We start from the raw sequence: 72089 nt of genomic DNA, 5'->3' as shown, positions 1-72089 counted from the left end.
AGATATCTTTCTCTTATAAACCCATGATCTTTTCCATGTGTTTTCAATATGGGACTATGTTTGCAACCTTGCAACCCCAACAATCCCCCCCTCAAACAAAGGACCATGAGCTTCCCACGTCCGATCCTTGACCCACCAGGTCTTCCTGCCCCTCGGTCTACCCGACCTACTAGGACTTCCTGCCCCTCGGTCCACCCGACCTACTAGGACTTCCTTGCCTAGCCGCAACTAGGACTTCCTGCCTGGTGTCTGGTCCTCTTGATCCGAACATAGGAGCCCCCACTTTCTTTGTTCGAGGTCAATATTGTACTCACATGGTTCAATCAGACCATAGCTCTTGTGCACAGTCGGCGGTTAAACCTTCTGGCAGTCCGGGCTCTGATACCAATTGTAGGATCGAAAAGAATATAAATATCTCCACAATGACATGATATTGTCCACTTTGGGCCTAAGCCCTCATGATTTTGCTCTTGGGCTCTACCCAAAAGGCCTCATGCCAATGGAGATATCTTTCTCTTATAAACCCATGATCTTTTCCATGTGTTTTCAATATGGGACTATGTTTGCAACCTTGCAACCCCAACAGATAACACCACTAAACATGTTTCAACTAATGAATTAAATACACTTATATTGTTCTTAATTCTAAGAAGACAGTCTTCCTTAATGTCCAAGTCCTATTTCCAATCATTACAATTGGGACTACTAAGTCTTTTCTATAGTATAACAACTAGGGAATTGACAAACATTTTAAATCCTAAGAATCACAAAAAATATTTGGTCAAGATCAATTCCTTAAAATCCCCATGAATTTTGTATGCCACAATAGTATGGACGTATACAAAATCAAAGAAGAGATTTTATCCATTAATTTTATTATCTCGTCAACTTTATTTTATGACGAATAAAATTAATAGTTGATCTTTCTTTGATCAAATATTTGGTCAAAACTTTTGAATTTAAAATAACATTGATTCCTCAAACAATATTATTTAGATTCATCAACACCTCAAACACAGTGAATTTTGCATGCCACGATAGTGTGGACGTATATAAAATTAAACATTTGTAAGAGGAGGGGTTTACCAATTAATTATCTTGTCAATAAATCTTTATGACAAATAAAATTACCTCAAACACCGTGAATTTTTTATGCCACGATAGTGTGGACGTATACAAAATCAAACATTTGTAAGAGGGGTTTTTAATTTTATTATCTTGTCAACCTATTTATTTGACAAATTAATAGTTGGTTTTCTTCGGTCACACAAATAATAGCAGTGACTCCGATGGGGAGGATACTATTAGACGTGCCTAAGTGTATACCATTACTTGACACTAAGTCCATTAATAAGATTGTGCCTCTTCCGATGGGGAAGATCACACGCTCTTAATTAACTTCCTATAGTCATCCAAAATGGAAGTTTAATCTAGTGATCTGCAAACAAGCTCATCCGATATGGAGGAAGGCACTCAGAGCCAACGCGTAAGCTTGTTGCATCACTTATAAACCAGTAATGGAGACCGTGGAATTTATTTAAAAATAAATCCCTCTCCCACTTAGTTATTTAAAGTGAGGAATTTTGACTATGCTAGCCTACTTAACATGCATACTAACAAACACACACAGCACAACATAAAAAGCAATAAATAGAAAAATTAATTTTCAACTATTATGACTTTTATCTATTGTTGTCCTCCGTGTGTCGCCAACCCTAGCTGCTGCCATCTTTGGCCACCGTCACCGGGTCTAGTTGTCGCATCCATCTTGCTCCTTGTTCCGATGCGCCTCTGGTCCTCAAAAGGTTCCACGCCTTGCAAGATTCGATCCGCGACATAAATAGAATTTTATATTTTCGATCCTATATTCCTTGAAGGAATGTACATGTAACTAGATCAAAAATAAAATCCTAATAAAACTAAATACAGCTCCTGCTGTATTTTATAATACAATCATGCACACACAATAAATGCACTTGGCATGTCCAAGGGTCCAATCACACACATAATAACTATAAGCCATAATAGTTGGATCCTGCATCCACAAAGTTAGCACATCCTACTATTAACCTGCCTAAATTATGTATGACATGTGCATAATTAAACTAATACCAAATACACAGAGGCAAAACCCTAGCTCTGATACCAATTGTTCGTTGCTACTCGGAAAGTCTAATGGTTCCACTGTACAAAAATTTTGTACAAAGGTCTGAACCTTTTCCTAGCTACCATGTGTTCTTTTAAATTAAACTTGGATCGCCTGCGGAACTTAACACGTTTGATCCAAAGTTTAATTTATTTGTTCTTTTAGGTTTAGACTTGGATCTCCTGCGGAACTTAACACTTTCGATCCAAATCACCTAGGTTATTAATTCCATTAAATATTAATTTCTAAAATTGGCTTCCAGGACTGCATGGCGAGGCACATGACCTTCTTGGATATGGGAACAACCACCACCGCCTAGACAAAGCCTTTTAAGGAAAGCTAATATTTAATTTGCTTAAATAACTTTAGGTCAACTGAAAAGAACAATCAAATCACAATGAAAAGAAAAACAAAAGAACACAATATCGAAAACAAATTCGAAATACTAGAATCACATGCCTCTTGTATTTGGTATTTTTACATGGAGATAAAACTAACATGATGCGGAAAACTATATTAGTTATACCTTTCTTTGTAAACTTTTAATGACCTCTTGATCTTCTACCATATTCCTCTTCTAATCTCGGACGTTGTGTGGGCAACGATCTTCCGAGACGAGAACCACCAAGCACCTTCTTCTTCCTTGCAAGTTTCGGCCATCAAAACTTCTCCTAGGATGAAGAGGTTCGGCCACCACCACCATGCTCCAAGGGATGCTAGAAACAAAGCTTTCTCTCTCCTTCTTCTTCTTCTTCTCTAAACTTGATCCGGCCACCATATGAATCTCCACAAGAAGGATGAGGTTCGGCCATCAAAGAGAAGAGAGGAGGAGAGGATGGCCGGCCACACCAAGGAAGAAAAAGAGGGAGAAAAATATAATAGAGTTCTTGTCATGAAGGTACCTCTACCCCCTCTTTTATAATCCTTGGTCTTGGCAAATAAGGAAATTTTAATAAAAACTTCCTTAATTCCTCTGCCATGAAAAATAAATTTTAATTGATATAAAATCAATTTCTCTTTTATTAATCAACATGGCCGGCCACAATAATCTAAGCAAAGGAAATTTAATTTAATCAAGAATTAAAACCTTCCTAATTTGTTTCCGGAAATTTTTAAAAAAAATTCTCTAATAATTTTTATCCCTTCATGATTGATTTATAAAAAGGAAATTTAATAAATTAAAATCTTTCTTTTAAACATGTGGATAAAAAGAAAGTTATCTCTAAAAATTAAAATCTCTTTTAATCTACAAATAAGGAAAGATATCAAATCTTTTCTTAATCTCCTGTAGAAACTTATAAAAGAGAATATTTAATTTTTAAACTCTCTTTTAAATCATGAACATGATTAAAAAGGAAAGTTTTCTTAAAATTTAAAATCCACCTTTTAATCAACAAATAAGGAAATATTTCAAATTTTAAACTCTCTTTTAAGCATGTAGATGATTTACAAATAAGGAAAGTTTTTACCAAAAATTAAAATCATCCTTTAATCTACAAATAAGGAAAGAGATTAATCTCTTCTCTTAATCTTTTGTAGAAAGCTATAAAAGGAAATTTTTAATTTTTAAACTCTCTTTTAAAAACATGATATCCACATAAGAAATAATTTTAATAAAAATCCTTTTTAATATTCTAGTGGTAGGCCACCTAAGCTTGGGACCCAAGCTTTGGCCGGCCACCAACTTGGCTCATCCACTTGGTCTTGGCCGGCCCTAGCTTGGGTTTCAAGCTAGCTTGGCCGATCCCATTGGATGGGTAAGAAGGTGGGTATGTGGTGGGTATAAATCTCTATATACAAGAGACTACGATATGGACCGAGAGGAAGAATTGGTTTTGGTCTCCCGATGAAATTAAGCATCCCGTGTTCGCCCCGAACACACAACTTAATTTCATCAATAATAATTCATTCCACTAGAGAACTATTATTGAACTACCACACCAATCCCAAATTACATTTTGGGCTCCTTCTTATTATGAGTGTGTTAGTCTCCCTGTGTTTAAGATAATAAATGTCCACTAATTAAGTAAGTTACTGTCAACTCACTTAATTAATATCTAGCTCCAAGAGTAGTACCACTCAACTTCATCGTCATGTTGGACTAAGTGCACCTGCAGGGTTTAACATGACAATCCTTATGAGCTCCTCTTGGGGACATTATCAACCTAGATTACTAGGACACAGTTTCCTTCTATAATCAACAACACACACTATAAGTGATATCATTTCCCAACTTATCGGACTTATTGATTTATCGAACTAAATCTCACCCATTGATAAATTAAAGAAATAAATATCAAATATATGTGCTTGTTATTATATTAGGATTAAGAGCACACACTTCCATAATAACTGAGGTCTTTGTCCCTTTATAAAGTCAGTATAAAAGAGACGACCTCTAATGGTCCTACTCAATACACGCTAAGTGTACTAATGTAATTATATAGTTAAGATAAACTAATACCTAATTACACTACGACCTTCCAATGGTTTGTTCCTTTCCATCTTGGTCGTGAGCTTCTGTTTATAATTTATAAGGTACTGATAACAAGATCCTCTGTGTGTGACACCACACACCATGTTATCTACAATATAAATTAATTGAACAACTACAATTATCATAAATGTAGACATTTGACCAATGTGATTCTTATTTCTAGATAAATGTTTATACCAAAAGCTAGGCTTTTAGTATACATCCTAACACTATGATCTAGGGTTACCACCCCCTAGGGTTTTCCCTTTACCTAACCGCAGCTAGGACTTTCCTGAGATACTCAAGCAGACTTGTTAAATCACAAAACACCTTAACTTTGAATCCTTTGTCATTATCAAAACACGAGTTCGATCGTCGGATGCTTCCCGCACTAACATATCCATCTGGAAATTTGATTTCTTTTAACCAACTATATAAAGCTTGTTTACTATCTTTGTCCAATGTATAACAAGCTTTTGGAAACTTATTGGTTGTTTCATTCTGATGCAACTCTGGTATGTTGACTAGTTCTTTTAATTCCTCACGTGATTTTGCAGTCTCCTTAGTTCTTCCAGGTACATTCATCACAGTGTTGAAGATATTATCAAAGATATATTTTTTAATATGCATCACATCTATATTGTGTCGAATGAGTAGACACTTCTAATAAGCCAGCTTCCAGAATATGCTCCTTTTATTCCAACAACAGTTGCACATCCTAACAAGATATTTATTTATCTCATCAGTATCTAACAAGATACTGGGAGAAATTCATAGCTATCTATTTGTTTAATGATTTCTTCACCTGAGGCATAGACTACTGGGGGAGGTTTTCTGACTATAACATTCTTTAGAAAATTATTCTTATTTCGCCTAAAAGGGTGATCCAGTGGTAGAAATTTACAATGATTATCAAACCAAGATACCTTCCCACTGCAAGGTAATGAAAATGCATCGGACTCTGTTATGCAATGTGGGCATGCTAATTTACCAGCCATGCTCCATCCCGACAACATTGAGTATGCTGGAAAATCACTGATCGTCCATAATAAGGACGCATGCAATGTAAAATTAGTTTTACTTGCAATATCATAAGTCACCGACCCTACATTCCATAATTCATTCAGCTCGGCAATTAGAGGTTGCAAGAAAATATCTATCTTATCTTTTGGATTGGCTGGACCAAGAATAAGCATGGTAAGGAACATAAAATTCATCTTTCATGCGCATCCATGGTGGTAAGTTGTAAGGTATTAATATAACTGGGCAAGATGAATATTATTGTCCTGAATGACCAAATGGTAGAAATCCATCTGCAGAAAGTCTCAATCTCACATTACGTGATTCCATTGCAAAGGAGGGAAACACAGTATCAAGATGTTTCCATGCAGGAGAATCATAAGGATGACACATTATACCTCCTTCGTGCTTATGCTCATGCTCATGATGTCACAACATGTGGCCAGCTGTAGTTGCAGATGCATATAAGCATTAAAGTCTAACAGTTAACGGAAAATAATACATCACTTTCCAAACAATATTTTTCCTCTTCTTCCCTGGTATGCGAGTACGATGCTTAAAACAAGGATGAGTATAGATTTTACATTCATTCAAATTACTATCTTCATTCCAAAATATCATGTAGTTGTTTATACAACAATCAATCTTCTCTACAGGCAAACATAAACCTCTGATCAATTTCTTTGTTTCATAGAAGCTATCAGTCATTATGTTATCAGCAGGAAGCAAGCAGGAAGCAACTCTGACATCAATTGACAAATGTCATCGTAACATTTTTCTGAAAAATGATGTTCTACTTTCATATTCAATAACCTTGCACTAGCTGATAGTTGAGAATGGTCAGAAGGAATGTCTTCTCACACTTCTCTTTCACTAGTCTTTAATATTTCATATAGTTGTTGATATTCAGGGGTTGGTATTTCATCTATATTCAAATAATCAACTACATTCATCGCATCGTGAACCATTGATTGTATTGAAATATCAATATTACTTGATGCTTCAGGAGCGGTAACAGTAGTCCCAGAAGATGAACCACCAGAAAACCCAATTAGTTCATATAAATAAGACTCTCCGTGACAATACCAATTGTAGTAATTTGGCACAAAATCATTTTTACATATGTGCATTTTTACAGTATCCTCATCACGAAATGCTTTATTTTGACATTTTTTATGATTGCACGAATACCATAACTCAGCACCATTCATACATTCTAGATGACTTTTAACAAAGTTTGCAAACTGTTCAACTTCAGCAATAAAATCATCTCTGATAAAATCATTGTCTAATCGATTGTACATCCAAGCTTTGTTCATATACATTGGTACCTAATGAGAATATAATTTGAAATATTATTAAACTTGTATCACTTGAAATAAGCTTAAATAAGGCATTATGTGCAAAATTTCATCTCACGATCATTGTATCATATTACCAAAAATCTCCTCTACACTAAATCAAATAAATGAAACTAATATAAACATGTTGGTCCTTAGAGCATCATTAAATGAAATAACCATACATATATGAAAGTAAAACAAATCTAGCCGAGAGCAGACCACGCGCAACCCCCTGCGGGCAGCCACGAGCATGCGCTTAAAGCGGCTAGCCGCGAGCAGGACACTGCGAGGGCCGCGAGCAGGCCTCCGCGACCGCGACTGGTCGCAAGCAGGCCCCCGCGGCTGGCCGCGATTAAGCAACGAGCAGACGCCGCAACCTGCGGTGGCCGGCCTCACATCCGATAGCCTATGGCGGCCGGCATGCCGCAGACAAGCGCCTGCGGCAGCTCCGGCAGCTCCGGCTGGGCTGTCGCGACTGGCCTACCGCGAGAAGCCGCCAGCGGCGGCCCCCCGGCAGTGAGCAAGCTGCGGCGGCCGCCGTGCATGTGAAAATGAGCAGACGAGAGAGAAGAGGAGGAGCATACCTGAGTGGCTGGTTACGGATCGTGGTGAACGGGAGAGGGCACGAGGTTGCTGGATGCAAGGAGATCGCCGAAGCCGGAAAATCGCCAAAGACAAGAGAGGAGAGTTCGATCGCGCAAAGAGGAAGGGGTCCAGTGCCTGAATTCTAATCTGCGTTATCGACGGAATTACAGTTCGGTCGGTGTTTATCGACGGAATTACAATATCGTCGGTATATACCGACGAAATTAGGTTTCCGTTAGTATTTATCGACGGAAAGTTCATTCCGTCAGTATATTTACCACCCGCACCCCGTTAAATTAAAAACCCGATGGCTTGTACCCGTTAACTGGAGGTATTTACCGACGAAATTAAGGCTTCCGTCGATATTTACCGACGGAAAGTTCATTCCATCGGTATATTTACCACCCACACCCCGTTAAATTAAAAATCCGATGGCTTGTACCCGTTAATCGGAGGTATTTACCAACGGAATTATTAATTCCGTCGGTAATATTCTAAACCCTCTAATCCGGACTAACCCGGATCTTGACCAGTCACGCGATTTTTCGACGGAATTCAATTCCGTCAGGGATTACCGACTGATTTAACGTATCCGTCAGTAAGTACCAACCAAATTGTTAATTCCGTTGGAAGATGCCGACTGAATTAAACTCAGTTGGCAACTTCCGACAGAATTAAATTCAGTCGGACATCACCGACTATATTTAATTCCGTCGGTAATCCCGTCGGTAATTGTAGGCATATTTTAGTGAATTATTACATTTTATTTATCTCTTACCGATGTTTATTATATTTTAAATCTTATTTTAAATCTTATTTCTATTAGTTAATTATGTGAGTCTAAATATCTAGTCTTTTTTTCATCTAATTATTATATTCAGGACTCACAATTTCATAGGCTGATTGGAACAAGCCGGAGGCAACGAGGACTCTATGTTTTGCATCAACTCAAAGTACAAGATGTTGTAGCTTTGGATGTGGATTTATTATTTTTTCGTTTGAGTTGTTTATCTTTTATTTTTTTTGTAGTACTCTCGTTTAGATCATGTTTGAGCATTTCATTTGTAGTTTTTAGCTTCTACAGGAGTATTATGACCTTTAAAAAGTTCTACAGGAGTATTATATTCAGGACTCACAATTTCATTTCATTTGTTGTTTGATAATTGCACTCGTTACTCTTGGATCTATCTTATGAAACATGAGTTTGATTATCTTATAATTTTTAATAACTTTAGAGCTCTTGTGAAACTTTAACATTCTAGTGTCATAAAGTGCTTTTATTATAATTTAGGAGGTGAATACACTTCAATTTTTTTTCACATTTACTTACTTCTGATGGTACTATCATTAAACCTTGTGTATAGATACTCCTAAGTAGAAAGGTGTGACTGAACGGAAACATAGACATCTTGTTAAAACAACTCATTCATTTTTATTGTTTGCCAGTATTCCTAGTGCCTTTTGGGAGAAGATGTCATCCCCCAGAGGAGTCTCTGCCCAATAAACGAACAATATCTCTCATATAAAAGTAACAAATAAAACCTGAATACATAGTCACTCGGTTGTATAAGTATAATAACCTACAGGTCACACGACTAGAAATAAAACACCACGTAGTTTAATATGTAGTCCACATGGCTAAATCAACAACCATGCAAATTGTATACACAGCTTGCATAGCTGGAATAGAAAATAAAATAATAAACAGTCCACACGGCTGTAACAAAAACATAGCGTAAGACATAGGAAAATCATACAATCCAAAATGATACAATGCGTGCTGGTATGACTTAAACGCAACAAATATTGAAAATAGTAAAGTAGCCACAAGGCCAAATACTAAGTTCAAATAAAATTACTACAATGTCAAAACCATAAGGAAACCATACAAGAAAGTAAAAGCGAAGGAAAGTCTGTCCTCAGATGTGATGTGGGATCGACAGATAAAATACTTCAAGCGACTCCACAATTATCTACTTGCTACCTAAGGAAAAAGATAATATATAAATGGGATGGAGTGCTAGTGACTCAGCGTGTAGTAGACAAGATAGTGTATAGTCAATATAAAATATGAAGATTAAAGTATACAGTCTCAGTAGGGAAATAAAAATATGATCATATATGACACAATAAATGCACATAATCATAACTGACATAATGAATACATATACACAATCTGAAACCAACACATATTGTATAGTGATCAATAAACTTACTAGTGATCAGTAACAGATCTACTCGTAACACTTGAGCAATATAACCAACAGCATATATATGTATAATAAATAAACATGTATGAAGTATGACAATCATATGCAATAATCATATCTCAAGCAAATGCAACAATCACAAGTGTAGATATATCTATGAAAGATGCACCGCGCATCATATACATATGCGCATGCATGCAACATGGTCACTCCTAACCACCCCTCAAGATATCACGACCCTTGTGTAGCCAAGAGGCTGAATCCATGACAACTATACTATCCTTCAAATACCACTACTCTTGAGTGGCTATGGCAAACAGTTCGCTAAATAATTATCTAACTACATAGCAATGAGATCCCTAACTAGTCACAACGCCGGATATCACTACCCTTGAGTAGCAGGGTGGCACGACACGACAAACTCCACTCCAAGCTACCACTCTCCCTCAATTAACGTAATTGACAGCTAACAATGACTGATAACTCTTTCAACCGCAAGGGAGGCTTTGTGTAATATACTAAAAATATAGATAAGGATTTAAAATAATTAAATTATTTTAAGGAGAATAAATATATTTTAGTGGATAATTAGTCCATAAATATGTTTATATGAATTTATAAAATTTATTATATTGGATTTTAAAGGAATCTTTTTATATTTTATGGGGATTAATGAGTAAAAGATAAAGTTTGTTTGGAATACCTAATTAAAGTAGGAGTTAATTGATTACATAAATCCAAGTTAGTTAATCAAACCCTAGTATTTGACGCGTGAACAATAAACCTAAGTTCATCTGTTTTCACGTGACGTCGCGACACCGTGACACTGCTTACCTCTACCGCCGAGTGTTGATCATGGTCCCTGCTCCAGTGGCCTCCACAGCCACCGACACCATAGACAACTAGGTCGACTCTCTCCTCCCCTCCTCTTCGAAGATAGTTGATACGGATATAGGCTAAGGGTAGAGGTGAAATTAGAGAGGAGAGGAGGGGCAAATGTGTAGGGTTTTAATAAAGAGGGGGGTTTTGATTCGTGGAGGTGTCGCCGCCAGCCCAGCGGGGTTTCTCCTTCTTCTCGCGTCGACGTCGCCGGAGCCGGCGCCGACCACCACTTCTCCTCCTCACTGTGCCACCCCCTCTCCTCCTTGCCGCCGCCACCGCCGAGAAGAGGGAGGAGCATCTCCTTCCTCGTCCTCTCACACTCCTCGCCGGCGCCAACACTGACCGCTGGCCTCCACCTCCTCTCTTCTCTCCCTCTTCCCCGGTTCTGTTCCGCCGCCAGAAAAGGGAGGGGCTTCTTCGTGGAATTTACGCCGCCGCCAACAGCTGCTTACTCTCCTCGCCGGAGCCGAGGTCGCCGACCGCCTCTTCTCCACTCCTCCCCTTCTCCTCACCACCGGCCACTGCTCCTCTCTCCTGTCTCTCTTGCTGGCAGCAACCTCCAGCCACCTCTGCAGCCTATAATCCGACGCCGACAGCAACCACTCCCGACCGCCTCCTCTCCTTTCCCACGCCAGCATCGCCGACGGGCCACAGCCCCTCTCCCTTTCCTCTCTCCTTCCCCATCGTCGTTCACAGCGAGCACTTCATAGCACAAGGCACCCCCGGCCGAGGTGTATGGCGTCTCGCGCGGTCTCCGACGTCCGTTGCTTACTGTTGCGTGCGATCGATCCTCATCGTGGCGGTCAGCTTCCTATCCATCCCATGGAGAGCATCCGAAGTTGATCCGACATGCGATAGACACTATCATACACGCCCAATCTTGGTATGATGTCTGATCTGCTAGTGTCGTGTGATTTTGATGTGGATTGGGCCTTCGATCCCGCGTTGTCATTATATTCTGTCAGGACCTGTATGATATTTTTATGTCTCAGCCTGTGTTGTTTTGTGCCCCGGCCTGTGTGCCGATCTCGGGTCCCGGCCTGCGTGCCAGTGTCTTATCCCGGTCTGTGTATCGGTGTCTTATCCCGGTCTGCATGCCGGTGTTTTATCCCGACCTGCAGCTCGTCTTCCAGTCCCGTGCTACGTTCGGCTTCTCGTCGTCAGATCCAGCTCTCCAGCCTGATCATAGTCATCTGCTCTTCTGGGTCGCGACAACTCGAGCCGCGTCCCATCCGAGGGCGCCCCCTGGGTCAGGGTATGTTTTCCGTCCATATTCTCTTTATATTTCATTATTTTATGGCTTAGTCTTGTACTCATATATTCGTTGGATCTGCCTCGAGAATCGGGGTACCGGGGGCCGGATCAACCCAGTCACTGACTGCAGGTAGCGTTGACTAGAGGACTTTTGAAGACTTGGTCAACACGGGAGTCACCTCAGCACACCCCCCCTCCGGGACGTCGTGACTTTGTCAATATTTTATCTACCTTATCTGACGGTCCGTCTGACTCAGCTTCCGGACGGAATCAATAGTGATGATAATTTAGTCATGTGATTCGAGTCGACGCCACCGTGCAGCCCTTGCATAGGTCTGCTGACCACAGTGAACATCCCCTGGATGTGGCTGGGTGTTTTCCCCTCGCATTGCCGTCACGAGCAGTTCCATCCACACTGTTCTGTCCATGACTACGACGTGATACCACACCCTCCGTCATTACTGTCCCTTGACATCAGTGACCTTACCGTCGTTGCTGTCTCTCATCCGCCGTCACCTGCCCATCTTGACTGAACCATATCTCATCGTCGAACTCTCTCGCTGCTGATCGGCATACCGCTGTTGCAGCTAGAGATGGAAAATAAGATTCGAGATCAAACTGAATTGTTCAACCTGGATCACAGGGGTTTATGAAGCTCTATAGTGAAGAAGTTTCACCTAATTTTGAGCCTTTATTTAAAGAGTCAAAAACGATATCATGTGGGAGGACGTCAAATTGGGATGCATCAAATCTGAGGCATCTTCAGTAAACATTGATGACTGGATTGTTCAATTTGCTGATCAGCTATTGAAGAATCATATTGGTTTTGCAAGTGAGGAGATAGTGGCAAGTGAAAAAGCACATGAAAATATTGAAATTATTCCGTCCAAATTCCAAGACATGAAAAATGCATCAGGAGAAACAATACTGGCCTCGCTGAGCTAAAGAAGCTCGTGTGTGGCGATTCAGCCCGGTTTGAACTTGTCTGTCTTAAGCTGCTGCATAAATAAATATATACATCTGGTCTATTAAAAAGAGTTAATTACACCAATAGGAAGGGCAACGAGCTAAGAAGCATGGTCCGCTTAAGAGACAAGTTTCCACACTGTTTAATTAAAATCATTTCCAGCACAAACGCAGATCAAACTTGTGTGAAAGCAGAACAAAACAGGGTGGGTAAAAGAGGGAAGGTAATCACACAAGCGGAAGGGGAAACGCCGAAAAACCGATTATTTGTCAAACTCCTAAATCGTCTCCACGGGACTACCCATTTCGACCAAGAGATCCAGCACACATCTCTGATTTAAAAAAAAAAAAAAACCCAAATCCTAGATCAACTCCCGAGCATCGGAGCCAGACGGAAGAAACAAATCCAAAAAGATAAGAAAAAAGAGCAAAGAATCTTCAAACTACTGAAAATCCAAATCTGCAGTTGTTGGTTGGAGAAGAAGAAGAATGCGCAGCCGAATTACCTCAAACGATTGCGACGGGACAGGATTCAGTCGATCGCCTTCTGGAACAAAGAGAAGAGAATGGCGAGTTGAAGCCACGGGAGAAGCGGAACGAGCGACATTGCATAATAATTATTCTAATTTTAACTTATTAGATTTATTAATTCATTTTAAAATAAATTATTTATTAATTTTATTTTTAATTAAAAATATATATAAATTTTAATAATAAATTTATTAAGTGATATAATTTATTTAATAAGAGAATTATATATATATATATATATATATATATATATCAATGAAAATTATCATCTAATATATAAAATTAATAATTAACTTTTAACTTTTTAAAAGTTCAAATACTATTTAATAATTGAACGAAAATTGTTAAAATAATAAAAGAAATATAATTTTAAAAGATAAAATAAAAAATTTTAATATCAAAGGAATTAATGCATTACATGATTTTAATTCCCTTATAATTTTACCCTAAATTGATAGATAGCTTTTTAATTTTTTTTTTATTTTTTTACATTTAAAAATTTTATAAAAAAATAATAATACTAATCTTAAATCATCATCTACCATAAATCATGAATCGAATCCTAATTGAGGATTCTGAATCATGGACATAGTCGTCTTTAAAAGTTAAGATTAAAAATCAAGATTTTATAAGTAGTTCAACCAACGGTTATAAATCAATCCATGATTGGATCAATTTGAAAATGGCGAAAGCATTTTTCTAAAATTTCTAAATTAAAGTTATCAATAAAGACATTGTTTAATTTAGACAATGAATTCTAAATAATGGAGTATATTCGTCTGTCGATAAATGAGGGATAAAATTCAGAATCAGAGTTAAGGGGCTGTTTAATTTAAATTTTTGAATCAATAATAAATTTGATTACAACATCAATAGAAACGAGAATCAGAATTATATTATTAATATTTATTTTGAATTAACATCAGTAATAAGAATCAAATAAATTTTTAATTTTATCCATTAATAATGAGTTTAAATTCACGATGATCGGGAATAACTATTCTGGCTATTCAAAGGTAAAATCATTGGAGCAACCAGCAATACGGTTCTCGTTTCAAAAACGTGAATTGAATTCAAAGATATTGTTCACATTTTATTTCAAAACGTGAATGGCTTCTGACGGGGAGCAGGAGTTGCCGGCGGACTTCCTTGCGTGAGCAACAGTATAAGCAGGAAGGAAGAGCTGGCTGTATTCCATCCGGTCCGTCTCATGCTAGCTCGGATGCTACGATTTATCTTTCTCACGATGGCCGTGGATCCAATCGGTGGGAGTCCTGGGGCCGAGGGCTTTGCCTTTATGCTGCAAAAAGGAAGGAAGAGCTGGTGGTACAGTTCGGCGGCACAATAATTTGGCCGGCGTAAACCGATCCGACGCAGGGCTGTTCGGCCGCGCAGTCTCCATCGGCAGCAGCTTGGTCTTGGCACCTATTTGAGACAGCAACTTTAGCAGGCGTCGAGGTGACTGGTGGCTGGCGGGAGGGCCGGTGACGGGTGTCGGAGGCTGGCTGGTGGAGTGGATGGCGGCGGCAATGGCGGTGACGGCAAAAAGGGCAAAAAGCCCCTTTTTTTCCTTTTTGTCGGCGGCAGAACAGACGAAAAGGGAAAAAAAACCCTTTTTGCCCTTTTTGTCGCTTGAACTTGGCGGGGAGCTATCAAGGCCGCTGCCTGTGGAGGCGTAGAAGTAAGAAGCTGAATGAGATTAGTACGGATTCTTTATCCCGTAATTTTTCGGTTTCCATATCTTTTTATGTCCCCATATCTTCTTATGGATCATTGATCAGACGGATCAGATTATATCTCAAGGATATATGACATCCTTAAGATGTGTGTAGTATTCTCGTGATGTGTCATGCATCTTTGAGATGTAATCTGGTCCATTCGATTGACAAGAAGACACGGGGACAGAAAAGTTTCGAGATAGAGTATCCAAATTGGAATGAGATAGGGAACGAGGAGTGCAAGAACGACAAGTTTGCGGAGGCGTTGGCGTCGGTGTTGGACGATCGAGCGATTGCTCTAGATGGAGGGAAGGCAATGTACTACAACAAGGTGACGGTGCTAACTAGACTCGCCTGTCTGTTTGAGCCTGTTAGATAATGCAAGGTAATCGTTAGGACGGACCCAGCATGCTACCTTCGGAGTATCTTCGGAGACCACGGAGGGATTTTCTTCGACCGTCTTCGTTATCATGTTTGAATTATAATTCAAATCATATTTTTTTTATTATTTCTATATTTATTATTATCATAATTATAATAATATATTTTTATATTTATTATTATATTTTTTATATATTATCTTGACAATATATATAAATAGATAAGTTAATCTATGAAAATTATCAATTAATAATAAAAAAAAATTAATTATCTTTTTATTTTTTTATCTTTCTAGTCCTCTTTTATATCTATGTACTTCACTTCCGCACTATGTATTTCAACAAAGACTTCATCACTGCGATCTTCATTACGTCGATCTTAGCAAACTCGTTCGAGATTTGAAATCATTTATACAGGCTTCTTCGCTACTGGGCTAGGCGAACTGTGGATTCTTTTATAGGCCTTTCTCGACGAAATTTAGATACATCTTTCATCTTGCCCCTCTAGTTTATCAGTAATTATGGTTCACATCACATATTTAAGAATCTAAAATGATTCAGGTGAAATGAAACAACAGAGATTAAGATGATATTCTTTATACCATAGAAAATAATTAAAAAAATAAATTGCATTTCACTATGGACGGAGCGAAAATCATATAGGGGAAGGGGTGAAAAAAATTTAGATTATAAATTATAAACAAAATAAATATAATAATGGAGAGGAATGCACAAAATAATAACACTTTCAATTTAAAGACATATATTCTAATTTTCTTTTTTTAAAAAAATTAACGATCTCATTCCTATACCCTTCCATTTCGGACAAGGATTCTCTAGTCCAAAATCCCTAGATTTATCTTGGACCATTATTTATTTATTAATAGGATGAGTTAGACCACTATATTTCACCTCTCAAAGTTACTCTCGTATAGAATTGAAGTGCATATATCGTTGGACCTAGTAAAAATTGTCAGGTTCATATCAATTGTAATTATTCTAAGAGTTCCTGGATACATTATAATCGAACTCAATCGATAACAAAAATTGATTAATTCTATCACGAATTGAATTAATATTTTTCAAAATAATTTAAAATTTTTACTATTGTCTTTAATAAAACCTTGTCAATTTTAATAAAAAAATCATATTTTTCTTAAATTAATTTAATCAATTTAATTAAAATTTTAAATTCGTAATCCAAATCAAACTGATTTAACTAAAATAATTAATATTTTTCAAATAATAAACTATGACAAAACTAATTTTTTTTGTTATTGAATCTAAATTGTACTCATCCCACTATGTTTTTAACGACTATAAATATTAACCTAATATTATTTTTTTAGTTGATATTTAATATCCAAGCCTTCAACTCGATTAATCTTGAGGTGATTGAATTAATCCCATAAAAATTTTCCATCAACTACCTAAGTAAATTAAAAAAATATATATGGAGACTCATCTTGATAGTTCTAAGGTGCGCTACCCCTAATATTATCATTCCACAATATGTTGTAATGATTTGATTTGAAATTTCTATTAAACCATGAATATCAAATCAAAATTTCCTCTTCTTTTTCTATGACAGTTTTCTTTTATTCACTCTCAAATATATTTCATTATCAACAATAATAATAATAGATTTATGAATAAATTTCTCATTGAAGAATAAGATAAATACATAATCTTGAAGCATGCTAAGCAATAAGCACCAACTGTAATGGAGAAATAGATCAAAAGAGAAGAAAAAAATAGCAATAAAAAGCATCAACTGTCGGATGCTGATCTGTGAAGCACAGTGTGCCTAGAATCATCCTTATCAAATATTCGTTCAATCAGCTCGTGCCAATTCATCCTCAACCGGCTCTTGGTGGATGAGAAAGTAGAATTATCATCTGCATCACTAGCTTGATCATTGAATGCACCATATGCCGTTGGTGAAGCGACATCGAGAACCGGTGGACGGTCCTTCTTGACGCTGCCTTGTGCTCCTCTCTATGTTCTTTGGCTAGAGTTTCCTGCCTTTCCATCCTCTGCTTCGGCGGGACCTCTATGATCCTATCCTTCTGCAACATCAACTACATTCGAGAAACATCGCAGCCGATTCAAATAAATCTTATAGAATACTCGGGCAATAAGAACAAGGATGAAAGAAACATACATCAAAGGCCTAAGGCCTTTTCAAACTTCCCTCTCGATCTAGAGTATATCATGATCAGAAATGGCATTTCAAGAAAGGACAATGTGCTCAAATCTCCCATCGACAGGCCCTGCAGTGCAAACAACTGGTGGATATCTTCCAAACCTTCAGAAAGTAGAGAAGAGAATCAAGCTGTAAAAGTAGAGAAGAGAATCAAGCTGTATGAGTAGACTATGATTATAACGACATCATAATCTTCAATGAATTGAGCATCAGAGTGGTAGATATATAATCTCCAAGCCTTCAACAAATTGACTAGGAGTAACAAATTGGATTTACAGTATCAGATTAAATCTTCTACTAACTTTGTACTTCCGAACGTCAGTATTATGTCCTAGCATACAAGAGCCGCTACAACTTAGCAAAAAGATACTAGGTTCATAACTTTTAGTTCTAAAACAACCGATGAAGATGAAGATTGAGATTGTTACGAACACTGTCACTTTTGACAAACATCACGGTCATGTTACCAATATGAGATCGACTATAAGAATATAGTTGTGGGCTCCTTTGACCATGTAGTAGTTAAAAAAGTAAATTCAAAGTGTTAAAGAAAAACTACAAAATATGAGTTCTTAGAGAGAAAAAAATTAGATGATAGGATAGGAACTTCATTACTTTTCAGCTGATTCTTGCCATCACAATAAAAAGCATAGGTAAGAACTAAGAATGCTAAGCTGACATAACTAGATTCATATTTCACTTTTGATTAAGAAGTTGAAATATGCATGATTTTGATTTCAAGATTGGATCTCAATGGTTTTCAATTTATTGTAAGTTTGCTTTTTAAAAGAATTATTAAAAAAATTGGAGTAAAATCTTTTGTTTTACTTACTGTCTTGGTTATATTATGCTAGCTCCAAGTTCTTAACAAGTTGTTTTATTCCATTTGATTACTCATTCCTAAACTAAAGATTTATTATTTTTGGAATCCGGAGCCATTGTTCATTCAATGGAACCTATTGTTGGATATCCGGGAGGTAAAAAGATATGTTTCAATTACAAGATGCATCATCAACTAAAGGTTTGATTCTCCAAATCAGTGAAGATGTGGTAAAAACACTTTAGAAATATTTTACTGCTTGTCATATTGATCTCACAAGGAAGCCTATCTTTGCCCAAAATGTTGAGAGAAGTTAATACCTTTAAAACTTTAAGATATCCATATCCCAAAAAAGAAAGATGCTTTGCTACCTTTACTTTAAAACGTGGTTAGGATAGCCGAAGGGGCTTGGCTGGCCATGTTTGTGCAAACCAATCACTAAACCAGGAATGGTATACTAGGAGCACACTGATATAGATAAATAATCTTTTAGTAGGTGATCAAAGTTCGACAAATGATGTTTGGCAATGTTTGTTCAAACCTTTCGCTAAACCAGGAGCGGTTTACTAGGAACGGTGAATGGTGATCAAAGTTCTACAAATGATGCTATAGTTATTCCTAATACATAAGATGTAGTACCAAACATAACCAAGTAAAAAAAAAAAAAAAAATAGTTTTCATCTTGTTTACCAGAAGAGAGACTTGAAAATGTCTTCCAATGGATCGGAGTAGCAGTCCTAGGCAAAAAACCATCCTGGCATCAAAATACTAGCAGTTATTGTATGAACTAAACGAACACAATAAATAGAAGAAATGTTGCAATTGGATGATGAAAAGAAGAAAGCAGTGTCCAAAAGCCAATAGGTGTTGAATCTAAAAATGTGACTTCTTTCTTCAATTCGGATCCATATGCCTATAGATTACACAAAACAGACTTTCATGTATCACCAACAGTCCTTTTGGCAAATACAAATTAAATGGTGCATTTACAATATACTTTTATTAGCCATTTGAATTTCAAGAACAAGTTAAAATGAAACAATATTTGTCTTTCATTATGCAACTTGCAAAATAGCAAGATAGAGGTCTCATAATAACATATTTATTTTGAAGAATCAAATTATATTCCATATCTAAAACTAAGAACATAAAACAATGTACAATAATTTCTGGTAATTGTTCTATGATATATAGAACAATCATCAATCCCATAGAAGAAATTATGGAAACAAAGGTGTGGAATGACAATGTTGCTATTAAGACAACCAATTAGATTTGAAGACGCGAGGAAGGAAAGGAAAATGAAAAATGTCAATTAAGGTAACTTCAATTGGATCCAATCTTATGCCAATGAAATCAAAAATAAAAAGAGAAAACATCCATCTCACTTTAGTTCATTTCATTTTCGATTCTATTACCATATGCAACCTAAATTTCGACACTAGATTGTCATGCCAACTGCAATAACCTGATGGTGAAGTACATGTCTTATGGAAGAGAAAATTAAAGCAAATTGAAGAAATGAAGCCTTTGCGCTAAAAAAGTAGGATTATGGAAATAATAACTTAACTTTTTAAAAGAAAATCATGCACATTTTCTCAACCATTGTATCAATCATTCTTGATTTCCTGAGAAAAGACAATACTAATTTTTGCAAGTATCAAGCTAAAAATGTTACTAATGAAACACTAACAGTAAAACATGAGGAACAATTCATCCAACTATATATAGTGAGTTAAATATTAAGCCAATGAGATCTTGCCTGGAGCACAACATAGTTGATAATGTCTGCATATCTAACAGCCAAATTGATAGACATACACCTTGCAGGCGCAATGCCGAAGCATCTGATCCTGTTCCTAGTTCTCTATATTCCCCAACTTGTCTCTGTTCAGAACAACCATCAATGCCAGCATTGCAGCGACAGAAGACCCCAATGAATGGACGGCAAAAGTAAGGGTATAATTCGGATATTTCTCCAACAACTCTCTCAGCACATCACATTCAGCATCCAAAACCCAAGCTGCTGCCTTCAGAAGCCCATTGTGAACATACCCTCCGTCAAATTTCCTCTTCCCCAAGCTGTTGTCCAACAAGACGGCGTAATCACTTTCCTTGGCTAGGTTTAGGCCCCTCACGGCGAGCACCACGTCGGAGTGCTGGTGATCTAGGTAGATCAGGTAAGGCGGCGCGCGGTCGCAGGTGTCCCGGTACTTCTTTCAGCACACCACCAAGGTCGGGTCGACGGGGCAGCCTCCCGGCAAGCCCGGGCGGGGCTTCTCGAGGTCGTCCTCGTAGTTGGAGATCGAGGATATAGCGGCAGAGGCGCAGAACTTGCTCGAACTCCTCGACGGAAGCGAGACCCACTCCAAGTCTTGCTGTCATGGCGGACGTTGTGGATGCGGTGCTTCAAGACCCAGTGGGCGCACGCAAGACAGTAGACACACTCGATGACGGGGATTCCGCAAGCGATCGACATCGTCGGTTCTTCGAGGCTACTTGCCGGGCATCGCCGCCGGAGCAGCAGACGGCGACAAAATCTGGGGAAAAATTATCGACGGGAATGAAACCTTGCGAGGGATTGCGAGGTGGGATCGATCGGGGATCAGATGGAAATTAAATTTGAAGCTCCCCAAGATTCAAATTGAAGTGATGGGTGCACAAAGATTAAATCAAAGACATAAATTTGATCTCGAATTGTTGGATCTTGTAGCAATAGAAATTGATCTCGATGGCGTTGCTCTCGAGTTCGTCGATCATATTCTCCATCTCCGGCGCCATTTTCTCCGCCGCCGTAATATGCTTTGACAAATTCAAACACACAACACATCCATTATCTATCTCTTCTGTTAGCGTCTTCATCTGCCGTCGAATTCGTACGCCATCAACCACTCTCCGTCCCGTATCATCTCGACCTCCTCCTCCTCTGCCGCCGCCGCCTTCAACTTCCGCTCCTTCTCCTCCAACGCTGCTGCGTTCACCAACGGCTCCACTGCCTTGATGATGAAGTAAATAATTAAAAAATTAAAATGTGCAGAATCTGCGCGACCGCTTCATTATATATATTGATCGCGGCCGCTTCGAGATCTTATCCATCTGCAGACGGAGCAGGTCCGTCGTCTCCTCCAGCTAGCTGTGCGTCGGGCGGGAGATAAAGGAGCGGGTAGAATACTCGTGGTCGATAGGCCGCCGAGATCATGGAGCGCCTGAGCGTGCATGGCGGAGTAGCATCCCATCTAACTAGTAGGGAAATGCGGCAGAAAGGTTCGATCATGGAAGATTAGTGACGAAGTTTTGTTCTTGTCGATATAATTAGGCGACTACTTAATAATTTGACAAAGGTCAAGTTACGAAAATTAAGAATTAAATTGAATATTTTGAAATCATAGAAGAGGAGAATATAGTGTTTCAAATTTTAATTTGAATTTGATATTTTCATCGACTTATAGCACTTGCTCTCCTTAGTCAAATAAATTACCCAAGGTAAGAATCCAACTCTTAACCAAAAAAAAAAAAAAAAAAGTTAAATTGATGAATGTTATGTTGATAATAAACTGTTATTGATGCCATGTCGGCTTAAGACGTAGGCCTTGGGACGCTCCAATTTGATTGGAGCCCTTAATTTATGATGTTTTAATATCAATTATATTAGATTTTTTTTTTATAAAAAAAGTTCATTTTTAATTTGAAATTATCTTTAAAAATATTTATTTTAATTTTATTTATTGTAATTTTTTTAATCATATACTTACTTTCTAAAATCTAATTGATTTTTTCTTTTCTGCATTTATTTAAAAAATATCTGCCTTCACGACGATCGTTGATGATCTCGTGTCTTTTTTTTTTTTTTTTCTCTTTGATTGGTGTTTTGTATCCTTTTCCTCTTTTGCACAATAATTTGTCTTCTTTTTTTTTTCTTAGTTGATGATACACTCAAAGGACACAGTAACCCTTTGTATGGATCAGTGCCCCACACTTCATTTCACACATATTAGAAATCGACCGACCTATTATAACAACATTGCATGTAAGTGTCAATACATTGGATCAGTTTTAATGATTATAAAAATATGTATTGACATTTGTTGTGATTTCTAATTAAAGAAAATACAAATGAAATGAGTATAAAACTAAATTTTGTGAAAAATATATAATTAAAAAAATATTTGATGAGAATGAAATTAATAGCATAAATTTTATTTATTTATTTATTTATAAATTAATTATTGCAGTTATATTATTGATTGTGTCATTTCTCCATTTTCAAAGGTTTGAATATTTTATGATATAAAAAATAATTTTGATTTTTTTTATGATATAGAAATTTTAAATTATTTGATGATGATTTTCTAAAAAGGAATGTTTAAACTTGATTTTTTTTTAAAACATGACATATTAGCTGATATTTTTTAACAGAATTGAAGTTGTGGTGGAGATTTTTCTCCCATTTACTCAAATAATAAACTTAAATACTAAAGTATATATATATATATATATATATATATTTTCAAAACATAGATAACTTTTAAAAATACTACTTACAATACAATTTTCAAGATTAATATAGTTTCATGAAAAAAAGTTTTTAAAATTTAAACTAATAAAATCTTATTTACCCATGTTTTAAAAAATATTAAATAATTTAATAATTTTATCTATCAAAAAAATTATTATCCAAATTTGAATATAAAATTTTAATAAATAAATTTACATTTAAAAAAAATAGAAAACTAAATTTTATTAAAAAACTAAATTTATATTTTTAAAAATAAAAGTTTTAATGACTTTTTACCTAGGGTCTCGACGACATTCATGCGGTATGAATTCAAGTAAGTTCACAAACAGATGGAGTGTTTGGAAAAACTCACATAAAAGTTTTTCATTAAGCCAGCGCAACATCAGTGAATGAATTGTTACAACTTAGGGTTAGAAAGACCCTTAAGAAGTCATTCGTGAGTTATTTGGGTCTCAGTTTTAAAAAAAAAAATAATTTGAGTTCATTCAATTAAGTTAACAAGCCTGATTTCAAATTTGAAAATATTATTAAGTCGAGTTCGAATTTAATAATATTTAGTTCGTGAACTCACGAATAAATTTATATAGAAGCTCACGAACATATTTATTAAGAGGCTCATTTATTTATTTATTTATTTATAAAATTAAATATTACATAAATAATAAATATAATAATTTATTATTAATTATTATAATTAATTATCTTAAACGAGTTGAACTAAACTCATTTAATTTTTAAATAATTTCTTTTCAAATTGAATTTGAGCTATTTAATTTTTTTTTACGAGCTGAACTTAAACTTAAAAACTAAAGTTTGAATCGAGCTCGAATTTAGAGATAACGAATCGAATTCTAGCTTCTTATTGTTCGGCTCAACTCGATTTATTTACAACCGTAATAGTAAACAGTTAGATCAAACTATAAAGCTACCACTTCCACTAATTCAAGATCAACTCGGTAAAAAACAGAATTGAGCAGTTATAAAGTGTTGTTTTGTTCATTACGGCTTGAAGTCCATGGAATATTATATAGAATCAACTGTACAAATCACTTTTACAACGATAACCCTGCAAGTTAATATAATTTTATGAAAGCTAAAAAATGAAGAAAAGTAATATAATTTTGGATTTCAATTTTTTGCTATAAAAAGCAAAGTCAACTTAAGGTTTGATTCACCAAGTAGTGCTCGAGAATTACTTAATTTGAAGAGCTGTCATTTTATTGATCGTAATTCCAATCAAAGATAAATTTATTTTTCTTATGTTGAAAAAGTATATTTATCACTTACATTGAAATGTATTCAGCTTCTTTGTCTTGTCTATTTCTGGCACTGTTTATAATACTGACTACCAACTATCCTTTCTTTTGACTCCCATATGATAATATCTATTTAGATTTGACCTCGTACCCTACTCTCTTATTTTTTTTATTTTTTTTTTAATTCATGATCTTTTTCATTATTACTAATATTCAATTTTAATTATATTCCTAAGAATCCTCTCCAAATGAATGATCATTATTATAAATTTTAATTATATTCATAAGAATACTTCTTCATAAGCATCCGATCACTCTTAATATACTCCAGGCCTCCTCATAAACATTTGGTCACCCTAACTTGTTTCGGATATCTCCGAAGCATCTGATCACTTTTGACCTGATTCGAACTTTCATGCAAGTATTCAGCCACCCTGAATTATTCCGAATTTCTCCATAAACATTTAATCAATCTTGACTTGCTCCGAACCTCCCGTAAATATCTGATCACCTGACTTGCTACAAACTTCCCCTCAACATCGTTCAAAACCATCCCATATAAGATCCGATTTGCACCATGATTCTAATATCATTTATTAAAATAAAAAAATTCATATATCTCTATAATAATATAATATTATTTACTTTATACTTAAGCTCTCAATTTTATTTTTAGACACTATACAAAAATCTCATACCAACCAAAATATTTTTCTCTTTTAAAATTATGATTTTTTTATTATTTTCAATATAGAACTTTATTGTATTTCCAACCAAAACTAGAAAAAATACAAAACAAATAACATTATAAATAACAACATAATTTGTGTTATGATTTTTCTTGAGTTATTTAACCCATTATCCTCTTTGACATGCATCAAAACACAAAATACAAATAAACAAGTAGCAAACAATCAATAGATATCCAAAAGCAAAAATATTATCAGATAGATATAATCCAAAAGTGCTGGTAATCAAGTCAAATGGATCCAACAAATACAATAAAAAGAGCACAAGCATATCCAAAAATATAATTCAAAAATAGCTTGTAAGCTAAAGCTCGTCAGCTGGTGATGATGGTGGTGGTGGTGGTGGTGGTTGAGTCAAGCACAAATTTCACTGAAATCCAACAATAACCTCCTCATGAAGACTAAAAATTGAATGCTCGTTACGAGAGAAGCCTGTAGAAGAGATGATGACTCCTCTAGCCTAGTAACTCTCTCCTCTAATGGCTGGGCAATTGGAGGTGGGATAGATGCAAATATATCTGGGAAGGTGAAGTCCAGCATCTCCTTTTCGCTGCCTCAGCTGACGGGACACCCTCTCTTCAGGTCAGACACCCCTCTTCGTCAAATTCAAACATCCACGATCTTTACCTGCCATCAAACGTCGTTGAATTCAAGCTGAGTTGAACTAATAAGAAGAAAGCAGCTACTACCGCACAAGGTTAATGCTTATGCCGAGACTAATTAGCTGAACAAAAGATATGAAACTAAGTCTTAGATCATCAAACACTTATCTTTTATCTTTCTTTCACACAATTACCATACAAAAGATCAATCAAACGATGTGTACAACTGAAATGGCTCCACTAAAAAGGGTGAATAATCTATAAGTTGAAAATTATTATTATTATTTAAATATTACATTATTAAAATTCTTATGTTTATTTTTTAAAAAATCAAATATATGAAGCTGAAGTCAAAATAAACGAATGTTACAAAAAGAATTTTAAACAAGTCAGATTTTTGATTCTACAACACATCCTACTGATTTTATAAACACTTAATAAGAATGCCCAAGAACACAAATTGTTAAACACAGATCTTTAATAAATTTTTTGAAAGAAAAATAAGAATGGACTAGCAAAAGACCTCGAGAAGCCAACAAACTCAGAGATCCTAATAGAATGCTAAAAACTTAAATTATCAATTTATTAGACCACAACAAGAGTTTCTTCCAACTCAATGGAACAAGATAAGAACATACATTTCTATAAAAACTTGTACAAGCCATATATCTAAGATAATAATTCTGTTTTAACTCTGGGGAAATCTAACAAGAGTTGTAGTTGGATTATCAACTTATTGAAACACCATCCATACAATTGACTTAGTGAAGATATCAATAATTATTTTGCAATCTATTGGCTCTTAGTAAGATCAATGTATTACAAGATGAAGCAATTTGAGTCTATATTTGATCGTAGTTAATTAGATCAATATCCTCTGGTTTGAAGCGGAGAGCTCTTTGGTGCATACAATGAGGGATCTAAGATTAATGTCCATGGCTCTTTGTCACCGGTGTCAATACATTTAAACAAAAAGATCTTTTTTTTTTTTATAGAGCCTGGGTGATCAATCCGACCCCACGAAAGTTTTCCATTGGTCATCAGGGTAAATTGGGAAGCGTTCGCAACGGGCAGCCCAAGACCCCAACATCCTTTAGTTGCGTGCCCCATTTGAAGGAAAAATTCCTACAAATTCACCATAACTGGGGCTCGAACCACAAGTACCTGGGTGACAACCTGAATACCCTGCCGCTGGACCATAGCCCCGGGGGCAACAAAAAGGAGATCTTTGAAGCATATAGTGTTGAAATTTGAAGCTTCTTCTCTACTTATTTACTTGTCCATCTTGCTAACTTTTGCTTCAAGACGCTCTGAAGACAAAGCAGGTGGCATGATCTCTAGTGTGTCGGGTGCGAGATCACTAGGGAAGAGCATGTTTAGCTCAATAACAACATATCAGCATTAACCTTGGGCAGTTGCTTTCTTTTTTCTAACATTTAATGTGTAACTAGAGATAAGGACATATGGATGCTATTGATGTCAAAGAGAAGGCTATGGAGCCTTCAGAATGTGGCAATGAGATTGCTTTTGATATTCCATATAATGGTATCGATGTAGAATTTCATGATTGCTTTCCATTTTCGATTTGATTGAATATCCTTCTTGAAGTTGAAAGCTATGGAGTTGTCGTCAAAATCTTTACGTAGAAGAAAAGTATTTCTTTTCCTTGAAGTATCCAGCAATAATACATAACATTATATAGTGATACAATGTGATATGCTAATTATAGTAAAAAATTGAATGCTGCCTATCCTACCGTAATTTAGAGATAATATTCCTAACAAGTGATAAAATACCGGCAACTAAATGATTATCTTTCCAAACTCACTCCAATACCTGCCAGACAGGGAGTGGTTCCTCCTCGGCAATCTTCCATTTGCACCGAGCAATTTGTTGTTTCTCTTGGGCAAGTAGTCATGCCCGGATAGCTCGGTTGTTTGCTTGAGTCAAAAAGTGGAATGCTCGCTTCATTTAGTTGGTCATACAACAACCACATAGTCCCTTCTAATACCGCCGTCTCCCCCTAAAAGGAAGTAGTGGGGGAGTAAAATAACGCAGATTCCATGAAGATAACATCCAGAGTAACATATATACGACGAGCCGACGGATCATAACATCGATACCCCTTCTAGTGAGTTCCATATCCCATAAAAACACAGCAGATGGCACGAGGATCAAACTTGGTCCGTTGGGTTTTAGGATGATGGACAAAGGTCACACACCCAAAAATACGAGGTGGAAGCATTAGAATGATAGGTAATGAGACTGAGGTTGCTAGAACTTGTAGAGGAGTTTAGAACCCCAAGACTTTGGAAGACATTTGATTAAAAAAGATATACGACGACACAGACGTCAGCCCAGAGGTGCGACGGGGCATGGACCCCAAGAAGGAGGGCTCGAGTAGTCTCCAGACTACGTCAATTTTACGTTCTGCAATACCATTCTGTTGGAGAGTATAGGAGCATGAGACCATGTGAACTGAAAAATTAACAGAAGGATTGATTAACATGCCCCCATTGCCAGAGCGAAGTGTCTTGATTTTAGCCTAAATTGTCTGAATACAGAGATCCTTTGGTCCAAATTTTGCGGACCAGAGGATGGTCCCTTTGCATACATTGGTGGAAATTGATGGCCCCTACCTGTAAAATATGTGGAGACCATCAATTTCCACCAATACATGTAAAACGAACCATTTGCGGACCAGAGGATCGGGCCTCGTTTGAATAAGTCTAAAAAGACTGAAATCTAATGAACACTTTCTTAATATAGCGTAGTAGGTAAACCCAAATCATGCAGGTACAATCATCAATAAAGGTTACAAACCGTCGATAACCAGACGTGGGATTTGGAGCAGGACCCCAAACATCAAAATAGACTAATGTAAAAGGAATGTCACATTTATTATGTTGTAACAGATAAGAGACTATGAAGCTTTTTGCTAACAAACAAATTTCACATTTAAAATCCATAAGACATCCAAAAATAACGCTAGAAACATATGTTGCAAATAATTGAAAGAAGGGTAGCCCAGTCGACGACGCTATAGAACCACCTGTTATGCTTGACAATCACTAGATGTGTGGTGAGCACTACCGCTGATGAAGTCATCTATGTAATAAAGTCCCCCCTCTTAGTACCATGCCCAATGATCTCCTTTGTGAGAATATCTTGAATGACACAAAACATGAGATAAATCAATACAGTGCAAGTCTTTACTAAGTTGGCCAACATATCTGTGGGACAAGGAAGGCACTAGTAGGATATTAGATAATGATAGGGTAGGGGACGATTGCACAGTCCCAACCCTCAATTACCGAAGATCTGTCGCCATTAGCATTTTGTCAATTATGATTTGCCTGGGAGGAGTGCGCTGAGTAAAATCAATCACATTAAAAGTCGTGATCCGTCGCACCAAAATCAAGTATCCAGGAATGATATGCTATCCCGAGTTGAACTAAGAAGAGCATTACTTGAGGAAGTAGGTAGACCATCGGATGGAAGGATGGACGATGCTGCTTGACAACCCAACTTGGATATCTTGTCCAATAGTCTAACCTAGCCTTGATATTTGGGCAACTGCTCCAGCTATTGCAACTTGGCCTGGCTTAATCATAGGGCCAGACAAATTGTCCTCCTGTCCAACATCCCGCCCGTCAACGAGTGATGCCTTGCTAAGTCCGCCTTCCTGGCTTGGCCAAAAGCCCTGTCCACTGCTATCTTTTCTCTCGTGGCCCTGGAGGTAATGCCACCAATTTAAAATTGTCCTCCTGGAGGTATCTATGAAGTTTAAAATAGTTGTCATGAGAGTGCTTAACGCTGCCACAATGCGAGCAAGGAGCGGTCTTGGCGGTAGGACTTATTCTCCCACCAGGGCGAGGTGGAAGCATCAGAATGGTAGGTAATAAGACTGAGGTCGTTAGAACTTGTAGAGGAGTTTGGAACCCCAAGACTTTGGAAGACATTTGATTAATAAGATATACGACGTCCCAGATGATATCAGCCCAGAGGTGCGATGAGGCATGAATCCCAAGTAAGAGGGCTCGAACAGTCTCTAGAATATGTTAATTTTTACATTCTGTAATGTCATTCAGTTGGGAATATGGGGGCAGGAGGTCTCATGAATGAGACCATGTGAACTGAAATATTGACAGGACTGATTAACATAGTTGCCCCCATTGTCGGAGTAAAGCATCTTGATTTTAGCCTAAACTGTGTCTGAATAAGCGTCTAAAAAGATTGAAATCTAGTGAACACTTCCTTTTTATAGCACAATAGATAAACCCAAGTTACGCGAGTACAATCATCAATAAAGGTTACAAACCATGGATAACCAGACGTCGAATTTAGAGCAGAACCCCAAACATCAGAATGGACTAATACAAAAGGAATGTCACATTTATTATGTTGTAACGAATAAGAGACTATGTGGCTTTTTGCTAACAAACAAGTTTCACATTTAAAATCCATAGGATATATACCCAAAAATAAAACTAAAAACATATGTTGCAAGTAACTGAAAGAAGGGTAGCCTAGTCGATGACGCTATAGAACCACCTGTTATGCTTGACAATCACTAGATGTGTGGTGAGCACTCCCTCCCTCCCTCTTTCTTAGTACTACGCCTAATGATCTCCTTTGTCAGAATATCCTAAATGACACAACATGGATAAATCAATACAGTGCAAGTCTTTAGTATGTTGGCAACAGATAGTAGTCTGTGGGACAAGGAAGGCACTAGTAGGATATTAGATAAGGATAGGATAGGGGACAATTGCACAGTCCCAACCCCAGTTACCAAAGATATGAAACTGTTATCATTGACAATTGTGGTTCACCTGGGAGGAGAGCGCTAAGTAAAATCTATCCCATCAAAAGTCATGTAATCCGTCACACCAAAATCAAGTATCCAAGAATAATATGTTATCCCCTGAGTCGAACCAAGAAGAGTTTTACCTGAGGAAGTAGGTAGACTGTCAGGTGGAAGGATGGGCAGCTACTGCTCGACTTGAGCTATCTTGTCCAATGGTCTGACCTAGATCAACGTTTTGCCTTGTTGGCTGCTCCTGCCACTACAACTTGGCTTGGCTTGACCATAGGGCCTGACAAATTGTCCTCCTATCCAACATCCTGCCGATTAACAAGAGATGCCTTGTTAAGTCCACCTGCTTGCTATCTTTTCTCTTGCGGGCTTGGATGTCATGCCAATAGTCAGGGTATCCACGAAGTTTAAAACAATTGTCACGGGAGTGCTTAACGCTACCACAATGCGAGAAAGGAATGATCTTGGTGGTAGGACCTATTCTCCCACCAGGACAAGGTGGAAGCATTAGAATGGTAGGTAATGAGACTGAGGCCGCTAGAATTTGTAGAGGAGTTTAGAACCCCAAGACTTTAGAGGGCATTTGATTAATAAGATATACGACGACCCAGACGACGTTAGCCGAGAGGTGCGACGGGACATGGGCCCTAAGCATGAGGGCTCGAGCAGTTTCCCGAATATGTTGATTTTTACGCTCCGCAATGCCATTCTGTTGGAGAGTATAGGGGCAGGACGTCTAATGAATGAAACCATGTGAACTGAAATATTGACAAGACTGATTAACATAGTCGCCCCCATTGTCGGAGCGAAGCATCTTGATTTTAGCCTAAATTGTGTCTGAATAAGTCTAAAAAGACTGAAATCCTGTGAACACTTAATTTTTATAGCGCAGTAAATACACCCAAGTCATGTGGGTACAATCATCAATAAATGTTACAAACCATCGGTAACTAGACGTGGGATTTGGAGCAGGACCCCAAACATTAGAATGGATTAATGCAAAAGGAATGTCACATTTATTATGTTGTAACAAATACGAGACTATGTGGCTTTTTGCTAACAAACAAGTTTCATATTTAAAATCCATAGGAGATGAACCTAAAAATAAAGCTAAAAACATATGGTGCAAATAACTGAAAGAAGGGTAGCCCAGTTGATGACGCTTTAGAAGAACCTGTTATGCTTGACAATCACTGGATGTGTGGTGAGCACTTCCTCCCTCTTAGTACTACGTCCAATGATCTCCTTTGTCAGAATGACACAAAACATGGATAAATCAGTACAGTGCAAGTCTTTAGTAAGTTGGCCAACAGATAGTAGTCTGTGCGCCAAGGAAAGCACTAGTAGGATATTAGATAAGAATAGGATAGGGGACAATTGTACAGTCCCAACCCCAGTTACCAAAGATTTGCCACTATTAACATTGGCAATTGTGGTTCGCTTGGGAGGAGAGCGCTAAGTAAAATCAGTCACATTAAAAGTCATGTGATATGTTGCACCAAAATCAAGTGTCCAGGAATGATATGCTATCCCTTGAGCCGAACCAAGAAGAGTACCTGAGGAAGTAGGTAGACCATCAGGTGGAAGGATGGACATCTGCTGCTCGACTGCCCGACTTGGACTATCTTGTCCAATGGTCTGGCCTAGATCAACGTTCTGCCCTGTTGTTTGGGCAGGTGCTCTTGCCACTGCAACTTGGCTTGGCTTGACCATCAGGCTAGACAAACGGTCCTGTCCAACATCTTGCTCGTCAACCAGAGATGCCTTGCTAAGTCTACCTGCCTGGCTTGGCCAAAAGCCCTGCCCACTGCTATCTTTTCTCTTGCCGGCTTGGAGGTCATGCCACCAGTTAGGGTATCCATAAAGTTTAAAACAGTTGTCACGGGAGTGAATAACGCTACCACAATGCGAGCAAAGAGCGGGCTTAGCGGTTGGACCTGTTCTCCCACCAGGACTCGACCGAGAACCAACGTGTGGTGGAACCCGCGAGCTTGACCGAGAACCTCAAGTTGCTAAGGTTGCTCCATGTAGATCATTCATAGGGTGGTTGGTCATTACTAATTGCCGAGTAGCCTCTCGACGAACATGGATAAAAGCTTGCTATAGTGTGGCGAGCAGCTAGAGTTATAGGATATCGCTATGCATATTATCAAGGCCATCCAAAAATAGGTAGACGCAGTCTTCTTGAACCAAGGAATTGTACCGCTGAATATCAACTGGGTAGTCCATCAGATTTAGTCGTCAGAAATCAATTTCCCGCCAAAGTCCTTGATGATCTAAATAGAACTTCTCTAGAAAACCACCGACTTGTTTAAGTCATGTCAAACGACGATAAAGATCGTACACTTGAGAGGTGTTGTGGCCAGGGCGTCCCACACCGATTTCGCGGTTGGGAAACGAATAAAATTCAAAATAAGGAAGGCATCCATAGAGTTGATTAACTAACCTTTGACAATAACATTATTAGTATGCCATCGTCGAAAGGCCGGATCGGTCAGGGCTGGCTGAGGGAAATCTCCATTGATATATCCCAATTTATCTTTGTCCGGAATATACATTTCAACCACCTGGACTATAAAGAATAGTTGGAGCCATCCAACTTTACGCCAATCGGGGCTATAGCTATGTCAGATCCAGAGGTTGTGTGACTGCCGAGTTGATTACATTGAGTGGTTAGGTCGGTTGAAGGAATTTCAACGGCCATGATAGGGTGGTGGAAGAATTAGAATGTAGAGGTTGTAACTAGCTCTAATACCATGTCAAAACCTTTAGGTAGAAGAAAAGTATTTCTTTTCCTTGAATTATCCAACGATAATACATACATTATATAGTGATACAATGTGATATGATAATTACAGTAAAGAATTGAATGATGCCTATAACAACAACAACAACCAAGCCTTTTCCCACTAGTTGAATGCTGCTTATCCTACTGTAATTTAGAGATTATATTCCTAACAAGTGATACGCTAATTATAGTAAGAATTGAATGCTGTCAACTCAGTAATTATCATTCCTAACTCACTCCAACAGGAGTGGGAAGGAAGCTCGTCAACAACCAACGGCCGAGATCTCGAAGCATTGGAGTGTGGAATCGCTTCAACACTTCATGATGTCAATTGCCTACAAGCATCCAATCCACTACTTCACATTTTTCAATTTCAAGAACATTATTCGGCGAAACCCAAAACTAAAGGCAATCATGAAGTCCTACATAGATACCATTATACCGTGCATCAGGAGCAACCTTGCCGCTACCGTCCTAAGCTCTGCATTCTCTCAAGCATTGACATTATTTACCGCACATTTATCTATAATTACCCTAAAATATGAAGCACAAAAAACAGCAGCTGCACAATATTAACGCAGAGGCCATTGCTGAGCTAAACAAGATCGTGTGTGGCGACTCAGTCCAGTTTGACGGACTCCTCAAAAAGCAGAACGGTTTTAGCTTTACTGTCTTAAGCTGTTGCATACATCTGGTCTATTAAAAAGAATTACACCAATAGGAACAGCAACGAGCTAGCAATGATCCCTTAAAAGAAAATTTTCCATATTGTTAAAGTAAAATCATTTCCCGCACAAATACAGAACAAACTACGGTAAAGCTGAACAAAATAGGTAAAAGAGACAATTAGATTATGATAATCACACAAGCGGAAGGGAAAACGCCGAAAACCGAATCCTTGTCAAACTTCTCGATCGTCTCCACGGGACTACCCGTTTCGGCTGAGAGACCCATCACATGATAAAAAAAAAAACTTAGATCAACTCCCAAGCATCAGAACCAGGAGGAAGAATCAAATCCAAGAAGTAAGGAAACAACAAAAAAAGGCAAAAGCTTCAAACTACGGATAACCCTGATCTAACAACATCAGAATCATACACCACGACAAATCCGCAGTTGGTGGTGGGGAATAAGAATGCACAGACCGTTAAACGAAGATGATCTTGTTACGTACCTCAGACGGTTGCGATCGGGAAGGGATCAGGCGATCGCCTTCTGGAAGACAAGAGAATCACCGAGTGGAGGCGAGGGGGCAGGGAGGAGCTACACATGGGAGAGTGAGGAAACCCCTTGGTCACGCCGTTTCCACGTGATTAACTACCTCGAAATATCTTGTATCCTTACTGCACAGCACTTGACTCCGCTTCGAATAAATCCGCTTCTTAGTCCAAACAGCCAACACACTGTTACACAGAGCCTTTCCATATAGGACAACACAACGTGGCGCGACCATCTGGCATTGTTGCATTCGCTCACAAGAGAAGTTCCTGTCGTGATCACTTGCGAAGCCCAACAAATTACTTTATTAAAGAAGTAGGGCGCACCTAGACTCCAGCTGTAATTTACTCACATATTTTTTTTTGTAAATAATTAAATTATTTAAGGAAGAGGCTTAAGCGGGGCCCGCCCCAAAACAGCCTTTGGTCAGGCGCCGAACTGCCACGTCATAAAACCACTTGGTCAACCCGGTCAAGACTACTTTAGACAATTACTAGATTGTTATTTGACAAAATTGCCCTCATTCGGTGACTTTACAACTAAGTGAAAGTATGTCTATGAATGGAAATTCAAGTATGAAGATGGAAAAAGCGGTTTTCTTACATTTCTAAAACCTGGGGTATCCGTCGTAATTTAATAGAATGTGGGGGGCTATTAACCAAATTATTTAACCTTGGTTATGGGAGCCAACTCAGGTAGGATCCGATGGACGTCTGAAAAGAGATCGTGGAAAAATGAGCAAAAAGCGAGAATAAATGAGGAAAAAAGAACCAGATGAGGTGAGTTGTTTTAGGGTTAGGGTTTGACCGAAGCTGGCACGTAATCGAGACTTTTTTTTTCGTTTTTAAAATTCTGAGATCAATCGCCGGCGCTCCGGCGGGATCGCAGTATTCCGAGGCGAGTTTGATGGTTCACCTGCCATCTGGCGTCTTCAAAGCAGCTATTATTTTGGGTAGGTGGCCGGCAAACTGACTGGCGTGAGCGGTATACTTCAGTCCACTCGGTTGCGTCGCGATCGGAAGTGTTGGCGGTCGGCTTTGACGCGGCTGCAGTTTTGGAGGGTTTCAAATCCGTAAAGATCGATCTTTGAAGGTGGTGGCGGATTGGGCATGCAATCTGGCAGCGGCCCCAGCCCGGCGCCGGCTCATCAGCCGCCGCCGGGGCGGTCGTCACCGTCTTCCGCCGCGTCTCCGTCCTCCTCGTCCTCCGCCGTCTCCGCTCCCAACCACCTTGGTCTCGAGTCGATGCAGCAGCGGCAACAGCAGCAGCGGCAGCTGCAGCTGGCTCATAGGAAGGTCAGTAGTGGACACCCGTTATTGTTTGTCTTCGTACCCTGACATGTGTGACAGTTGCGGCCGTTGCGTGGGGATCTGAGAAAAAGATGGTCGTCAATGTTTGTTTCCATATTTCGGGAAAAGTGGGGACAGAGTGTGTTCTGTAATTCTAAATAATCGGTTTTCGGAGAATTCGCACTGGACGTAGCGGCCTAGATTCGCTGTATCCTGTGCTTTTCTCACCAGTATGCTGTGTTTTTCTAACCAGGCTCCTTGTTCGATTTTGGTCATATGTTCTTTTCGTTCAAGTGCTTTTCTCTGCCATCTATCGGCGATTAGCTGACTCCCAGGTCGGCAGGGATGAACCTCTTTCTCTCCTCTTCCTATATCTCAATCTATGACAGATTTATTCAGCTTAATCTTCCATTTATTCTCTCTATCTATCTCTAGGGCTTGCAACTTCTTCTATTTGTATTTCGTTTTTGCGGCGTCAATCGATTCAGAGCTAAAATTATCGACTTGCATCCCAATTTTTGTTGTCTCCGAGCTTGACTTCTTCCATTCATTTCTTTTACATTTATGATTTCAAATGGATTGGTTTTCTCATGTTTGAATCCGGATTTCTTTTCATTCTTTTGAAATGTCGGAACTTGACTATATTTTCAATTTTCAGTCTTTGTGAAGTCTGGCACATCGATATAATAGTTTCTATACAAGGTTTTGTTTGGTTGTATGTTTCTGCAAATGTTTTACTGGAGCACTGAGCCTTCATCAGTGGTTAGGTTCGGACATCTTCTTCCAGTTGCTTCTTTTGGATTCCCTTTTTCTGATTATTTAGATGTTCATGATCATACTACTTGCCGGACTTTCTGTCTATTTTGTTTTGCAACGCTTGGATTCGACTCCGTCTTATATAGTTCATACATCAGTCTATGTATTGGCCAGAGCTAATGATATGTACAATTGTCATAAGAAACAAAGTTTTGGTTTTTTTGTTGTACGTGACTAGTTTTGCTTGTATTTTAGGCATTACTAGCACAACAACAAAATCATCATCATCAGCAGCAGCTAAGTAAAGCTGAAACCGATCAATCTCATCTTCCCTATCAAGCTGGTGGTACATTTGGAGTCTCTGGAGCTGGATTTCTGGCAAACTCTGCCCCAAATTTGTCTCAATCGTCTAAAAAATATGGCAATATTCCTTATCAACCAAGTGTGTTGCAGCTTCGCGAAGAAAATCAAAGTAAAGGGCTTGGCACTGGACAACAACTGCAGAATCCAATTCATCAAGCTTACCTCCAATTTGCTTTGCAGTCTGCTCAGCAGAAATCTGATGGTAATTTCGCTATGCAGCAGCAAGTTAAAACCAGTATGGTTAGTCAATCTGGAAGAGATCAAGACATGATCATGAACAAATTAAAGATGCAGGAACTTATGTCACAGACTGCTAATAAGTCACAGATGCCCATGTTTAAGAGAACAGTTGAACAATTCGCAAATGCTGAGAAGCAGATGGAGCAAGGTCGGACAAATCATGATCAAAGAAATGATCTGAAGCCTTTCCCAACAGATGCTCATTTGGCTTCTGTTAACATGATAAGACCAGTGCAATCACTGCTGCCACCATCTAATGTGCAAAATTTTGCAAACAACCAATTAGAGATGGCACAGATGCAAGCAATTCAGGCATGGGCTAAGGAACATAACATTGATCTGTCTGTTCCTGCAAATTTAAATTTGATTGCCCAAATTCTGCCACTTATGCAGTCGAATGGAGTTCCTGCTGGGCAAAAGCCAACTGAAACTAGTACGATGATACATCAATCTTTACCGACTTCTAAACAGCAGGCAATGCAGTCACCAGCTGGTAGTGAAAGTTCAGCTCATGGAAATTCAACAAGTGACTTGTCCGTTGGGCAGCATATGAAGCGTCGCCAAATGCTTCCACTGTGTTCTAATAGTGCTGGAGATACCCCTAGCATCAATAATAGTATTTTGCATATGAAACAGCAGCAGTTTGCTGAGAATAGCCAGGTCGGTCAGAATGAAACGGTTATTCGACTTCCAACAGTGCGCTGCAGTGGTGCACAAGATACACATTTGGCAAATTCATCTGGTTCCATGAATCATACCCTAGAAAAATCTAATTATAATAGTACTTCAATGGTGAATAAAATGCAAACGCAAAGTTTTAGGCCCTTGCAGCAAGCGAATCAGCCCATCCCATTACTTGCAACTCCATCCAATAATATTACAGGTGCTCATAATCCAACTGATACTGGATCTTCTCAGACACCAAAACAACATTTTGGGTTCACCAAGAAACAACTTCATGTTCTCAAGGCTCAAATCCTAGCTTTCAGGCGTTTGAAGGTACTTGAAAATTTTCCTGCTTTTTTTCATTGAAAACTGTCACTTCATTTTTGTTTTCCTTGGTGCATTTGCCATGAAATTCTCTATAATTCATAAGGTGATACTGTTTTCCTTTCAAGATTTTAACTAAGACTTTTTTTTTTCGTGTCGTCCACAATAGCGTGGTGAACGAAGTCTACCACCTGAAGTTCTTCAAGCAATCTCAGATTCTGCTTCAGATTATCAACCATCTCATGGCCCCAGTCAACCTGAAAACGTAAACCATGATTCGACAAAGACTGCTATCACCAGCAACAACGAGCATAGGAGAATCATAGAATCTAATAGCCAGACTGAACAATCTACCTTTGCGACCAAAAGGCATACTCAGATGAAGGAGGAGCCTTTTTATGGAGAGGAGAAAATTGCATTTGCCAGTCAAATGCAAGTTTCTGTTGATTTAGAAAAGGAGCCTGCGCACATGGGTTCTATTGGTAAGTTGGAAGAAAGTAGCTCCAATGTCAAATCCGAGCAAGAGAGTGAAAAGGGAAGTCAAAACTCATCCTCCAAAGGCGATTGTCATGTTGTCAAGGAAAAAGTTAGTCCTGCAGATGGTGGCAGTATGGTTCCTGGATGTGTGAAAATGCCTGCACCAACAAATACCACAGAATCTTCAAGAGATGGTGTTTTGAAAAAGTACCATGGCCCAATTTTTGATTTCTCATCATTTACTAGGAGACCTGACACCTTGGCATCAACGGCTACCAATTACTCCAGTAATCTAACTTTGGCTTATGATGTCAAAGATTTGCTGTATGAGGAAGCTAAATCTGTGCTTACCAAGAATAGAACAGAGAACTTAAAGAAGATTAGTTGGTTACTTGCATTTAATCTCGAAAGGAAAATAATTAAGCCAGATCTTGTGGTACAGTTGCAAATTGAAGAGAAAAAACTCAAACTATTCAATCTTCAGGCACGTTTAAGGGATGAAATTGAACATCAACAAGAGGAGATAATGGCAATGTCTGACAGGCAATACCGCAAATTTGTTAGACAATGTGAACAACAACGCGTTGAGCTAGCAAGGCAAGTTCAACAGCTGCAAAGGGCATCGAGAGAGAAGTTACTGAAATCCGTATTTCAGTGGCGTAAGAAACTCTTAGAGTCACATTGGGCCATTCGCGATGCTCGGACTACACGAAATAGAGGAATTGCTAAATATCATGAGAGGATGTTGAGAGAGTTTTCTAAGAGGGAGGATGAAGACAGAAATAAAAGAATGGAGGCATTGAAGAATAATGATGTAGATAGGTACCGTGAAATGTTACTGGAGCAGCAGACAAGCATCCAAGGAGATGCTGCTCAGCGTTATGCTGTTCTTTCTTCCTTTTTAACCCAGACAGAGGAGTATCTTCTCAGGCTTGGGGGGAAAATCACAGATGCAAAGGGTAATCAAGAGGTTGAAGAAGCAGCAAATGCTGCAGCTTCTGCTGCACGTGCACAGGTTTAATAATACTGAATGATTTTTGCTCTTCTATCTCTTTTCCACTGCTTAATTATAGTACTATCATTACTGCTGACAGGGTCTTTCATCAGAAGAAATCAGAGCTGCAGCAGCATGCGCAGGGGAGGAAGTAATGATACGAAACCGGTTCTCTGAAATGAATGCCCCAAAGGACAGTTCTGTTAACAAGTAAGCTTGTCTTAATTTTTTGGCTATATATTTGATTGAAATGTTATCCTCTTCCTTGGAACGATATCTCCATCTCTCCTTTATTGTTTCTTATCTCACCTTTATTGTCTCATTGTCTCTATATTTTGTGTTAGGTATTATAATTTGGCTCATGCTGTGACAGAAAGAGTCACGAGGCAACCTTCGATGTTGCGGGCTGGAACCTTGAGAGACTATCAACTTGTAGGTTCAATTTCATAAATTTTTTTTGCATATGACTATAGGTTTGTAGATGAAGTGATTTTATTTAGTTATATTTCCAGGTTGGATTGCAGTGGATGCTTTCCTTGTACAATAACAAGTTGAATGGAATTTTGGCAGATGAGATGGGTCTCGGCAAGACTGTGCAGGTTGCTAATTTCTAAATCTTCATGCTATTTAATATTGCTGATACCCACTTATATTTTCCCTTCTGGATAACAAATTATACTACATTAGTATATTATGTGCAATTATGTTTATTTTTGGACTCTGGACTTGTTCTTTAATATTTGCTTCTTTGGAACATTTTTTGTCGATTTCAACTGAGTGCTTGTAACATGAATGTTTGTAACATGAATGTTTGACATATTAAATTGATGAAGCATCATTTGATTTGTGAGCTCTACAGGTAATGGCACTGATTGCTTACCTGATGGAGTTCAAAGGAAATTATGGCCCACATTTGATCATCGTCCCTAATGCTGTTTTAGTAAATTGGAAGGTAATGCCTTTGGTTCAGTGTTATTCTTCAATATGCTCATGTTCTTAAAAAAAGAATTTGGAGAATGGGCTGACACTGCAAAATGTATTCAGAGTGAGCTGCTAAATTGGCTGCCATCTATATCATGCATTTTTTATGTTGGTAGCAAGGAAGAAAGGTCAAAGCTTTTCTCTCAGGTTGGTTGGTGTATACCTGTTTCTTTTATGATAATGTGATTTTCCACTTTTCTACTTTATGCACACGCCACTGATACATGAATTTCTTTACAAGTTCATGTTACAAACAATGAAAATCTGACAGGTGTCTACATTTAGTGGGCTATTTATTTACATGTAATTCTGCATGGTTATTGATGGATATCAACATGCTGAATGATTTGAGTGGTGCACATAAACTGTGACAATGTAACTGCCCATGCATGGATGATAACTTCTGTAGAAATCATAAGGAAACACCTAGAGCGCTAATATGAGAGTTTAGAGGAGTGGTGTAATTGAATTATACCAGGCCCACCTTTTATGCTCCAGTCCAACACAACATAAGACAAGCAAATATGCAATGTGAGACTGAAAAGACTAGTTATTTTGATAGCACTTCACTAAGAGGGTTGGTGTATATTTCAATAATATATTCATGAAAAGAGTCGTGTAGCTATGCTATGCTGATTCTTTGGACATAATAGTTTCTCATCATTAACAATCAAATGTAATGTGTTTAGTCTAATTATCACAATGCATGTAGTTCAAAGCTTGTGAAGCCAAGATGTTAGTGTTAGGTCACATCATCTCAAAATCTATGTTTGTAGCACAAAAGCAAGCTACAATAGTCTGGTTCTTTCTACCCAAAACAACATCTAACATAAGTGCATATTCTAATGTAGAGTTGCTGTTGATAGAAAGCACACATTATTTTGCTTATGAGAATGTTTCAATACTCAGTTGTACATGCTTCGTACAATTAAACTTTTCTTCTTGGATGCTCTTTTACACTATGTAGACCATTCAACACTTCTATCCTATGGCAATGACACACTTCAGATTTTTGTTTGCATGAATTGACTTGCTGCACCAATAACGAAAGAGATCAGGTCTTTTAACTGCACAGTACATAATGTTTTCCCACAAGTCTCCAATATCATAGGCAGTCTTCGAAATCTTTGCCTGGTATTATTTGGAACAGTTGGAGTGTATACTGATTTGCATCCAAGGGTCTCACATAGATCCGTAGAACATATCCTCTGAGACAAGACTCTTTCCGCACTGTTAGCAAGCTCAAACTCCAAAGCTTTACTTTCACTGATTTGTGTCAAATTCTTTCTTCAAATACTTTATACACTCTATGACACCATGCATTTCACTGTGACTTGTGAGTCAGTCGTGACATTGCAACCAAAATAAACTGCCAAGAGTGCTATGCGCATGACTTTGTTTCAACTTAAAAAAATGCATGGTCAACTGCACTTTAGACTTTAAAGGTGAGAGGGGTTGTGAAGAAAGGTGTAACTGAATTGATTTGGGTAGTACAATACTACAATTTCATCTCATTTTCAAGTTTCAAATAAAATATTGTATAAGCAATGTGGGACTGAAAACTATATATTCTAACACTCAAGTAATTTGTTTCTATGAAACTTCACTTTGACCTTACATATGAAATTTTACAACTGAAAGTTCTCATTCCTATGTCACTTTAACCTTTACAACTTGAACACATGTTTCAGCAACTTTGAGTATCAAGATTTTAATACTTTTTTATGATGTCTACCTAAGATTTTTGTCGGATCATTATGTATGGCACTTTGGCATAAGATTTTTGTTGGATTATTATGTATGACACGTTGACATGGTTGAAATACCATTGCAAAAATGCTAAAGTTATTTGATTGTCATCTGTCATGGTGGAAGTGGCATATTGATCAATTAGAGTGTTAATCAATTTCTTGGAAGCACATGTAATGCCTTTGTTGATATTTGGTACTTTATTGGGTTTTTTCTTTCTGAATTTATGAAAGCAAAATACATGAATTTTAGTAGTGTACTTTTTTTAACCTAACTCATTAGTATATATTACTAGAGAGTAGAGATCCAAAACCAACCAGACCTAATTTAACGTTATTTGACTCAAATGGTCCAATTCACTCAACTAATAATGCAAACATAGCATGAGGGTTCATTTACTATCACAAGGTTGAGTGCCTTGTGCACCTGGAAATTTTAGGTTAGATCGGGAGCAAAGCTGGACTTGACCCAATATACACTAATGGTAAGGAATGGAAAGGTGTGATCAACTTACCATGATAATATGTCAAGCCTCTCAATCCATGACTGACATTTTTGTTCTTGCTGAAGCTAATGTTTCTGTCATATCCTCATATCCTTTCTTTCTCCACATCCTTATTTTATATCCTTATTACTACTAAAATACATTTCATAAGAGCACAGTATCAAGATAATAGTTGCTATGCTAGATGAGTGTTAACTTATAATTTATCTACAGTTCTTTTTGAAAGAAATGCTTTATCTTTCTTGTTTTCTAAGTGGAGTATCTGTTCTTATCAGTTTAATATCAATCTTGTTTTCTTTACAGTGGTTTATGATTTGTGATTCACTTTAAATTATAACAATTGCTGACCACAGAATAGATATTATTTCATTCCCCATTTTAATCTACAAACTGATAGATTTTTGTTCTGTAGAATATAAATGATGGTTAATGTTGATGTAATTTTAGGGAAAAGTCCATAAAGTAAATGACATAAATATAATGACCCTTAGAAAAATAAGTTCCATAAGGCAAATGAGTTAAATACTCCTTTTTGCTCAAAAATAAAGTCCCTCAGAAGCCTTGTGTTAACAGAAACAAAATAAACGACCAATTATACCAACATATAATCCACCCTTAAAAGCTGCATTAAGTTTTTTTCTTTTATGATATTTACAAGAATAGAAGGTCTAATCGGTTAGCTGAGGATGCATGAAATTTTTGGTTAAATTGATGATTGAAACTTTTTGGTTAATTAAGACTTCTAATGAATTGGAAGTTGGCATGTACTTCAACACCATATTGCATCCGTGCTCAGTTTCTTCTTTGTTTCTTTGCAGGAAGTATGTGCTGTTAAATTTAATGTGCTGGTAACAACTTATGAATTCATTATGTACGATCGCTCTAAGCTATCAAAAATTGATTGGAAGTACATCGTCATTGATGAAGCTCAAAGAATGAAAGATAGAGAATCTGTTTTGGCACGTGACCTTGATAGATACCGTTGCCAAAGGCGATTGCTACTCACTGGAACCCCTTTGCAGGTTTGATCTATCTACCTTTTATATTGGTAAACAACTAGAAGTGCTTGTGACATATTTATGCCACATAAATGTTTTGCAGTATGATAGTTTTAAATATTTTTTTTTCACAAAGTTCTATGCTTAGCTTGTTTGGTTGCATGCTTTATTATGGTTTCAAAAAGTGTAAGCAGGTGGTATGTGATTGACTCGCTTCATAGTGCATATGCAACTTACATAGCCATATGTTGGAACATATGCAGTCAAGTATTACAGTATTTAAAAAAATATTTTTTTTGATATCTAAAGTATTTATCACTTCCAAAAGTGTTTAAGCTAACACTTACTAGTCACAAACTACTAAGGTAATTCAAAATTTCAAGTAAAATTTGGTCGAGCTTAACATGGTTCAAATGAACCAAGATAAATTTTTTAACTGCATGTGCCAATTTAAAGATCTGTCTAGATGACTTCATATGAGCCCCAAGTGGTGGCTTTTAGAAACCATGTTTTATAAACCAAAATATCATAAGATATTACATGGTTTATGTTTTTTTTTAATTAGTCTTTAAAAATCTTACATCTAATAAAATTTTGGTTTATGAAACATGGTTTTTAATATTAACATGATGTGTGAGGATGAAACATAGTTTGCTTCCCTTCCATGTCTTCAACACATAATCGTCACTTGTGACGAAGTTACATCCCTCCCATGAAAGGTTTGGGGTTTTTCTTGATAACAATATACTTCATGCATCATTTTTCACAGGCGATCTTTCCTGTATGTAGTAGCCAATACCAGGTTCATCCTAGGTCATCTTATAGTCTTTAGAGGCTCGAGTGGGGCCCGTGTCAACTCAGATCTCATCTTTATCATTTTCTCTTTAATGACAAGAAAGCTATAAAAAAAATTGTGTATTAATTCTGTTGGTGAGTATGGTTTTCTTGTAAATTTGATTCTGCTTGGCATTTATCAAGATGTAGGGAACTAGGGATGAGTTGGTAGAAACCAAAATTTTAAGCTTCAGTTGATAAGATGATTAGTCTAGATTAATTTCAATTTGGAACTCAGACGTAGCCTCTTTTGGTGTCACGCCTTTGTATGTTAACATTATTTCCTTTCTTATAAATTAGATTTTTTTCTACATGGATTTAACTAATGATGTGGGTTTAAATAGAGCTAGTGAATTGAATTTTCCCAGCTTATAGGGTATGGGGATGATAGTTAGATCATATTTAGACAAGGTAACTCCGATTTCAGATATGTGTTAAATATGTTGGTTGAAAATCTATTTGCAGAATGACCTCAAGGAGCTGTGGTCCCTCTTAAATCTACTTCTTCCAGAAGTTTTCGATAATTGCAAGGCATTTCATGATTGGTTTTCGAAGCCCTTTCAGAAAGATGGTCCTCATAATGAAGAGGATGAGTGGCTTGAGACTGAAAAAAAGGTGATCATAATCCACAGACTGCACCAGATTCTGGAGCCTTTCATGCTGCGAAGACGTCTTGAGGATGTTGAAGGTTCACTTCCTCGGAAGGTAATTGTAGTGTGAACCAAAATGCAAATTATACGAGAGTTTCCATGAAGCTTTTTTGTTACTTTATTTTTGCAGATTCCAATTGTGGTTAGGTGTAGAATGTCAGCTATCCAAGGTGCCATTTATGACTGGATTAAACCTACTGGTACTATTAGGGTTGATCCTGAAGATGAGATCCGCCGTGTGCAAAAGAATCCACTGTACCAGGTTAAAACATATAAGAATCTTAACAATAAATGTATGGAGTTGAGGAAAGTTTGTAATCATCCTTTGCTTAACTATCCTTACTTGAGTAACTATTCGAAGGATTTCATTGTTAGATCGTGTGGGAAGCTTTGGGTTCTTGACAGAATTCTCATAAAACTTCACAGAGCTGGTCATCGAGTTCTCCTCTTTAGTACAATGACTAAACTTCTTGATATTTTAGAGGAGTACTTGCAGTGGCGAAGACTTGTCTATAGACGTATAGATGGTTCAACGTGCTTGGAGGATCGGGAATTGGCAATTGTAGATTTCAACAACCCTGATTCTGAGTGTTTTATCTTTTTGCTTAGCATTCGTGCTGCTGGAAGAGGTTTAAATCTCCAGACAGCAGATACAGTTGTTATATATGATCCTGATCCAAATCCCCAAAATGAAGAGCAAGCAGTTGCAAGGGCTCATCGGATTGGACAGAAACGAGAGGTGAAAGTCATATACATGGAAGCTGTTGTTGACAAAATCTCAAGCTATCTGAAAGAAGATGAGTTAAGGAGTGGAATAGCTGGGGATTCAGATGATGATCTTGCTGGCAGAGATAGGTACATGGGGTCAATTGAGAGCCTTATTAGAAGCAACATACAACAATATAAGCTAGATATGGCTGATGAAGTAATTAATGCTGGTCGTTTTGATCAAAGAACAACTCATGAGGAAAGACGAATGACGCTGGAGATGCTGCTGCATGATGAAGAGAGATATCAGGAAAATGTACATGACGTTCCTTCTATGCAAGAAGTAAATCGCATGATTGCTCGTAGTGAGGAGGAGGTTGTACTATTTGATCAAATGGATGAGGATCTAGATTGGACTGCTGACATGATTAAACACAGTGAAGTCCCTAAGTGGCTTCGAGTTAGTTCTAGTGAGCTAGATGCCGTTACTGCTAGTTTATCCAAGAAACCTTTAAAAAACATATTGTCTGGCAATGTTGTAACTGAACCCAATGCACTTATGTGTGATCCTTCCTCTAGTAAAATGGAAAGGAGACGGGGCCGCCCTAGAAAAAATTATCAAGTTTATCTGGAATTGGATGATGAATATGGTGAAGATTCAGATATTGATTCAGAGGAGAGGAATGCTTCTGAAGAAGAGGTGGAAGTTGGGGGTTTCAATGATGAAGGGTTCAATGATGAAGAATTCATTGATGATGATGTTTTACGCAGCCATAAGATTCAAGTAACTCAGGGGATGGGTCATGATAAAAGGGGCCATGTGTCCTCTCAAACAATGGTTCGACGTTCTACAAACACATCTTCTGGAAGTGGTAGACTGTCACAACCTCAAACTCCTGTGTTGTCCTCACAAAAGTTTGGATCTCTTTCTTTATTAGAAGCCAGGCCTGGTCTTCCTTTGAAAAAGATGGTTGGTTAAACCTTATCGTACCTTTTTATGTTCTTTTCTATTTGATACTCGATTGACTTTAGTTATCTATTGATTTTTCAGTCTGAGGAACTAGAGGAAGGTGAAATTGCAGTCTCTGGTGATTCTCACTTGGATCTGCAACAATCAGGTAGCCAGCTTCATGACCATGAGGATGGAGAGGAAGATCAACAGGTTTTGCAACCAAAAATAAAGAGAAAGAGGAGTATAAGGATTCACCCAAGATATAATGTAGAAAAAGATGATAAACAATCAGATATTGCAAAAATTGCTGCACGTAGTTCAAAACTGCTAAAGGTTGGTAACGAATATGATAGTCCGTCAAGGACTGGAAAACTTGAGTCATTTTCTGATGCTGGTTTAGGGAAGCATGGCACAACTAATTCGTTGTTGAAGCACAAGCATAACACACCAGCAAAAAAGATTTCACCTATGCCAATCTCTGACAGAATAAGTTACTTTTCTGGTACAACCGAAGATGGTAATGGACATTCTAGAGAAAGTTGGAATAACAAGGCCAACAATTCTGGTGGGTCTACGCACATGGGTGAAAAAATGTCTGACATTACACAAAGAAAGGTAAGCCCCATTGTCTTTTAGCTGTTTTAGAATTATACCATTTTTGGCAGTGAAGAATTTTTTTGTTCAGCATTTGCAATATTGGGGGGCACAAAACAGAAGAATCGAATTACAACCAGTTAGCACAATTATTTTAGGAGAATGAATTGGGGTGGGGTGGCAAGAGTTGCAAAGGTGGGAATATTGAGATGGATGTGCAGGATAATTATGAGATTACCACAAAAAAATGTAATTGTTGTGTTGGCATGATCATGATAAAGTGAGAAAAATAAAAGACACGGAAGCATCTTCAAAAATAACCAATAGATTCTATAATTAAACAATCAACACGGTGTGTCTGGATGAAGTTCAAAGAAAGATCCAAATGATTTGGTTTACTGAAAATATGACTTCTCTTGGAGTTCAATTATGCACAGTATGATGACATTTAAACAGACTATCGTAGATATTGTTTACTGATCATGTTAACAACTTATGTTTTTTGTTCACATTTCTATTTGATGTTTTGTATTTTATCTTCATGTCTAGCGAACTATTCAGGGCTTTTAGCTTCGACAGCTGACAAATAGAATGGAGTTAATAGTTATTTGTTTATTGTTCTTTTACTAAGGGTTAAATGCGAAGGGGAAGCTTGGTGCAACGGTAAAGTTGCTGCCATGTGACTTAAAGGACATGGGCTCAAGTCTCGGAAACTGTCTCTTGCAAAGCAAGGTAAGACTACGTATAGATCCTTCCCTAGAACTCCGCATTGGTGGGAGTTTCGTGTATCTGGCTGCCTTTTTTACCAAGGGTTAAATGCAGTTTAGCATTTGAGTTTCACGTGTCTTAATAGTCCTTAGTGCTTATTACTCATCTTGCTGTCATCGAAAGTGATCTAAACAACACGGCGTTGTTTTAAGTTCCTGATATGCGCTATCACCGTGCTGTTGAATTCAAGATTACTTACTTTCATACTTGTAGTGCAAGAATGTCATTAGCAAGCTGCAGATGAGAATACATAAAGATGGTAATCAAATTGTGCCAATTTTTTATGATTGGTGGAGGAGAAAAGAGAAACCAACATTTGCTATTAGTGCTGCAAGTGGCAATGTCCTGGATCTTCAGAGAATCGAACAGCGCGTGGACAATTTGGAGTACAGTGGTGTAACAGACTTCATAGCAGATGTGCAATCGATGCTAAAAAGTATAGTTCAGCATTGCAACTATACATACGAGGTATAGTCTGCTTCCTTCATTTCCAAGTTAAAGTACTTTAGAGTAGCAACCGATAAATCTGTTGTGCAAAATTATTGCATAATTTGTTTTCCAATTACTCTTCTTTTTCTTATGATGCATGATTTGTTACAAGTGCTGATCTTGCCAATGGCTGCATGATACTTCTTTGTTAACACAGTCGATCTATACAGCAAAGTGCTTTCTTCTCTATGTTGCTGTGTGAGTATAATTATTTGGAAAACCAAGGAAAACTGAACCAACCTGAGTCTGAATTGGGTTTCTAGTCGTGAAACACGCTCTAGTTTGGTCAGGTTTACAGTTTTTTTTTAATATATATATCTAAAACCTAAAACATCCAACCTGAACTGATTGGATACATAGGAATATGAAATTATACACAATCTAATAATTATTGGAAAAGTAGCATAAAAGTTCAAAACAATAATAAATGCCCAAATGTTGATTGTATTCCGCTCACAAAAAACTTGAAAGAACCCAAAATTCAAAAAAAAAAAAAAAAAAAAAGAAGCAAGACTGCTCTCTTGTTACTTTTCTCTGCAGTTAATTTGTTCTACTGTGACATTCAACAAAATATTTTTTATGATTGATCATCGTGTGATAAATTTTTTGTAATATCTGATTAGTGCGTAACTTTTCATATTCAGTTTGGTTAACCTTTCTATATGTAATTTTGTGAGCCTTCCCTCTTCCCCACTAATACCTTCCATCCAAGTAATGGCCATTTGCTTGTGAACATTATAAACTTTCAAGAATGTTTGGTATTACGAACCATTATGGGTTATATTATCCTGATCGTGTTCCTCTTTTATTGCAGGTGAAGTGCGAAGCCGACAAGCTCCAAGCTTTGTTCTTTAATATAATGAAGATTGCATTTCCAGATTCAGATTTCCGGCAAGCTAGGAATGCAGTTACATTTTCTAACCCTAGGAAGCCTGCGACAATGCCAGCTGGTTCATCGCATAAACTAATCACCAACAAAATCAAGCGGCACACACTCATTAACAAGTTGGAGAAATCCTCGCCTCCACCAAGAACCTCACCTCATATGGCCACTCCTATGGACGATGAATCCAGGACCAAGTTGACATCTTCCAAGCAGCCAAAAGATTCGAGGCCGGTTTCCGGGAGCTGGACAGAGAAGGCACTTGAACCTTCACAATACCCGCCGCACCCGGGTGATCTTGTCATCTGCAAGAAGAAGAGGAAAGAAAGGGACAAATCCTCTATCAAGCAAAGAATTGGTCCTGCATCACCATTGAACCCCAGTCGCTTCGGACCCCTCTCCCCAACCAGTTCAGGAGGCATGAGCTCCGGGCCATCTTCCTCGATCAACCGAAACTCCACCCTTTCAATTCCAAGAAATTCCAATTCATCTCTCCAGGCAAAGCACACATCCAGCTTGCCACATCGCGAGATGCAACGGCCCAATGATCGCAACAGGGTTTCGTGCAGTATAGCAGATATACAATGGGCCAAACCTGTAAAAAGGATGAGAACAGATAGCGGTAAAAGGAGGCCGAGCCAGATGTGAGTCGAAATTCGATGTATATATATTCCTGTATTATTGTATCCTTTCGATTTGGTAGTAGCCATTCTACAAGAGAAAGTCGCTTTTGTTCCTTTTTGATTCCCCATCTCTCCTTTGAACACTCATAGGCAAGGTAGTGGTGGTGGTAATGGTTGTAAGATCTCAAGACCACATTGATGAATGAGAATTAACCTCCGCAAAATTTATTCGTACCCCCCGGCCGCGACTCTTTTCAGTGGTCGATTGCTTTCTGATATCTTGCAGTGTGAAGCCATCAAGTGTAGGTATCTTCAAGAAGATACATTGTTGTTAAATTGGTGGATTTGTGAATTGAATATGGATTCATAGTTTGTTTCATGTTTTGTTGATCATGGAAAATGACGGTGGGTAAGTTTGTAAATGATGTTTTTCTTTTACATTTTCATCTTTTATCTGTCTAACTTTTGCGTGCACTTTTATATTTATCAAAAGATATATTTATTTTTTAAATACTTTTTCTTAAAATAAAATAATAAAAATGATTAGTAGGTGCAACTTGGACATTTTATTTTTAATTTTTCAAGGGGAAGATTTTTTGAAAAATAAATGCATCTTTTGGTTAATAAAAAAACATAAATTGGAAATACATTGGGCGCGCTTTTAGGAAATTTTGAAAATGAAGTGTGCTCTGTGATAAATTATCGTCAATTTGTTTTGGAAATTTGCAGATCTGTAAAACCAAGAAAACGCTCCTCGTGGTTGGAAAAAATCGATAATAGTAGAATAATTGGTCTGTTATGGAAAAAAGGGCAGGGACTTTAGATGTAATTTCCCAAAATTTATGTGGTGCCTTCTGATTAAAGCATAGAAGCTCAATATTTTGGTGATTAAATATATCGATGGAGAAGCGCGAGCGAGGAGGCGAGCTTCGGGCCTTCGGCGTCTGGCGAATGGGATTTTTAAATCCCCCAATGCTTCTGCATCCTCCGATTGGCAATCGACGGGCGAGGCAATCCTTGCCTGGAACGCAGCGGAGTCCACGTTCAGTGTCTCCCCCGATTAGGCATCGGAGACAATGCGGCGTGACGCGATGTGATGTGGGCATGGATTCCTAGAACTCCACGAGAGTAGCGACCGCGCACTCCCGTTCCCGGTGACCGAGTGCTCTGATTTAGTACAAGGTAGAGTCAGAAGTTTCAGATTTTGGAGGATCGAGCGTGGGAGCGTGCGAAAGTTAGGCTTTTGAAGGGATTTGTTTTCTCGGCGATGCTTTTTTTCCTCCTTCACCGTTCTAACGGTGGTTCTGTGCGGGTGATGGTTCTTGATTCTTCTGTTTCTCGTGGCTCTACTTAGATTTGTCGCTTAGCTACAGGCAAAAAACTGCATTTTTGGTTTTGATCGGCTTAATCAACTTCGCTAAAAGGGGTTCGAGCTAGTTCATGCTTCCATTCTTTAAAAAAGGCATTTTGAACAATGATAGCCAGTAGATAATTCTTGAAGAATATCTCCTCTCAAAGTCAGATTGCTGGTTTATATTCTGCCAAAAACTCTACCAATCTTCATTCTTTTCCTTTTTTTTTTTTGTTTTCTTTTTGAAGAATTTGTTAAGTATTTACGTTCTTCAGGCAGGCAACGAGCTGAAGCAATTCCATCCAAGTTTCTGAATGGTCATTTTTTAGTATGTTGATGCGATGAAGTTTCTTATCCAAACATCAAGAGCATTCTACCATGGGCTGTTGCTTCTGCCTTTACTCTCATTTGGTTCTGCTACAGAGCTTGAGTTTCCCCTCTGTGATTGCGATGGTGACAGACTGTGGAGCATTGAGGGAATCCGAAACTGCCAGAAAGCGAGCGACTTGTTGATTGCAGCTGCATATTTCTCCATTCCACTTGAACTATTGTACTTTGTTACATGCTCAAAGCTGTTCCCCTTCAAATGGATCCTTTTTCAGTTCAGCGCATTCATAGTTCTTTGCGGAATGACCCACTTGCTCAATGTGTTCACATACAAGCCCCATTCCTTCCTCTTAGTGTTGGCTCTCACCATTTCCAAATTCCTCACAGCACTTGTCTCCTTCTTGACTGCAATAACCCTCTTGACTTTGATCCCTCAGCTTCTAAAAGTCAAATTGAGGGAGAATTTTCTGAGGCTAAAAGCTCATGAACTGGACCAGAAAGTAGGGCTGATGAAAAGGCAGGAAGAAGTGAGCTGGCACGTGCGAATGCTTACTCAAGAAATCCGAAAATCACTAGATAGGCACACCATTTTGTACACTACCCTGGTTGAACTCTCAAAGACTCTACAGCTGCAAAATTGTGCTGTGTGGATGCCAAATGAGAGTAAGTTGGAGATGGTTCTTACTCACGAGCTGAATAGGAGCTCTTCTGACTTTTGTATATGTTCGATTCCTATGCACGATCCAGATGTGTTTGAAGTCGAGAAGTATGATGGAGTCAAGATACTGAAGCCTGATTCTACACTAGGTTCTGCAAGCAGCGGCGCAGCTGGTGAATCAGGGGTTGTTGCTGCAATTAGGATGCCTATGTTGAAAGTTTCTAATTTTGAAGGTGGAACACCTGAGGTTTTTCAAGCACACTATGCTATATTGGTTTTGGTTCTCCCTAAGAATGATACTAGAATTTGGAGCCACCATGAGCTAGAGCTGATTGAAGTTGTTTCTGATCAGGTTGCTGTTGCCCTGTCCCATGCTGCAGTTTTAGAGGAATCACATGTGATCAGAGACAAATTGGTAGAGCAAAACAAGGCTTTGTTACAGGCAAAGCAAAATGTAATGATGGCAAGCCAGGCATGGAACTTATTCCAGAAGGTCATGAGCCAAGGAATCAGGAGGCCTATCCATTCGATCGTGGGTCTCCTGTCACTCATGCAACAAGCAAATTTGTCACTTGAACAGAGGCTGACAGTGAATGCTATGGCAAAAACGGGTAATGTGGTTTCCACTTTGATCAATGATGTCATGGTGATTAACAGGGAACACTTTACATTGGAAATGAAGCCATTCCAGCTACAGTCACTGATCAAGGAAACTGCTTGTGTTGCTAGGTGTCTTTGTGATAGTAGGGGATTTGGTTTTGAATTTCTGGCTGAGAATATGGTGCTTGGTCAGGCTATTGGTGACGAGAGGCGGATTCTTCATGTTTTGTTGCATATAATTGATGGTTTGCTGAATGAATTCAATGGTGGATGTTTGACTTTTTGTGTAAGGAGTGATTCAGAACTAGCAGATTGGGAAGATGCAAGAGGGATTTGGAAATCAAGAGTACCAAATGTGTATACCTTCCTGAAGTTTGAGATTACAATCACACAATCATTTGGCCTGTATTCAAACACATTAGTTCAGTTCAACAGAAAGCCTTGCAGGGAGGGGTTTAACATTGGTTTCAGCTTCAGCATGTGTAAAAAAATTGTGCAGGTAAATCAACTTAAATCCAACTATATGATGTGCTCATGGATAATTTTTCAAAATGACAGATTGATACAGACTTTCTGATATCGTATAAGCTCTTTCAAGACCTCTACTTCTTTATGTAATTTCTTTATCTTGGTGTTTTTTTACTCAACTCTTGTTTTTGTGATCTTCATTTTTGTCGTATTGACTTCATATGACTTGAAACATCAATTTGTTTAAACCTAGAATCCAAATTTGCTGCTACTGAAGTTAAGCTTCTTCCAAATAAGATGACATTCTGTAGCTTCTCATAATATTTGTTCGTGTGCATCTGCTGCAGCTGATGCAAGGAGAAATCTTCATAGTTCCGAGTTCGGATGGGCTACAGGAATGTGTAACATTGATTCTCCGCTTACAGAAGCAACTTTCCATGCTAATTTCTGAATCAGGAGGTTCTTCAGAGAGTCATCATTCATATTCCTCTCTTTTAGAAGGCCTCAAAGTTTTAATTGTGGATGACAGTGCCATCAATAGAGTTGTAACGCAAAAGCTTCTGAAGAAGCTTGGCTGCTGTGCCTTTTCTGTATCATCTGGTACTGAATGCCTGATCTATCTCGATTCCTTTGACCAACAATTGCAGCTGGTTATTTTGGACCTCAGCATGCCAAATATGAATGGTTATGAAGTTGCCATGAAAATTCGGAGTTCAAGAGATGGGTGTTGGCCTTTGATTATTGCTTTCACAGCAAGTACTGATGATCATGTTTGGAAGAAATGCATGCAGTCAGGGATGAACGGTCTGATCCGGAAACCTGTTCTTCTACCAGAACTAGAGAAGGAGATCCTGAGAGTGTTTGAAATAAACTGTCAGTTTCATTCACAATAAATTTTTGTTGAAGGCAGCAGCATGTTGACATTACAACTATTTTGATTAATCGATTCTATAGTGATATATGTCTTATCAAAGGATACTTCTCAGTGCCAGGTATTTCAGCAATTTATTTTATCAGCCTCACTTCTTGTCCACTAACTGAGGTTTATCCAAGATGATGCTTCAATCATTCGACAAAACTTACATCACCTGGCTCATTATAGGTAATTACATGATCTTCTTTCTTTAATACTCTTAAATTTGATTACTCTAAGATTCTTCACTTTCAAACTTTAGAACACATACCAAAATAGTTTTAGTACATTTCTTAACTTTCTTAGTTCGAAAATTTTTCACAGCTTAAAATGCTGCAAATCTAGCAGAGTTTTTTTTTTTTTTTTTTTTTTTTTTTATTTTTTTTTTTTCTTTAAAGAAAACCTTTTTTGCGTTAGCTTTTTCAAAACTTATGGTTGTGTAATTTTTTTATTAGCTGATGGAAGACTTCCATATTAAGACTATAATCACTATGAACTTAGTCATTAAACTATTAGATAATGTTTGATCACATGCATTGTGTATCTAGAACTTGATGCAGTGTATGCACTTTGTATCTGTTTTGGACTTTGTGAATTAAATACTCATTCAACATGATCTGTTGTGATTATGATGGCAGTCTTTAACACAAATCTCAAATATTTTAAGTGCCATTTAGAGTCAACTCAATTACACAACTCCTCACTTCGAGGCATAGCACACCAAACTAGAGATTTGTAATCTTCTTGTTCCTGCAAACCTTTTGTTATTTGGCCATATTGTTCTTATCCTTTTCTTCTAATACTAAGTTTTATATGCTTTAATCAATAATCTATGATATTCTTATTTTCTTTCAAACTTTGAATGATTTTATCGATATTCCCCCAATCTTGTTTTTGTCAAGTTATCGATGATAATATTGTTGTAGGTGGGAAAAAAACTGAGAAGCAAACTCGATCGATTGAGAGTGGGGCAAAGAACGGCATGGATTCTTCATCGAAAAATGAAAGATTTTGTCAAGCTTTAACATGTGGTGCTGTCTAAAGGTAATGTAGTTTGTAGAGAAAATTGCTAGTATTCGTTGACTAATAAACCAATTCCTTTTATAGGGGAATCAACACATATAGATCCAAAGGGGTGGTAGTAAAAAACCTCTCTTGGTGTCAAAAAATTTGGAAAGTCCTTTTCTATACTATTTCTTAAAGAGTAATTTTGGTTGTTAAAATTTGTTGCTTTATCATTCCCCTGCAAGATGGATGAGGTATCAACAACCTTAGTTTTGGGATGTTCTTCATGTTGTCGATGACTAAGAGGCCTAGTGAGAGAGTTACAAGAGAGTGAATACTAATGATGATGTGCTTCATGTGTTGTTGATGACCTAGCGAGAGTCATAAGAGAGCGGATACTAATTCACAGTATTATAACATCATGAATTCAAAAACCCTCTTCGTTACAAAGTCTCATAGTTTCTCATAGACTTTACACACTCACTATGGCATTTTCTAGGCATTGAAACACTCCACCTGTGACCTGTGGGATTTCACATCCTTAACTATTACCACACGAAACTATACCGAAAACTATCTAAAATAGAATTTCTTTGGCACTTCGGCCATAACTGAGTATGTTGCTGAACCCAACGTAAGCTGGGATCAAGTCTATCAGTAAGTTTGAATTCTCAATCTTGAAATTCTTTCATTAAGTAGGTGAATACTTCTATCACTTGCACATCATTGTTTTCAATCTTAGCACATCAAATTTATCTTCGCTTATTTTGGATCGTGTCTCTCTTGCAAGATCAGTTTAGTTTTCTCCCATTTGGTTTCGGAAGTTGTTCATTCGCTTCTCCAGTTATACTTACATGAACATGCTTCGTGAATGAGTGTGATGTAAGAACATCGACTTTGAAGTGTGCTAGAGAAGACCGAAGATGTATGCATAATGCCTTAACCTATCAATTAGTCGTGCTTTATCGTCACTTTGAAAGAAGAGTATAGGATTTCTTCGAATCATATTTGCATGCATGGGCATTATGTTTCTTTATTCTTAACTCTCTTTGTCTACATTACTTATCATTTCTCACATTATATTTTTCTTAACCAATATCACTTGACTTCATGGAAAATAGGATCAATAGGATTAAGATATGTGCCCATTAGTTTACATGATTTTCGATATTAGTTGTACAAGCTTAATGTACTCTTTTTTCAATTTTTTTGCTTCTTGTCTAGGAATGAAATTGACAATTTTATGTACAACTTTAGATCATGAAGCTCTTAACTATCCGCGTGCCATCAATCTACGAAAAATGCAACGAATGAAGCTACTATTACCATACGGCTCCGTTCGATGTTTCCACACATAGACGATTCAATTTTTCCCTAACTATCAACATGCCACTTAATTAGTCCTTCACAAAGACATAAAACTAAGTTATTGAAACCCTCCCTAATGTCCATTGAAGCATAATAATTCACAATCATAGCAAAGCTAAATTGTTAGTTTAATTCAAAATGGCATTCAAATAATTTATAAATACAAGAAATATATTTAATACTCTCAAACATGAACACAGAGAAACAAAAAAAAACAACAAAATATTCAATTTATATTACTTGTGTTTTTATTAGTCAACCAACCAACTCAACTTTTTTGTCTTCTCAAGGGAACTTCCAAGATGACTTCAATTAATTACCACGAATTTGCGCCATCCATTTAATTCATCATAACATGTTTTCTTTAAAATGGTTAAACACAATTTAAAACATCATTAGAGGATAATAATTTCATCCAGGTGATATTTTAAAATTTTCAAATTTCAAATGGGACGGATATTTTGAAAGTCTACTTGTAAATATACATAAGAATTTGCTTGGTAGATTAATAATCATCCATGAAACCAGACACTTAATTATTAAATAAAATTTTTCTTTTTTTTTTGGTCAATTTAAGTCCTATTTGGGGGTATAAATGAACCAAACCGCTCGTGAGCTATTCTAAACTCGATTCGATAAAAGTTTGTTTGAGCTCGTTTAGTGAAGCTCTCGTTAAGATAAACAAACCAAACTCAAACTTCACAATACTCGGCTCGTTAGCTCGTGAACCGTTCGTTAAGCTCATGAATCAACTTTTAAATTAAAAAAATAATAATTTTGATATTAAATTTATAGATTTTACACTCTACTTATAAAAAATATAGACAAATATATTAAGTTTATTTATTAAAATATTATAAATTTTAATAAGAATATTATAATTTTCTCTAAATATATAATTTAATTTTTTAATGAATATTTAAATTTATAATTTATACTTATTAAGTTAGGCTTGATAAAAAGCCGAATAAGCCGTGAACCATGAATATATTCGTTAAATAAAAAACGATTCGATTATAAGCAGCCAGGCCAAACTCAAAACATTCAATAGTTCGACTTTCGCTCTTGCTCGATTACACCCTATTATGACAATTTTAATAGTTAATTTTTGGTCAAACCCATCCTCAACAATTTCCATTTAATTATTTTGCTATCGTGATCACTGACAAGTCAATCCACTTCATGATCAAAGTCAACTCTCAGCTCTCTTCACAATGTCATTTTAAAAGGTAGACTTTTCTTCGTTGCCATCATTTTCATTTTTTTATTTTTATTTTTGGAAAAGTTTTATTTTGCGACTCAAAATTCAGCTTTGAAATGTTGTCATTTTGTTATTGACTTTTGAATGTAATGAGATGATGCTATCCCACAAATGAAATGCCAATATAATTGTATATTAGAATGAAAAAGAGTTTCATTTCCATCCTATGTAAAACGGGTTTAAAGAGTTTAATCTTAGGATTAATTGGTTTAAAGAGTCCTAACAAAAAAAATTAATTAAAAGAAATTCAGTATTATATGTACTTAATTTTTATAATTTTAAAAACACATACTTATGAAGGTTTATGTCTTTAAATTTTGTATTTTATTTATTCAAAAATTTAATAATCTCAATTTATATTATCAAATTTAAATTTAAGGGCATATATCTTACTATTTTATTAAAAATCTCCCCCCTTTACTAACTAACTTTTGGTGAAGCATAAAATGAATTTACGTTACTGTCCTTTTTTCTATTCACACTAAAAATAATTCCAAGATTTATTAGTAATTTTCTTTGGTTGTTTTATATAAAAATATAGTTCTCTTTAGTCCCACATCTTAGAATTGACAACACTCTGATCGAAAAGCTTACATAAATATTTTGAGTCGACGATGTTAAAATATACTTTTCTTAGTTTCTTTTATTAAGATAAGTATTAAGATAAATATAATATTAAATTAAAATAATTTTTTGCGTAGGGAAGCCCATTACAATAGTTTATTGCTGGGATTCTCTAATGTGACACTAGAAAATTCAAACAATTCGGATTTCCAAAGACCCAAATAATTTATATTAAAATAATTTAGAGTTTTTATATTAGTGAATTTTTTAAAACTTGTAAAAGTTTGTGAAAATTTTTTGATATTATTGTATAATATAAAAAAAATTATATTATCTAAATTTACTAACAACATTAATTCCACTCTCCTCGATTTTACTTTTTTTTTTCTTTTTTCTTTTTATTTTAAAAAATTAAACCATTAGGAGAAGGCCGCTGCGCTGCTCGATCGCCGGTGAAATGGAAACAACCCCCACCGGATTCTGCCGGTGCCGCTGCTCCCTTCTCCGCCTCTTCCAATGGATGTCGCCGCTTCCCGAAAGTGAGGATTCTGCCACGCGATCTTCTGCACCTCCCCGTAGAGCCGGCGGTCCGCCGCCGCCGTGTCAACCGAGAAGGACCGCCGCATGGGTGGCGCGGCTGGAGGCGGCCGCCTTGCGCCGGTGCTCCCGTGGCGCCGCAGTTGCCTCCGCCAGTCCACCTCTGGCTCATCGTCCCTTACGTCGATCGTCACGTCGCCGGAACGAGTCCCCTGAGGTCCCCTGCTTCGGAGGAAAGCAGGGAGCTTGTCGACGGGGACGGCGGCGGCATCCGGCGTGATTCTCGCCCGGCAAAGAGGGCAGTTAGCGTTGGATTGGAGCCACGTGTCGATGCAGTCGACGTGGAAGACGTGGAAGCAATCCGGCAGCAGCCGTACGGTCTCCTCCTCTTGGAACTCTCCGAGGCAGACCGCGCAGTCGTCCCCGCCTGCGGCGGAGGCGTCGGTTTCCTTACGGTACCGGAAGGTCGGGATCTGCCGTATCTCCGACTGGCCGAGGCCGCGGCTCTCGACCGCGAACATCATGAGGTCGTCGTGGAGGCGGCGCTGGGAGCGGTCGAGGGCGTCGGACCTCCTGCGCCAGAAGCAGCACCGAGCGGCGAAGAAGTAGTAGCCGAGGACGAGGATGGCGGCGATGAGGACACCGAGGATGGTTACGACCAGGGTGGGGATGTTACCAGACGACGACGGGGGCGGAGGCGGCGACCGCGGCCACGGACGCGGAGTATATGTAGTCGGGTTCAATGGTCCACGGAAGTCTGGTGGAAGAACCCTCGCCGGCGGGACGTCGGCCGGAAACATGATATATATTGGGAAGTAAAACAGAGGAGAAGGAGCGAGAGAAACAGAGTGTCAGAGAGGAATCAGGGGGAGGAGAGGCAGGCTTAGGTGCATCATTAAAAGGACTCTTAATGGAAAAAAAAAATTGATTTGGCTCACAGCCCTTAACCTAGGCCCCACAGTAAATAAAGGAAGGGTGTCTAATTATCATTTAAATATTACGGTTCGATTATCAACTAGTATAGATTTTTTACAATCTATTTTAAAAAAAATCCTTTTAATGAGATTCACAATTAAAGAATATTAGATTTCTATGTCGTTTATCATGAACACTTCTCGATTTACCTTGACAATTAATGAAAAATGAAAATAGTAACAAATTCAATGTTTGCTGACCTAAGTTAATCTTTCACGATTATAATCTTAAATGTCTGTCACTTGAGAAAGAAAACTATCTCATTCATTTATGATTTATCCTTCAAAAAGTAAACAATGGATAATGAAAGAAGCCGCTAATCTATTAGACTGGATCAGATCGACTATGATTTACTATGAACAAGTTGATTTGAGATAGAAATAAAATTTTAAATGGACCACATTTATAATAAATTAAAAATTAAGCTTTACTACTAGCAAGATTAGATTGATTCGATACCTTTTTTTAGTAAACCTTAATTGTAAATTTATTTTTAACTTTTATTTAAATATATATAAAAATATAATAATTTATAAATCTTATAATTTTTTAAAAAAAATAAAAATAGGATAAGTTTCCTGTTAAATTAATTTTATATATTTTTATTAATAAAGTATTAATTTCAATTTAACCGGTCGAACCAATCGAAGCATGGAAGATAAATGGACGGAGGGATGGATGGATGGCGATGTGTGTGAATGGTGGAAGATGCTGGAAATGGAGTCCTGACCTCAAGTGCACATAGTCAAGACGGAAAGCGAGTGACAAATGGTGCGGTTGGACTTTTTCTCGTTGCTCTTCGTCTTTATTCGTTCAGAATGTTAAAATTCAAAAGGTGGATCACTGGTGATAGCGACCATAATCTTTTCTCTTATTATTATTTTTTTAATTTTTTATTTGAATTATTATAAAATTTTAGTAAGTGTTTTTTTTAATAATAATAATAATAATATTTTTTTGATAGTTTTGTCCTCTTTAAAGAATTTGATCTCGTCAACTTGCAATCCGCGTTTGAAATTGGTAAATTTTAAGGGGTTCAGTGAAATTAAATATAAATTTTATACTCAATTGAAATTACAATAGCAGTGTTAAAATAAATACACTAAAATACACTAAAATATTAGTGAAATTAAAATAAATTAAACTAAAATATTAAACTACATTATTAATTGAAACCTTCACATAAATAAGTGAAATTAAAATATTAAACTAGATTAGTCATGTACTGTGCACGGAGCATATCAATAAATTTTATGTGAAAATAATACATTAAAATATTAAACTAGATTATTCATTCAAATAAATAAATTTTTATTACATTATTTAGTTTCTAAGGTGTAGCACAGACGGTGGACGCATGATATATCTGACTTAATGACCAGAGGTCGATTCTTAGGAACAGACGATTTTAGATTTACCCGACGTCAATTCTTAGGAATAGACGATTTGAGATTTACCCGACCATACGCTTGTGTACTTATATTTTTTTTATTGTATTATTTAAGTTGAACCAAATAATATTTGATTATGTTTTATTTTTTAAAATTTTAGTTATATGATTACCTGATAATTACATAATCAAAATTATATATATGATAACTTGAATCAAATACACATAAAAATTAGGGAGATGTTTTGACAACAACACATCGGGGTAAAATGAAATTCTGTTATAAAAAATGACTTATTCAAAGTTTCTTGTTTGCTAGAAAGTTGACCCATCGAAGTCCGTCGATTCAGTGTTTTGGGTCTCTTTGATTCCCTCCAATTGACAAATCTAATGCTCAAATGGAAATAAAGAAGAATTTTAGTGTAGAAACCGGGAGAACAAAGATTGATTAAACTGTTCTCAATTCAGAAATTTGATTAAGTTAATTCCCCAAATTCATCTTTTTAAAAAAATATTATTTTTTAAAAAATTTATTTGATTTTAAACTCATAAATCAGTTAAATGGGTTAAATTAAAATCAGCCGACTGTTATATTTTAAACAATGGACGAAAATATTTAAATGTGACAACCACACAATTTAATTATGAATCACACTCATTCGACTAATGATTTCACTAGTTGATTGATAAAAAGAAATTCAATCAGTTAGATTTATCCAAAAAAAAAAAAAAAATTATCAAATTTTGATTGGTTCAATTTTTGAATCAATTTCTCACTGCTACTATATAAAAAGCTTGTGGGCGACACTCGCGGTATTTTGATGACCTTCTATGCTGCAAAAAAGTAAATACTTAGAATGGAAATCTACGAATCCTATTGACCACAAAAGAGTCCTTATGCAAGTTCACATACAGACCCCTTTCTCTAAGTTCCACTAGGAAACAAAGGTGAAGTCCAAAGACCCTCAAGATTCAAACCTTCCTCTTCCTTCTCTTCACTTGTGTTAAGTGATGCAGGCCTTCATGAAGGAAGACCAAAAGGAATCATATAGCCGTGACCTTTGAAGGAGAAGAAAATAGAAGATGAAGAAAATAACTACTTAGGGTAAAATCCTAGCTATGGCGTGTTCTTAGAAAGTTTAACAACTATCAAACTTGGAATCTTCGACTAACTAATCCAGATACGGATTTAGATAACTATATTATTTGTCTATAAAGGGTTATCGAATATTACAAACTCTTCATCAATCACACTTTGAATTGATTTCCTTTGGATCATACACTTGATCATCATTTTAAATTGCTGAATATCAAAACAAAATGGAATCAGAAAATGGAGATGAAGAGGTTTTACAATAACTTCTTCACGAGGAGTGTTCCTGTCTAAAAATGGAGAAGACGAAAAGTTAGGATATGACTAGAAAGTTGACGGGGCAGAGATTTTACGAAGTCCTGTAACATAGAAGTATTGGCGTCGGGTAAAGAAAGGGTTTCCGACGTTGGCCCTCCGACGCTCAAGCCAGTTTTCGATGATGTAGGGAATAGCAGAAAATTACAGTTAAAGCATGTAAAATAATCCTTATCCTATAGATGGAAACTCTCTTTCATAGTGCCAGTGTAGTATCTGTGCATGCATCTCAAAGCATGTGCACATTTTTCCAAGTGTCTTATAAAAAGACAAGTCAAAAAATATCTCTAACACCTTTTATTAAGCGAGCATGCATATTTTTGATGTAACAACCTGGAAACTTTTATCGTACGATTTATCTACGGAACATGCTCTGTTGTTAGCGGCACAAACCTCCAAAAGAGTAAGAGAAGATATATGGGCGGGTCCCGTTGTAGGTCGATTGGTGGTCGCTCGGTCGGGACATGTCTTGCTCGGCTGTGCTACACCGAGCAATCTCCCTTAATTTTTTCGTTGTTGGAGGGCTGCCTCTCATCCGGACGGACACGTCACCCACTAGACCTTGACTTGCTTACCTGTTCGGACATGCCATCCGCCCGACCATAACTGGCCCGTTCAGCCGATCTATGGCTAGTGCCTCTCTGACTTAGGCCAAAGACATCCACGTCAGTCGGTCTTCCTTGCTTTGGCCTAACTCTGGTGAGACCCCTCTTTATTACCGCATCATAAGTCTTCCCCTTAAGTCTAGTCGAAAGAGACTGCAAGTCTGACTGACTAGATGATTAGTGTGCCCTAGCATTCTTTCTCCCCGACAGAGTGTCCTACGGTTGAGAGTCGTCATTCGGCTATGATGTTTACTGATCCAGAGTTTATAGTTGCTGCTCAGCTGTAATCTTTTTTGCCCAAGGGTTTATAGTCACCGTTAAACTGTGGTCGTTGCTGCTGCAAGAGTTTTATAGTCATTGCTCTTGTAATCTTCAATGCCGAGGTTCATTGTCGTCGATCATTGCGTCTTCAATGCTCAATTATGCTCGGCGATATGTGAACACTTAGTTGTTTTTACCTTCCTTGATCTTGCTCCAGCCTCAACCCGTGATATAATGTCTTTTAATTGTCAGCGTCACCATAATTTCTCAAAGTTGTTCGTCCAATTAATGGGAAGCATGCTTGATCACGCCTTGTAATCATGCTGCATTTCTCATTAATGTCACACATGTACAGATATCACGTGTAAGCACGCATACCCTGACGTGATGTAATAGGCAGCTATTTGAGTTTGATATGATGGTTACCTTTTTAAATTCAATGGTCACGATGAAACCTCATTTTCTAAAACCCTGGATCAGACGGCCCGGGTCGACAGCATGCATGGTTTTTAAACCCTTAGTTTTTTTTCCCTTCTCCCCTCTACATTCTTCGTCTTCATCTCCGTTGTCTCTCTGCTCTCTTTTCTATTCGTCGTCGACGATCTTCTTCTCACCTATAAGTTTCTTCTCTTTTCTCCCTTTTGACCTTCAATTCCCATCCTTTGTTCCATGGTCGTCTCCTATTTCCCACCCCTGGCTCCCCCCAGGCTGTGATACACTTCTACTGAGTCCAAATTTAATGGTGATGAGATTGACCAAATGAAACTCATCTACCACTTTCCCGACAGGTATCAAATCGTCATTCCCTCTGCTTATAACCACCCTCACTTGCCTCAGACGACTTCTTGCCCTTCTTTAAAGATCAATTCTTTGTCGGCCTTCGCTTTCCCGTCCACCTTTTTTTTTTTTTTTTTGAAATTTATAGATATTTTCATATTCCCATGCATCAGTTAGTGTCCAATTCCTTCATACTGTTGTGGCGTAGTCGTACTATTTCATCTATACATAATCCCTCTAGTGCCTCGTATTTTTCATTACTTTCATGATCTCAAACTCTCTGAGCTAGACACCTTCCGTTTCTAAACCCAAGTGGATTGTATATTTTGATAAAATGTCCTCCCCGAATAAGCATTGGAATGAGAGCTATTTCTACATTCGTTTGCCTGCTCGGCCTGACTTTCCAACTAGCTAACAGATCGAACTGGCAACTCCCCACCTTTCGGAAAGTACCATGGCTCGTGACCCTACCTCAAAACAACTTCCAGTTTGGCCGGTTAGAAGTATAACAAACATCAGCTTCTCTTAGAGTGTGTTTTGTATATATTCGAGCTAAGTCCGATCCAAACATGGTTGTTCGTCCCTCTAGGTATGCCCTTTTTCTTCTTGTCTTCTTTGAATCTAATTGATTTCTCTTTCTCTTTTACAGATCGAATCATAAACCGTGTGTTGTTGAGAGGCAAATGTAGGCTTTCTGATAGGGCTGTGCAAAAAAATCGAGAAACCAAAAATCAGACCGGAACCGGTAGCTTACCGGTTCCGGTTAACCGGTTAACCGGTTTTAATCGGTTCCGGTTAACCGGTCCGATTTTCGGTTTAATTTTTTTTAAAACCGGTTAAACCGGTAAACCGATTAATCTGGGCTAACAAGTAATAAATTAGTTTTATGAACACTAGTTTTATAAGAAATCTTATTATTGGAGACGCAACCCTTTTAATAATCCATCAAAAATAAACACTTGAAGCAGTCGTCGCCTTGCAATTTCTGTAACTTCGCGACGTAGATATTTGCTTCTCTTTTCAACTTTTGCATACTTCATTCGTAGCTATGGAAGTAGCTTTGGTATCTGCTGTGGGTCACTTCATGGTCGATAAGGTGGCCATTCTTGTCGAACTCGATGAGAAACTCAAGGCAATGATTCGTACCAAAAGAAAGATGGAGAAGCTCAAGGAATTGTCGACGATTATTGACGCAGTGATCGAAGATGTTGAATCCCACCATTCTATTGTTGATTCTGTGAAGGACTTGCTCAAATACTTGGCTTACGATCTTGAGGATATTGTGGATTACTACAGTCTTCCAGAAGAAGCAAAGATCAAAAACATTTTCAAGGCCGGTGAGTGATTTCTTTTCTGTTGATAATCAAATTGTGTTTAAGAGTAGGGTAGGGGGCATGATAAAAGCTATAATAGAAAGTCTGGATTCTATTTTGCTGCAAAAGTCCTTCTCAATTTGCCACAAAGCAGTATTCGCATGTCGAAAACAGAATAAGACCACTCCCGCAATAATTTGATTATAAGGAGAGAAACGGAGAAGAAAATGGTTGTCAATATGTTGACAAATGATGATGATGAAAGCAACCATCAGAAATAGATTTAGTGAAGTAGAAGCTGGAAAATTCAAGATTTCTAAATTCTAAAGGATTGCAAAATGATAGCTGGGCTTTCATCCACTTAGTTGGACCGGGCTTTAGTCCACTTAGTGGTGCTTACCAGGCCTACCGGTTCTCGGTTGGAACCGGTTAACCAACCGGAACTGGTTCAACCGAACCCGGTAGAACCGGTAATACTACCGGTTGGTTAACCGGTTGTCTATAAAATGTGATTAACCGGAATTAACCGGAACCGATAAACCGGTAAACCGATTAACCGACCGGTTGAACAGGCCTACTTTCTGATGCAGACATTAATGCCAAAGGAGTGGCTGAGCTGCAGAGCTATAGTCTCTTGCCGGTCAAACACTCCGAAGAGACAACCAGTGAGGTAGGGGGAAGTCAGGTGGCGACAAGTGACGCAGCGGCTACTATTGGCGAGTTGTTGCCCGAGCACCCCTCCATGGTGTCAATCGCTATTCCTTCCAAATCAGCCATGTAGAGCCAGCCGTTGATCCAACGCCACAAGCGACACCGAGCAAAATCCTCTTCCTGCTCGGCAACTTCAGCTTTGCAGGCTCGTGCTCCAACGACTACCTCCCAACCTCCTTCCGAGTGGGGGGAATCCTCTACCTCTACGATTCTTGAGAGGGAGGTTGTGCTACCGACCCGCCTTCATCATTGAACCCTCTCATTGTTAGCATTACCGTCAGGGACAACAATCACACCCCCGGTCGCCTATCTTCCATCTCCACCAACCGGCGTCGAAGTGCCCTCTCATTGTTGGATATTGGGGCCTTAAATGGACCAAAACGATTTAGAGGAAGGAAGTCATCAATTGTTGAAAGTCGTAATTGACTTCAAAATTGAAATCTACGATTCGCGTAGATAGATTTAGACTATTAATTTGCTCAAAACCGATTAAGGGTGAATGAGAAATTAATGTTTAAAGTCAGCCCAAAATAACATTTATTATTCATTAATAAAGTGCATGGGAGAATAGTCCCACATCGGAAATTCTCGATGTGTATTCTCTACGCAATAATGAAAGATGTGTTAATAGATTGCACAAAAATAAAGGGCAGGTACCCTTAGCCGAGCGGCGGGTGCTGTACAGTCTAAGACATCCAACCCTCCATCTAGATTTGAAGCTATGTGGACCATTAGATCTAAAGAGCAAATCAACCTTAATTTAATCTCAAGAGATCTGAACCGCTCATCTCAAGATCGGACATTCATATCTTCATCTTTCTTTCTCACAAAGCGGATGACTCAGATTGAATGAGAGAAAAACCTATTTTATCTTTAATACTTATGCGGATGCATAGTGATGGGTCGGCTTAGTTCTTTCGGCGGCACGGGATGGGGCGATCGACATCGAATCAATGGATCGGTCAGATGGTGCAAACTGACAATAGGCGGGATGCGAGGTCTCGCTCCTCCAGATCCGATGGATCGAATTAAAGTAGGCAGTGAAGGTTCGGCCCTTGAATGGATGATCTAGATCATCCATTGAGAACATCCACTCCCAAGGACAATCAACCTCTTCATTGGGGTATAAATAGAACCCTCCGATGGAAAACTCACTCAATTCACTCAATCCTCTCTTCTCTTCCTCAAGCATTCATATCATCTTGTGCATTCAGAGTCGAAGTCTACTAGAAGGTTCATTGGTCTGGAAGTCAGTCTTCGTTGGGGGTGAAATCGTCGTTGTATATTGGGAACTAATTGCAGCAATCCGTTATTTACCGTGGCGAATGTCATAGATTTCTACGAGATAGTGTAGAACACTAATATAAATGATCGGTTTGCATACTCGAGGCTTCCGGGATTCCATGATGCGTGGCGATGTTAAAATGCGGCCGATATGGATACCAGCGACATTAAAACGGCCATTCCGACGTCGTTAAATAACATTCGAGCAACCATTTCCGCCCACGGAGAAAAGCCGGAGAAATTCTGCGGAACCGACTTCAAAAAGATGGCGGCGAAGATGCTATTTTATTTAACGCTAAACCTTATGCGGTTTTGCGAACCACGCCCGGTAGCCGGAAGGTTGTGCCAAATCTTGATGGTCTCCAGAGTTGTAATTATATACTCTTGGACAACGTTATATAGCGATATATTGTTCTCTGGAGATACAAAATCTTTGTGGGAATCCCTTGAGAAGAAGTAAGACCGAAAATCTTTAGTTAGAAAGTTGACCGGTCCGATTTTTGGATTCAAGATGGTGTGAACTCAAAAGCGTCTCATCTCAAGTCAAGATATGATTAATCTTGCATGATCACGGGCCTTTTGAAGGCATCAAGCTGAGCGAGACATTCATGATTCTTCATTAATTGAAGCTCACCGAAGTGTTGGAAGGATTCAATTTACCTAAAGCACAAGCAAAGGAGATAGAATTTGCAAGACTGATCCTGAGCTACGAATAGAGGATAATCGAAAGTATCCGACTCAGGAGGAGGAACAAGCGGACTATAGATGAAATCTTGCTTTGAGTGAGCCGAGCATGGCCAAAGCGGTTCAAAAGAGGCTCGAAAGTTTCTGGGGCTCTTTCATTTGTGGAAAAGCGAGACACCTCAGGGGCTGGGAGCTTGAAAGAAGCCAACCAAGGGGCCAAAAGGATGTTACTTGAATCATGTGGCAGCCTCTCTTGAGGACTTGGATCTCCATGTGATTATATTTAGAAGCCAACTTGGTGAATACCAACCCGAGCGATGGTTAGAACAATCTTTGAGCAACTCGTCATACTCTGTTGGAAATCATGATATTTTCTCCCAAATGCTCAATAAATGGCGAGAGCTCTTCGGTAATTCCACGGCGTCGCCCAATTGTTGGACTCGGAAAGGTTATTACTTAGAATGGCGGTAGGAGAAAGATAACACTCATTGATGTACTCCATGTTCCCGACATCGATGGGAACCTAGTTTACGGGCCCGGCATTGGTCGAGGCGGATTTAGGCTAGTGTTCAAATCGGACAACTTTGTACTTACAGTGTGATGTCTTCGTGGAAGAATTACCCTAGAAAAGGGTCAGCTTCCAAGTGGTTGTAATACCTTGCTGAAAATTTTGATGTAATAAAATAATGTAGCTATGTTGTTAGATGTTTTAATTTGGCGCAGTCGTGGACATGTGAATGTGTGCTCTCAGCGTCTCGTCAGTGCATTTATTACCGGCGTCAATGTTGACGAACCTACAAATACTGAAGTGTGCGTGGGCGAAAATAGCGAAACTACCTTTTCACGTGGGTGGAAAGAACCGCTGTCCTCTGGAAGTTAATACAGCAGTGATCTATGTGACTTGAGGTACATACTGAGCTAGGTAAAAAAATATTTTATTACTTTATCGATGATTGCACTTAAAGTTATATTTATGTCTTTCTTTTGAAACAAAGCGAAACCTAGAAGTTAGAACCTATAAAGCAGTGAAAACCAATGACAAGCAATTAAAATAATTCGGCGATAGAGGTGGAGAAATAGTGCGTTTGATGAATTTTGTAGAATCGGCATTATCCAAAACAAACACATACTACTCAATCAAGCAGTGTTACGGGCAATAAAAAAGTAGGACACTAAAAGAAATGATAAATGCCTTGTTGATAAGTCGGGGCTTGCCTCCAAAACTTGTGAAATATTGTATAAACAAATCATTTCTCAACAAGATCCTCATAAGAAAAATGATAAACTCATATATGAAATCTGTGAGCAATCAGAATACAGAAAGTGTGGGGTGTGGCAATTCCAGTACCTAAACCAAAGCACAAAGTAAGATGGGACTAAAAGCGTTGATCACGATGTTGTCGGATATGCCCATAATAGTGAAGGGTGTATCGTTTCCTAGTTCACAAATGGACATTCTGATATACGTAGAACGACCATGAGATGCAGATACGATATTCTTACGAAAACGTATTCCCAAATAAAAGGAAAAGCGTTGAAAGTGATAACAGAGTTCAAGCAAAATGACACCAAACTTACATTTTGTTATGAGACTGTGGCTGATCAAAGTGAAGAGCCGTAATAAGCAGGCTAGAGTTGAAAATGGTTAGGGCCCGGTTGCTGACTTTGATGTCAGGAAATGGAACCAAGAACGACAAGTAAATATCTCAGACCGGTGCCAATGTGGAAAACATCAATGAAATTGAGTCCTCTTGGTCAATCATACTTGGGAATTAGTAGACCTTCCCATACGGTAATAAATCATTGGGTTGTAAGTGGATGCAACGTAGTATAAAACGATTATTAAGTATAAGTCGGACTTGTAGCCAAGGGGTACAAGCAGAGGAAGGCAATTACTTGATACATACTCACCGGTGACAAGATTAAATCGTCTGGTGCTAATATTTCGTATGAAATACATCGAATGGATGTTGAAATGCGTTCTTAAATGGTGAGTTGGAAGAAGAAATTTATTTGGAGCAACCGAAGGTTCGACTCTGGAAATGAAAAAGGTGTGCCGACTTGTTAAGTCGTTGTACGGACAACGCCTAAACAATGTACGGTGACAAAATGTCTTTGTCGAAGAATTGAGAATAAATGAATGTGACAAATGCATTTATGTCGAAAACACACGAAGACTATAATTATACGTACATCTGTGAGCGACTGTACTAATAGGCGATAATCTTGATGTAATCATGACTAGAAAATGTTGACCCGAAGTGTTTGATATGAAAGATATAGATTAAGCGTAATATATTATATTAAATTAAAATTACTACCAAGACGTGAAGGATAGTTTAACTTACAATCCCATTATGTAGAATTTGTATTGAAAGAAAAATTCAATGCGTCACGATCTCTCTACAGTAAAACACCTATGGATCTAAATTAACATGAAAAACCATGGTGAGACCATGTCATGATTGGAATATTCTGAATTGTTGGATCTTGTAGCAATAGAAATTGATCTCGATGGCGTTGCTCTCGAGTTCGTCGATCATATTCTCCATCTCCGGCGCCATTTTCTCCGCCGCCGTAATATGCTTTGACAAATTCAAACACACAACACATCCATTATCTATCTCTTCTGTTAGCGTCTTCATCTGCCGTCGAATTCGTACGCCATCAACCACTCTCCGTCCCGTATCATCTCGACCTCCTCCTCCTCTGCCGCCGCCGCCTTCAACTTCCGCTCCTTCTCCTCCAACGCTGCTGCGTTCACCAACGGCTCCACTGCCTTGATGATGAAGTAAATAATTAAAAAATTAAAATGTGCAGAATCTGCGCGACCGCTTCATTATATATATTGATCGCGGCCGCTTCGAGATCTTATCCATCTGCAGACGGAGCAGGTCCGTCGTCTCCTCCAGCTAGCTGTGCGTCGGGCGGGAGATAAAGGAGCGGGTAGAATACTCGTGGTCGATAGGCCGCCGAGATCATGGAGCGCCTGAGCGTGCATGGCGGAGTAGCATCCCATCTAACTAGTAGGGAAATGCGGCAGAAAGGTTCGATCATGGAAGATTAGTGACGAAGTTTTGTTCTTGTCGATATAATTAGGCGACTACTTAATAATTTGACAAAGGTCAAGTTACGAAAATTAAGAATTAAATTGAATATTTTGAAATCATAGAAGAGGAGAATATAGTGTTTCAAATTTTAATTTGAATTTGATATTTTCATCGACTTATAGCACTTGCTCTCCTTAGTCAAATAAATTACCCAAGGTAAGAATCCAACTCTTAACCAAAAAAAAAAAAAA

General features: G+C 37.9%; 3 protein-coding genes, 1 long non-coding RNA gene and 1 pseudogene across 6 annotated transcripts; 2 read left to right on the top strand and 3 right to left on the bottom strand.

The window, feature by feature from the left end:
- Positions 1-14638: 14638 nt before the first annotated feature.
- LOC122010922 lies at positions 14639-21016 on the bottom strand (annotated as a pseudogene).
- Positions 21017-31542: 10526 nt separating this feature from the next.
- LOC122009335 lies at positions 31543-35117 on the bottom strand. The gene is made up of 2 exons (XR_006119534.1): positions 34442-35117; positions 31543-34208 (listed from the first exon to the last, which is right to left on the bottom strand). It is a non-coding gene; the product is annotated as an uncharacterized LOC122009335 (long non-coding RNA).
- Positions 35118-35256: 139 nt separating this feature from the next.
- LOC122009334 (ATP-dependent helicase BRM-like) lies at positions 35257-50562 on the top strand. 2 transcript variants are annotated; one of them, XM_042565452.1, is made up of 14 exons: positions 35260-35780; positions 36786-38132; positions 38293-39615; positions 39695-39804; positions 39939-40026; positions 40107-40193; positions 40454-40546; positions 40639-40722; positions 43648-43851; positions 45127-45366; positions 45442-46989; positions 47071-47586; positions 48547-48801; positions 49637-50562. In XM_042565452.1, exons 1-14 carry the CDS (start codon positions 35595-35597, stop codon positions 50351-50353), a joined length of 6798 nt encoding a protein of 2265 aa, XP_042421386.1. In that variant the 5' UTR covers positions 35260-35594; the 3' UTR covers positions 50354-50562. The 2 variants fall into 2 exon arrangements, with proteins under 2 accessions (XP_042421387.1, XP_042421386.1); XM_042565453.1 differs by lacking the exons at positions 48547-48801; positions 49637-50562 and adding an exon at positions 48197-48532 and having other exon boundaries at positions 35257-35780.
- Positions 50563-51236: 674 nt separating this feature from the next.
- On the top strand, positions 51237-54675 carry LOC122009333 (ethylene receptor 2-like). Of its 2 annotated transcripts, none has more exons than XM_042565450.1 (3): positions 51237-51510; positions 51955-53763; positions 54080-54675. In XM_042565450.1, the coding sequence occupies exons 2-3, from the start codon at positions 52021-52023 to the stop codon at positions 54623-54625; spliced, it is 2289 nt and encodes a 762-aa protein (XP_042421384.1). In that variant the 5' UTR covers positions 51237-51510; positions 51955-52020; the 3' UTR covers positions 54626-54675. The 2 variants fall into 2 exon arrangements, with proteins under 2 accessions (XP_042421384.1, XP_042421383.1); XM_042565449.1 differs by having other exon boundaries at positions 51251-51510; positions 51959-53763.
- Positions 54676-59156: 4481 nt separating this feature from the next.
- LOC122011620 (RING-H2 finger protein ATL16-like) lies at positions 59157-60184 on the bottom strand. The gene has a single exon (XM_042568002.1). The coding sequence runs from the start codon at positions 60178-60180 to the stop codon at positions 59263-59265; it is 918 nt and encodes a 305-aa protein (XP_042423936.1). The 5' UTR covers positions 60181-60184; the 3' UTR covers positions 59157-59262.
- Positions 60185-72089: the final 11905 nt, after the last annotated feature.

This window comes from Zingiber officinale, chromosome 8A (assembly GCF_018446385.1).
Source record: "Zingiber officinale cultivar Zhangliang chromosome 8A, Zo_v1.1, whole genome shotgun sequence".
NCBI classification, from domain to species: domain Eukaryota; kingdom Viridiplantae; phylum Streptophyta; class Magnoliopsida; order Zingiberales; family Zingiberaceae; genus Zingiber; species Zingiber officinale.
The sequence above is the reverse complement of the archived record's forward strand: the minus strand, read 5'-3'. Positions and strand labels throughout refer to the sequence as shown.

What these genes read in the sequence shown, in the direction of transcription:
- LOC122011620 (XM_042568002.1), bottom strand. Translation starts at nt 60,180, where the DNA reads ATGTTTCCGGCCGACGTCCCGCCGGCGAGGGTTCTTCCACCAGACTTC.
- LOC122009334 (XM_042565452.1), top strand. Translation starts at nt 35,595, where the DNA reads ATGCAATCTGGCAGCGGCCCCAGCCCGGCGCCGGCTCATCAGCCGCCG. An exon ending in GGTCAAAGCTTTTCTCTCAG is followed by an intron (nt 40,723 to 43,647) that starts GTTGGTTGGTGT and finishes GTTTCTTTGCAG; the next exon opens with GAAGTATGTGCTGTTAAATT. An exon ending in TCACTGGAACCCCTTTGCAG is followed by an intron (nt 43,852 to 45,126) that starts GTTTGATCTATC and finishes ATCTATTTGCAG; the next exon opens with AATGACCTCAAGGAGCTGTG.
- LOC122009333 (XM_042565450.1), top strand. Translation starts at nt 52,021, where the DNA reads ATGAAGTTTCTTATCCAAACATCAAGAGCATTCTACCATGGGCTGTTG. An exon ending in TGTGTAAAAAAATTGTGCAG is followed by an intron (nt 53,764 to 54,079) that starts GTAAATCAACTT and finishes CATCTGCTGCAG; the next exon opens with CTGATGCAAGGAGAAATCTT.